Source organism: Hyla sarda, chromosome 1, assembly GCF_029499605.1.
Source record: "Hyla sarda isolate aHylSar1 chromosome 1, aHylSar1.hap1, whole genome shotgun sequence".
In the NCBI taxonomy this organism is placed as follows: domain Eukaryota; kingdom Metazoa; phylum Chordata; class Amphibia; order Anura; family Hylidae; genus Hyla; species Hyla sarda.
The window spans coordinates 385,490,565-385,562,653 of NC_079189.1; the positions used below are offsets into that span (position 1 = coordinate 385,490,565).

General features: G+C 43.0%; 1 protein-coding gene across 3 annotated transcripts; it reads right to left on the minus strand.

Moving 5' to 3' along the window:
• Positions 1–19,012: 19,012 nt before the first annotated feature.
• On the minus strand, positions 19,013–56,287 carry LOC130308055 (teratocarcinoma-derived growth factor-like). 3 transcript variants are annotated; one of them, XM_056552219.1, is made up of 6 exons: positions 56,224–56,287; positions 33,906–33,955; positions 25,565–25,717; positions 23,889–24,003; positions 23,695–23,795; positions 19,013–19,316 (listed from the first exon to the last, which is right to left on the minus strand). In XM_056552219.1, exons 1-6 carry the CDS (start codon positions 56,244–56,246, stop codon positions 19,201–19,203), a joined length of 558 nt encoding a protein of 185 aa, XP_056408194.1. In that variant the 5' UTR covers positions 56,247–56,287; the 3' UTR covers positions 19,013–19,200. The 3 variants fall into 3 exon arrangements, with proteins under 3 accessions (XP_056408194.1, XP_056408190.1, XP_056408189.1); XM_056552215.1 differs by lacking the exon at positions 56,224–56,287 and adding an exon at positions 40,075–40,141; XM_056552214.1 differs by lacking the exon at positions 56,224–56,287 and adding an exon at positions 39,243–39,348.
• Positions 56,288–72,089: the final 15,802 nt, after the last annotated feature.

Below are 72,089 nucleotides of genomic sequence, written 5' to 3' on the forward strand. Positions count from 1 at the left end.
TCAGAATGTACTTACAATGGAGTTTCAATTACATTCTTTTCCTTAGGTAGCATTGCACAATCCAGTCGATTTATTTGTCTTTATATAAGAATATTGTCAAATTAGTCAAATCATAATATGTGTAGATAAACAAAATAGATAATCACTATTGCAATACTGAAGACAGCAATGAAAATGAAAGGGATTTGATTTGCTTAGTGAACCTATCATTTAGGCTATGCTGCCCTTTTTTTTAGTGGTATGTCCCTTAAACCTATATGTACTGTAGATTAGGAGAAGCTAGACCTGAACTCAGGCCGCCTGTGATCAGGAAAGGGTCCCCACCGCTGCTGCCCAATCCCACCTTTAACCTTAATCTTAATGTTGTTCATAATATAGTGTCTGTACCTGTGTGTAACGGTTTTCTCACAATTATACTGTGAGTTTCACCCCAACGTTCATTTTTAACAGCATACAAAATTACTCAGGTCTCAGGTTATCCCAGATTGCAGTGCATCGAGACCTGACATTACTAGTCAGTTGTGCAAAGGGGGTCTGTAATGTTTCAATTGGTGGAGCGACTGCTGGGTGGGAGAGAGATTATTTTGCAACAGCTGTAGGCACTCTGGTTAGAAACACTGCATGCAGCTCATTTGTGCTGCAATGGGTGGGGTGGCTGATGTGTGGGAGGAAAGTGACCTCAAACTTACAAGCATGGAGCTATGGGATGTGTAGTTTGGGAACCAAATCCAACAGGAAATACCAGTTCACAAAAAGCTAGCCACAGTATTATAGTAATCTCACAGCATAGCCATTTTGCCCCAAGACAAGCGCAGATCCTTCCTAATCATGTCCATTACTGTCTGCCAGGTACGTACTAAAATCACCTTATGGTGGATAACCCCTTTAAATGGAGCCTTATTAAAACTCTGTATGAAACTGAGCCATAATATATTTGTGTGTATACACAGGGAATATACATTTTTGAAGATATTCTGGAATCAGAGTAGCAGTGTTATAGAATCATTATTGCAGGGTGGATAGATTGTCCTGTCAATATTGCAGCACCAAACCTACCAACAGATCCATACACTTTAGATTGTACTAAACAAATCTGAATAGTTTCAAAGGGCTTCAATGATGCCCTGCTGTATTCAGAACCAGATGTAGTCAGCAGCTCCAATCCAAATAATATGCTAAGCATCAAAGTTAGCCTGACCAACAGCTGTGGAATACATAATAGACCAGTGTTTCCAAAGCGCAGTCCCCAAATCCCCCCAACAGGCCATGTTTTTAGAATTGCCTCCATTTTATTTACAGGTGATATAAAAATGATCAGTACATGAAGCATCACCACAATTGTTCTCTGTATGGGATATCTTTATATCATGACCTGTTGGGGCCACTTAAAGGGGTACTCCAGTGGTTAAGATTTTTGGCTATATTGCATCTTATTTTAATGTTCATGTTTTTTGCTATTGACATGTATTATAAGTTTGTGTAGCATGTCTTTTTTTCTAGCCTGTTTGTGGGCCAGGAAGTTCTGTAGTTCTGTGTTGGATCTCTTACTGTTGTCCACAGGTTAGGATTAGGCTGTGGACAACATGTCATGGCTGTTCTTTCAGAACTGCATGAGAGATAAGCCACGCCCCCTCATCTCCCCCTCCAGGAGGATGCAGGTGTGCATGAGAGAAAGAAGCCAGAGCAGGGGGAGAGAGAGGACATACACAGCTCCTCATCTCCCCTCCCCCTGCTCTGTCTGAGGACACAGGTCTACACTGAAAGAAGACAGAGAAGATAAGAGTGTTATCTGAAGGGGAGGATAAAGTGCACGGGCTGGGGATGTATAGACTGCAGGGGAATCAATCTCGGACTGGGGATGATTTATTTGTGTGAAGGAGGGGGGGGGGTTGCTCCTGAATGACACATGCTGGGAGTTGTAGTCCCTGTTATGTGTGTGTATGCCAGTGTTTACAAACCAGTGTGCATCCAGCTGTTGCTAAACTACAACTCCCAGCATGCCTTGACAGACTTTGGGCATTCTGGGAGTTGTAGTTTTGCAACAGCTGGAGGCACACTGATTGGGAAACACTGGCCTAGCCTGCTCAGTATATTACAAATAAAGTGCATTGTTTCCCAACCAGGGTGTCTTCAGCTGTATCAAAACTACAACTCCCAGCATGCCCGGACAGCTTTTGGCTAGTAGTTGATTTGCAACACCAGGAGGCACCCTGGTTGGGAAACACTGGTGTATGCCCTACAGAGGTGTGGTGAATTACAACCCCAAGGAGACTACAGAGGCAGCATGCTGGTGTTATACCGCAGACTGAAGACTCCTGAATGACACATGCTGGGAGTTGTAGTCCATTCTGTGTGTGTATGCCAGTGTATCCCAACCAGGGCTGATTATATTAGTGTGCTGTGTATAAGGGGCCGACACGGGAAAATAGTAGGATGGGTAAAGGGCGGAACAAACAAACAAAAAAAAAGGAGCCGCCCCAAACCAGCAAGGCATGTGGCATGCTGGGATTTGTAGTTTTCAGCACAGCAAGAAACAGGAAATAGAAGCAAAGATAGGAAAACAATGTGGGGGATAAAAAGACAACAAAGAATGGAAATAGAGTACCCTAAACAACAAGAATAGAAATGAAGCAAAACAAATAGGGTAAGTCAAAAACGGAAAAACACGTTGACCACCGGGGTACCCCTTTAAGGACTGAGCTTGGGAAACATTGTAATAGATTATTGCAGTTAACTGTGGTGAACTTGCAGTTATCTCATTGTGACCAAATTTCCCCTTGTAACCACTTTCAAAATTTCAACAAGTCAATATATAGGCCATAGTGGGATGTGGCTGTGTAATGTAGCTACATACTTCCAGACTAAAGGCGCAATGATTGTTATGGAACTAGACAACTAGTCTAATGTAAATGTTTAGGACAACACTGGTATCCATCATTAAAACACATCTCTTCAGACAGGCCTATAACAGTCTCTCATTGGCCTCAACATATCCTCAACATATCCCCAACATATCCCCAATATATGCCCAACATATCCCCAACATATCCCCAATATATCCCCAATATATCCCCACACCTCTTGTTTGAATAGTTATTGTGTAATTTTATGTCTGATACTTGTCTTAGTTTGTACCCCATAATTGTAAGCGCTGCGGAATCTGTAGGCGCTATATAAATAAATAAATCCATCGCTCTCCAAAGAAACCTCTCAATTCACACGCAGGTATGGCTGCTTTCACACTATGAAGTTCACCCGTTAATAAACATATGTTATCATGTATTATTAACAGACGTTTAATAACGGGTGAATTAAGGGATGCTACAAAACATCTGTCATGTACTGGACGTTTTTACACCTCTGCCTACAGACTACTACTACTCCCATCATGGAACAGACTTGTTTCCATGATGGGAGTAGTAAATCCCTAGCAGCAGGAGTCTGCAGACAGCTGGAGAGGCTATATTAGTGTTTGTACTACTACCCCCCTCATTGAACAGAGTCTATTCCATGGTGGGGGTTGTAGTACAGGGGCTGAGGGATTGATCGCGCAGGGTCTCACTTCTGGCATGCTCCGCAACACTGCGATCATGATGTATTTTTTACTTTCATTTTTAAATTCCCCGTGGGGATCCCTGAATGGCCAGTACTGAGGAGCCAATCAGGGATCCCCCTGGGGTTTTAAAAATGGACAATGTGAGGGGACATATGTATAATAAAAGTGTTTATTGGGGGGGGGGGGGGGGGCGGCATAGAGCGCTATATATCTAGCCCCCGTCAGCGCATTTATAAGTATATATCTATACCTCCCGCCAGCGCATACTGTGACCCCGCCAGCACATTTTATAAGTGTATATCTATACCCCCTGCCCGCGCATACTGTGACCCCGCCAGCGCATTTGTCCTAATTTTCTATTGCAGCGCTATAAGTGACAACCATACCTATCAGAACGTATTCAGCAGCCGCCCTGCCAGATGATCCTAACAGATATACTATTCATTCATAGCACCGGCAGCTGTATATGTATATAGATGTGCTGGGGGGGGAGCAGACATATAGCGTTATCTGCCCCCCCCCCCCCCCCCCCCAGCGCTTCTATATACATATGCAGCTGCCGCGATATGAATGAATTGTATACCTGTCAGGAACATTGGCCGAGCGGCTGCTGGATGCGCTGCTGACATATATACTTGTCATATATAGTGCATTTGTACAGCGTTATATATGACAAGTATATATGTCAGCAGCGCATCCAGCAGCCGCCCAGCCGATGATCCTGACAGGTATACAATTCATATCGCGGCAGCTGCATATGTATATAGAAGCGCTGTGGGGGGCAGATAATGCTATATGTCTGCCCCCCCCAGCACATCTATATACATATACAGCTGCCGGCGCTATGAATGAATAGTATATCTGTCAGGATCACCTGGCGGGGCGGCTGCAGAATATGTTCTGATAGGTATGGTTGTCACTTATAGCGCTGCAATAGAAAATTAGGACAAATGCGCTGGCGGGGTCACAGTATGTGCTGGCGGGGGTATAGATATATACTTATAAATGCACTGGCGGGGTCACAATATGCGCTGGCGGGAGGTATAGATATAGATACTTATAAATGCTCTGGTGGGGTCACAGTATGCGCTGGCGGGGGTATAGATATATACTTATAAATGCGCTGGCGGGGTCACAGTATGCGCTGGCGGGGGTATAGATACTTATAAATGCGCTGGCAGGGGTCATATTTTTATTAATGCGCTGGCGGGGGCTAGATATATAGCACTCTATGCCCCCCCCCCCCCAATAAACACTTTTATTATACATATGTCCCCTCACATTGTCCATTTTAAAAACCCCAGGGGGATCCCTGATTGGCTCCTCAGTATTGGCCATTCAGGGATCCCCGGCAGGGAATTTAAAAATGAAAGTAAAAAATACATCGGTGATCGCAGGGTTGCGGAGCATGCCGCCCGCTCTCCTGCTTAATAACTTCTGATCACATCGGGTGTCAGAAGTGAGACCCTGTGCGATCAATCCCTCAGCCCCTGTACTAGATGGGGGTAGTAGTACAAACACTAATGTAACCTCCCCAGCCACCGGCAGACTCCTGCAGTGGGGAATTACTACTCCCAGCATGGAAACAAGTCTGTTCCATGATGGGATTAGTAGTAGTCCCTCAGCACTGCAGGAGTCTACAGATGTCACCTCTTCTGAGCATGCTCAGTAAAAATAATGTCTGTTATAATAACGGGCATTAACGGGTGTATTTTCCATAGACTTCAATGTTAAAAATAACATACGTTAATATACCCGTTTCTTGTGACGTGCGAAAAATTAGTGCATGTCACATTATTTCTCCCGTCACAACTAACGTACGTTAGTCATGACGGACTATAACGTGTGACAAAGGGTAAACGAAAAAACCCATTGACTTGAATGGGGTTGTTTAACGTGTGTTAATAATTATGTTTCAAACGTACGTGTATTAACGGGAGAACCTCATAGTGTGAAAGCAGCCTATCATTAATTTTAAGGTCAATGATTAAATAAATCAAGTAATAACCTATTCATTGCAGGACACAATCGCATTGAGAGCTTAGAGGATATTGATAATTTGCTATCCAAATACCCATTTGGTAATGAAATTTAAAGCATGAGGATGCCGTGGAGGCTCCACACAGAGGCAAGATCTATTAGAATATTTTATTAGCCTCTAATTGCAGGCAGGCTTTGATAAAAAGGCTTGGAAAAGTCTTCTCGTGTCATGTCACTGAAGGCTCCAGGCTTTTCCAAAGCAATTTGCACTGAATCTGAGTGACTGATCAATAAATGTCAAGATAAGAAAAGCAATGCAATTGGATCAGCCACGTTGATGATATAAGAAAGACAAGACAGAGCTGACCTCAGAGTAAGACACTCAATTGTTATCTTTGGTCTTGTGATAAATAAAACCCTGTAAGTGACAGGAAAGCCAAGCATGTCAGCATCCAGCCTATTCAGAAGGTTTTCTGTTTGCTTCATTTTCATTTAATTATTTCCAAGATCTGTTTTCTTATGATGACAATTATTTTCTCCTAATTATAATTATGTTTTTCCAATAGAAGAAAGTGGAAAGTAAATAGTAAACATATAATGACACCAGTAACAGTAAAGATGACAAGACAAAATTAATTGTGACTGCAACAAGGGTCATGTCAGTGGTTATTCACCATGACCTCTCAGCTTAACCTACAGTTGCAGTAATTCTCATTATTTGAATCTTGTGTGTGGGCACATTTCAGTGTTAAAAGCAGATAGTTCCCCTTTCCCTTAGTGTGGTGTCCCAGTACCGGAGTGTGCCCTGTTAGGTAAACATTGTTACATTTTCCTGCGATAGGCAATGCTGCTAAGGTGATGCTTTAATACTCATTGTGGTCTTTGTCTGTTAATAATAATGTTTTGTACTGTATCTTTAAGAAATGTACAGGATATCTTTTTGAGGTATGATGCAGAGTACCCATGTGACCCTGATTGCCCAATGGGATGCCCCCTAACTAGGCCATATATAGTGTATGGGAGAAGGAGCAACTCAGTTAGTTGTTTAGTTCAGTGCAGAGCTCAGTATGAGCTGCAGTATGGAGAAGAGACAGCAGGAGTGTGAGGTGATTCAAGGAAAGCCTAAAGTAAACCTTCAAGCAAGTGACCACGACATTCTGCTCTCGAGGGGACTAGACATGGTTGTCCTCTTTCCCCCTTGCTCTATTCCATTGTTATTGAACCATTAGCAATAAAAATTAGAGGAGAGGAGGAAATACATGGTTTTGGAGCAAGGGGGAGAGAGAGAACAAGATATCTCAAAAGCAGATGAGATCCTACTTTTTTTGAAAGATCCGAGGAAATCTATGCCGAAGGTGATAATAAAGGTGATAATAAAATCATAGAAGAATACGGAGGGTATTCAGGGTTGAGTATAAATTGGCTAAAATCCATTACGTTACCATTGGGTTCAGATATAACGTAAATTAATAGTGAGGTGAAGATATTAAATAGGGAAGATCATTTTACATATTTAGAGATACAGATAACGGGTAATTTGAAAGAACATCATCATTTGAATTTAAAACCCCTTATAAAAAAAGTTGAAGGAAAGGCTAAAGTATGGGTCAAATTTAAAATCTTGAGAGCAGATAAGATTGCATTGATTATAATAATTATTCTTTCTAAAACTACTTATTTGGTGCATCCCCATCTGGTGTGAGAAAACCCTTTTTAATATCAAACAGATCAAATTTTATTGAAGGCAGCAGGTGGCAAAACATAGGTATAATCAGTTGTCGGGGCACAGCCCGGGCAAAGTAGGATAATAGGTATAATAACAACAACAAGAAAAGTAACGGTTGTGGGTATGAAGTATAGGCCTATCGGGCCAGCAGTGAAGCACTAACAGCATATATTACAGCAGCCCTGGTCATGGAGGGTAAATCAGGCAAGGGACAATGAGTAGCGAACATCCAGGCAGTATGAGGAAGACTTCCAAGGAGACCAGACGTTAGTAAAGTGTTCTACAGTATCAGTACGCATGGCATTAATTTTCTCCAAAATCATAATACGATTCACCCCGTCCACCACCCTATCTACTGACAAAGGCGTCTTCCAACAGGTAGCTATATGGATTCTGGCTGCCAGAAGTATAAATTGTGCTAGGCGAAACTGGCTGTTGGGCATCCTGCGCGGCCGCATGCTAAGGAGACAAAAAGTAGGAAGAAGGGAGCAGCGAAAAGGAAGGACAGAATGAAGGACAGAGAGAACAGAACGCCAGAAGGACCTCACCGTGTCGCATGTCCACCAAGTGTGTAGCATGGTACACATCCCCTAAAGCAGAGCAGGGAGGTAGAGGGTAATATGGAGTGGAGTCTCGTCGGCACATAGTATGCTCAATGTAAGATCTTAAGAGATGTCTCAGTGAGAGATACCTGCCAACTTCCTCTACTTAATACGTCACAACAGTCCTGCCAGACGTCAAGGGGCAAAGTGATCTGGAAATCCTCTTCCCACTTTCTCATGAAAGGTAGTTTAATATCCGGTGGGGGAGAATTCAAGAGGCTGTAAATTATAGCAAGCGAGCCTTACGTGAAGGGGAGTAGAGGAGAAGGTGCTCAAATCTAGTTAGTGTGGGAACCAAGCATGTAGGGTAAACAGAATGCAAGTAGGAAAAGACCTGACGGGTGCGAAAGTATTCTGACGGGGGTGGTCTATATTGTGAGTGGAAGCCTTCCAATGTAAGGAGTTTACTATGTACATGAAATTTGTTAGCAATGGTTAGAGATTGGGAGTCCCACCAGGAGAAACCCACAGGGTTAACCCCAGGTGGAAAGAAGGGGTTACGTAGAATAGGTAGAAGGGGGGAACAGCAAGATTGTAGATGAAAACGGAAGCGGACCAGTCGCCAGAGAGACAGAGAATGGAGGGTGAGCAGGGCAGAGTAGGGGACGTATTTAGCAACTGAGGGGGCCGACCACATCAAGGAGGAGAATGAGTGCGGACACGACGATTCCAGTCGTGTCCACAACGGGACCTCCCCCTCAGCCATGAACCAAGCAAGCTGGCTCAACCTGGCAGCATAGTTATACTTCATAAAGTTGGGAACCGATAGGCCCCCAAAACGTTTATAATAATGCATAACACTACGAGCTATCCTGGGGGCCCTCGAACCCCAAATAAACTTAAAGACCTCAGACTGTTAAGCTTTGATGTCTGCTGTTGAAACAGGAACAGGCAGAGTGCGGAATAAATACAGCAGTCTAGGGAGGGCCACCATCTTCACCGCGCTTACCCTGCCTATCCACGACAGGTGGGGCCAGTTCCAAGAGCGGAGATCCCGTCTAATAGATTTAAACATGAGGGGGTAGTTTGCACTATATAGCGACGCGATCATGGGGGTAAGGTGAACTCCCAGATAGGAAAGGGAAGACTTCGGGGGGGGGGGGGGGGGGGATCAAAGTTCAGGGATATAAGTTTCTGGGTATGGGAGGGCATATTTACATAGAGTGTTTCTGATTTAGAGGGGTTAATTTTCAGTACCGAGATAGGGCCATGAAATCGGATAATAGAAAGTAATAAGTTGGGCGAGGAGGAAAGGGGATGAGTTAGAGACAACAACATGTCGTCAGCGAATAGGCTCAATTTAAAGGTTGAGGATCCTATAGGAACCCCCAGGACAGTAGGCATGTTCCTTATGAGTTGCCAAGGGCTCCATAATCAGGGCGAACATTGCGGGAGAAAGTGGGCAACCTTGGCGCATTCCCCGTCTGATTTCATTAGGCTTTGGATCAGAGGTGGGGAGTTTGAGATAGGCCGAGGGGGTAGAATATAGCAGCTGCAGGACATGAACAATAGGCCCCGAAAAACCCATAGCTTTCAAAACCTCCCACATAAAAAGGCCAGTATACACTATCAAATGCCTTCTCTATATCGAGGGCGAGCAACATCAGTGGGGTTGAGTTAGTCGAGGCCCAATGTAGAATGCCCACCACCTTCCTTATATTGTCAGCCACTCACCTACCGGGTATGAAGCCGACCTGGTCGGCGTGTATCAATCTAGGGAGGATCGGATTGAGTCTATGGGCGAGGATAGATGTCAAAATCTTCGTGTCCAAATTTATCAGGGATATGGGGCGATAATTAGATACTATCGTGGCATCTTTTCAAGGTTTGGGGATGACAGTGATGAGGGTGTCTAGGTACTCAGCCAGGAGGGTGGGGGCATGAAATAAATGGTTGTAGAGGGAAACCAGGTGCGGGGTTAGAGTGGAGGAAAACTTTTTGTAGTATTGGGCCGAAAGGCCATCAGGGCCAGGGGCCTTACCCAATTTAAGGGACACAATAGCGTCAGAGACTTCTTCATAGGTTATTGGTGCGTTCAAGGAATCAATGTCTGACGTGGCAAGAGATGGTAGGTGTAGAGAGAGAAGAAAGGAGCGCAAGCGTGAGGAAGAGAGTGGCGGCTGGTCGGAGACCGAGTATAAACGAGAGTAGTAAGTGTGGAAAGCATCATAGATACGGTTTGGGTGTGATATAAGAGAGCCGGGGTGCAGCTGGACCGAGTGGACGTAATTGAGTCTCTGGCACTGACGTAGCATGTTCGCCAGCAGTTTATCAGGTTTATTAGCATAGCGATAATACATCGCATTAGTCCATCTCAAGGCCTTTTCGACCCTGGATGATGACACTGCATCCAGCTGCAATCTGGTCTCTCTGATAGCCCTAGTGAGGTACAAAGAAGGATTTCTCTGGTGCGCTAATGTCAACTGGGCAAGCTTATCATGGAGAGTTGATGTCTGTCGCGTTTCATGCCAGAGGCAACAGAAATCAGTCTCCCACGGATGAATGCTTTGTGAGCAGACCACACCCAAATTGGATTAGCATTCGCGGTAGCATTGCAGGAGAAGTATGTGTTCAAATCCTCCTGAATAGAGTGTTTGACCTCAGGATTAGTCAACATGGACTCATTGAGTCTCCATTTAAAGGGGGTCATCGGTCTGCCTACAAAATCAAGGGCAGCATAGACCACCTCATGGTCAGACCACGAGGAGGAAATATGCCAAGCATATAGTAAGTGTGCGAGGGTAGAGGTATTCAGCAGTATCCAATCTATACGAGTATAATGCATAATGCGTCTGCCAATTGTAGTGAAATGAATGTGGATGACAGCCTGTTCTGAAGTGTCCTAGATCTAGCTAGGGGGGCAGGGGAGGAACGGTCCAAGACACTATTATAAGCGAAATTAAAGTCCCCAGCCCACAGCAGCACATCATAGGAGTAGGAAAGAAGCAGCAAACATAAAGATAGGAAAAAAGGGATGGGTTGAGAGGTGGGAGCATAGGAGTTAAGCAGGCAAACAGTCTTACCATACAGGACGCCCAGCAGCAATATATATCTACCTTCATCATCGTGATAGATTCGCTGGATTTCTAAAGGGAAGGTATTGTGAAGACAAATTAGTACACCCCTACATTTAGACATGAAAGATGAAACATACACTCTGGAGTATTGCGGGTAAAGGCAAGAGGGGAAGGAGGAGGTTGTGAAATGAGTCTCCTGGAGACAGATGATATCAGGCCTGTACCTCAGATAATCACGAAACGCCTTTCTGCGTTTGGGGGGGGGGGGAGTTGAATCCCCGGACGTTGTGAGATAACAATTTACACATGGTTCATATAGGATGGTATGCACAGTATGGTAAAGTCTCCATGAATTAGGGCTACAAGGAAATGACTACACCCATATACAAACATGGAAGAAAACACAAAACAAAACACCCAAACATGAAAACATAGAGCAAAGAAGTTCAAGTGGAAAGCAGGACCACTTATTAAAGCAGCCTGGCGTACTTCCACCCTCATCCGAGGTTATGGGGTGTAACAGTCCGGTCTCGCCAGCCTCTGTCAAATGGTCCAAGTCCAAACGGCATAGAAAAGATCCCAAAGATCAACACAGTTCAGGTGTCAGCCGGGGTCCCCAGGCGCCGCTGGGAGCGGCGTTGCGGAGAAGGGACATGAGTCCAGGTACGAGTCGTCGCGGTCTCCGTTGGGGTAAAGCAGGCTCCGCGTGAGTGTCAGGATCCGTCAATCTCACCCCCTCCTTGGACAGTGCATCCTGTGCTTCAGTCATCTTTCGCACAAGGTAAGAGTGTCCCTTAATTTGGAAAATCAATGCAAAGGGGAATCCCCACTTATACTTTATATTGTCCCGGGCCAATGCAAGGGTTACATGGCGAAAGGAGCGGCGCCTCTCTAGGGTGGAGGGGAAAAGGTCAGAGTAGAGGCGGACATCAGGGGACATGTCTGGCAGGGCAGTCAAGTTGCGTGCCGCAAAGAGCTACGGATCTCTCACCTGGGGATAGTGCAGGTGGAGAATCACGTCTCAGGGTATGTCAGCGGAGCGAGGCCTACCCAGTGCACGGTGGACGCGGTCCATACGCAGGAGCTCCGGCTCGTATTGCGGGAGTAGAGCTTGGAATAACTTATCCCCTGCAGGCTTCAGATTGGTCACAGATTCAGGTAAACCGCATATGCGGATGTTGGCTCTCCTAGAGCGGTTCTCCAAGTCCTCTAATTTCAGTTCCATTGCGAGCAGTTTGGTAGAGTGAGAGTCTATGTCCCTGCGGTCGGCCTCCGCTGCGTCAGCAAGGTCATCCAGCTTGTTCTCGTTGTCAGAGATGTGTTGGCCTAGGTCCCCGCAGCTGGGCAGAGAAATCAGAGACCGCCTTCTGAAGCTCCACTTGGAATAGCTGTTTGATTTGACGAAACATGGCAGCAGGTGATATCTGGGCAGGATCAACCTCAGTCTCCTCTTCAGACGCCACACCGGAGTGAGCAGGAGACGTGGCAATCGCCGCCATATTGGGACAAGGGGTGGCCCTAAAAAAGTCCGGAATGGACTGCGAGAGGCGCTCTGATAGTTGCTTATTTCGCTTGCTGCTGGACCTGGGCATATCCCGAACCAGAATGGGTTGGACCCGGTGCTGTAGGAGCCCTCAGGGTGCTGATAGAGGCTGTTTAAGGTGAGACCGGCGCGGAGCTCACATCACCAGCTTCTCATCCGGTGAGCTGCGCTCATGCGCCCTTCAGGAAAACCTTTTTAGGGTACGTTCACACGTACAGGATCCTGCGCAGATTGATGCGCAGGATTTTTAACTGCAGATTAGAAGCTGTGCTCAGTCGTTTAGTTTACATTGAAATCTGCAGCAGCAAATCCTGTGCATCAAATCTGTATACGTGTGAACATACCCTTAGGAAAATGATTAAAGTATTTAACTCACTAATTTGGGGGAGAAAAAGAACTCAAATCAAATTAGAACATCTATGTCTCCCTCGCGGAAAGAGGAGGAGGATGTTAGGAGATATTTTCTAGCTGCACAGATTTATTTCCTAAAAGAATGGGAAAAATTTCATTTTGGTACCTATTTGTTCAAAAATAGTAGGGGTAGATACGAAAAAATGTATCAGGTCCTGGAATCAGGACAATTAAGTGGGGAAAATAGAAAGGAAATTTAATTGTTGAAAGCCTTGTAAGATCATGGAAATTACTTAAGAGTGAGATGAAACTTAAGGGCACTTTAGATAATGCATTAATTTGGAATAATTTACACTTTATAGAAGAAATTAAAATAGAAGAAATGAAGGCATTTAGTCAAATAGGGATTAGGGAAATAAAAGATGTTTGGATAGAAGAAAAATGTATCACTTGGGAAGAGATTGAAAAAAAAAAGGGAATATATGTGTAGGAATATGGTTTGAGTACATAAGGATGCAAAGTATTTTTTTTATATTACATTTAAAAAGGGGATGGTGATTTGTCATGCATCGGGGTTTATTGAAAATATTTGAGGTATAGGTATATATAAAGCAATTAAACAATCCCTGGGATCGAATTTGGTACATGGGAGTAAGAGAATATGGCAAAATGACTTAGGCCTGATAAATGATAAACAATGAGAACAAATATATACAGTGGTCCCTCAACATACGATGGTAATTCGTTCCAAACGACCCATCGTTTGTCGAATCCATCGTATGTTGAGGGATCCGTGCAATGTAAAGTATAGGAAGCTGTACTCCCCTGTCCCCGCTGCTCCGGACCAGGTCCTCACCGCTCCCGATGCTGTCTTCTTCGCGATCCTCCGGCTTCTTCCGCATCTTCTGCAGGGTCCGGGCCTTGCTTTCTGGTGACGTTATTACGCTGCTGCGACGGCGCGGCGTGCCCTAGTGACGTAATAACGATGCCGGAAAGCGAGGCCCGGACCCTGGAGAAGATGCCGAAGACGCCGGAGGATCGCGAAGTGGACCCGGAGCAGTGGGAATAGGTAAGCGAACCTGCCCGGGATGCTTAAACTGCTATCCGACAGCAGCTTAAGCATTTTGCACGATCTCCCGACTCCAGCGTTCGAAATAGTTTGTTCCAAACGCTGAGCAGGGGAGCGCCCCTTTAAATAATAATCATAAAATTATACAATTTAATATTATCTATAGATTATATTATATGCCATTGTTTCTGTGCAAAATCGGTAAGAGACAAGATAGTAAATGCCTAAAATGTGGACAAGATAAAGCAAGTTTCTATCATATGGTATGGAAATGTAACAAGATACAAAGGTTTTGGGTTGAGGTTTACTCAGATATTGAGGAAAAATGGAAAATGAAAATAAATCCTCACCCAGTGGAAGGGTTATTAGGAGATAATGTACGGGTGAAATTAACTGCAAGTAGGACAAAGATAGTGCAAAAGTGATTATTCTGTGCGAGACTCCTAATTATCTGAAATCCTCCGAATATCCAGGAATGGACAGAGATAGGGAAAAAAAGAATATAGATTAACCTACAATGAAGAAAGGGAGAGATCATTTTAGATTGGTGGATAAGGTTATGTATTAGAGGATTTTTTTTTTTTTTCATTTTTGGGAGGGTAGGAGGCTTTTTAGGTTTGATATGTACAAAGAAAGTAATGTTATTTTTATGAGAATAAAATAAATATATTTATAAAAAAAAAAAGTGACCACGCCATTCTGCAAGAGTTCCCCCACCCAGGAGGAGTCAGAAATTCCTAACTGTGAGCACAATACTCGGTGAGTCGATGGGCCACACAGTGCTAGTTCATACCCTGGAGGTGTAGCGTTAATAGGACACTATCAGAGCCCTAGTCATCGTGGGAAGCCTCAGAATGAAGTCTGAAGTCCCAAGCCTGCAACAAGTAAATTCAAGTGGGTATAAAATACTCACAGCAAGTCTGCATCTCCTCTATTTTAATCTGCGCTGTGAGGATTGTAACATCTTCTCCTGCCTCAGTAAAGGCCGATATCCGAAACCTGCCATCAGTGTATTTATTATCCCACCTCTGGCCCAGGAGTAGCTATCCTACCCTCAGACCGTGTAGGTTAATGGTGCCCTGGGGTCACAATCATATCCAATCACCCTGCACACAGTACCCCATAATTGGGCACCACATTAGGGAAGGGTTAAATTTGTGTGTTTGCTATACGGCAACTGCAATGAATGGATGTCAATGTGCTCATACACCCTTAAAAGCTATTTTCTGAGTCCTCGTTTGACCAACAGCTATTCCGTCCATCTCCCCTTCACATGCATGTTCCATTCAGCAGAACATCCATGTGTTGTCAATGGGTCCCAACCCACCATTACTGCATCATCTGCCACAGAAGAAATGGGATGTCTTCAATTTACATGCCCCCGATTATCACAGTTCTCAGGAAGTGATGGAATACAACAATCTTCCCAAGAAACCAGGGAGTGGTAGGTAATAGACAAGATGTATACAGATCGTTAGCTGTGTGTATAGTTCAGGGGCATATCTAGAGCATTTCACAGATGGGGCATATCCAATATCCCCCCCACTACCACCCAAGTACTCTGTAATTACGCAGTACAGTGGTCCCTCAACATACGATGGTAATTTGTTCCAAATCCTATTGTTTGTCGAATCCATCGTGTTGAGGGATTCGTGCAATGTAAAAAGTTAATACTCACCTGTCCCTGCCACTCCGGACTGCGTCCTCACCGCTCCCGATGCTGTCCTAGGAGCTCCCGATGCTGTCCCGCTGCTCCGGCGTCTTCTTTGGGATCCTCCGGCTTCTTCCGCATCTTCTCCAGGGTCCGGGCCTCGCTTTCTGGTGACGTTATTACGCTGCTGCGCCAGCACGGCGTGCGTAGCGACGTAACAACGACGCCGGAAAGCGAGGCCCGGACCCTGGAGAAGATACAGAAGACGCCGGAGGATCCCGAAGTGGACCCGCAGCAGCGGGGATAGGTAAGCGAATCTGTCTGGGATGCTTAAGCTGTCCGACAGCAGCTTAAGCATTTTGCGCTGTCGGATAGCAGTTAATGCGATGGCCCAGTCATATAAAAGCATTGTTTGTTGATGCTGACATCGTCATGGGATGGCCTCTGAGAGGCCATCGTATGTCGATTTGATCATATGTCGGGGCCATCGCATGTCGGGGGCTTACTGTAATCCACCCAGAAGAAGAAAGTAATCTCCCTCCTTCCCCACAGGTAGGCAGTAATCTCCCCTCCACCCCCGACAAGTAGGTATTCATTTTTATAATTTTGGTGTTACCAAATTATTTTTGTTTACATGTTTTAATATTAAAAATGGGAAAACGGGGTGGATTTTTACTTTTGGTATGAAAGTGGTTAATTTATATTGGTAAAAGCTTTATTGGATTTTTTTTTTTATTCTTCATTAGCAATTGTTTGATTGCTCAAAGAGATCACTGCTGTACATTTGTACAGCACTGATCTATGCAATCTGTGCTCTATCAATAGGAGCAGATCAGTAGCCCTTACACCACCAAGGCCAACACCACCAAACTTCCGACATCCCCCCTCCCCCGCCATCCAGAGGCACTAAAGTACCTCTGCTCTAGACCCGCTCAGCCTCATGGCGAGACCTGAAGGAAACAGGTCACATGAGGGCAGCCATTGAGCTGGGTGGTAACCAGCCCCAAATTGCCCCAGTACACCTGCTCCTCCATGTAGCCATCCATTCCTACCAGTGGACTGCCTAATAAGAACAGATACTTGATCTTAGCCAAAAAGGCCAAGAAGCAGCAGCCCCTGGCTATGGATGGCAGTCTTGGTCTGCCAGGTATTGAACAGAATTCCGGTTCATATACCCTTACCAGCCCCAGGACATACTCGTAGGTGCTAGGATGACAGGGTGTTAAAATAATATCCATTTGAATGCTAGTTACGGGGAGTTCCCAGTAGACCAATTCCCATAGGATCTTATTGTATTCGCTAGCTTGCCTTCTTCTCATAGAACACCCTGGTGCATTTTTTTTTTCAGATCAAATTTATTTATTTTTTTTTTATTAAAAATGAAAATCCTAAAAACGTATGTATATATATATATATATATATATATATATATATATATATATATATATATATATATAAAAACTTATTTGTCCATTAATGAGTTAAAGGGGGATTCCAGTTTTTTTTCCTTCAGCCTTGGAGCCCATGATGTCAAGTTATAATACAGTCTAATATGCTTCTCTTACTTCTGTGCACCTCTTTGTCTTGTTTTCATGCATGAGACCCACACCCAGAAGTGCTGTAGTGCAAGTCTTTTAAATTTACTGCTGCCTCGGACCTTTCTCAGCACTCCATGTGGCAGAGACAATGTGTCATTAGTCACATGGTTTCCAAGGGGCATAGCTATGCTGAAGTGGGCAGGTGGATAGCATTACTTCAGTAAATCTCTCCCACCCTGCTTTTCACCCACCCACTTCAGCATAGCCATGCTCCCCTGGTGACATTTTGGTCTCCCTTTAAAACCCATAAGCTAACAATCACTACATAGAAAAAAAAAAAAATTTCCTTTGGATAATATATTTAACACTATGATTTACTATGCATATTGTAATTATAGTAATTATTTAATTATGTGCAATATAAATAATGCATTATGGGTGCATATATTATTATAAATTAAGTGGCAACACAAAACGGCATAGGGGTGCAGAGGAACTTGGTCAGAATGGGCAAGCACTGAGACACCTTATTATCTAACCTTGTATCTGCACTTTAAAGGCCTATTACCCTGGTCACTATGATAAATAATGTTTGTACATACGGCAGAGTAGGAGCCTGGTTTAGTTTTGCATTGCATGGGAGATAGATCAGTCTTGACACAGCTCCATATGATCCATATAATTCCAGATCATAGCCATAAATAAACCATAAGAATTGGACCCATATATATGGTTTTGGCCATTGAGCATTTGAGTGTTGTATTTTGAGATTATATATATATATATATATATATATATATATATATATATATACACACACACACACACACATATACACAGTATACCATATTTTTCGCCCTATTGGACGCACCGGCGTATAAGACGCACCCAATTTATAGGTGCAAAATCTAAAAAAATAAAGATTCTGAACCCAACAGTGGTCTTCAACCTGCGGACCTCCAGATGTTTCAAAAACTACAACTCCCAGCATGTCCGGACAGCCGTTGGCTGTCCGGGCATGCTGGGAGTGGTAGTTTTGCAACATCTGGAGGTCCGCAGGTTGAAGACCACTGGATAGGAGGTAAAACTCACGTGTCCCCGCTGCCCTGGATGTCGCTCCATCGCTGTTGCCGCGTTCCAATGGTGTCCCCGACTCTCCGGACGTTTTCTTCCCCGGGATCCACGCTCTCCGTCGCCGTCATCACGCCGCTACGCACACGCCGCTCCTATTGGATGAGGGGACGGCATGTGTGATGACGTCGGAGGAGAGCGCCGGCCAAGCAGGGGATCCCGGCACGGAGCAGACAGAGGAGGCCGGTAAGGTCCTGTAAGCTGTTTGGGACCGCCGCGATTTCACCGCGACGGTCCCGAACAGCCCGACTGAGCAGCCGGGTTAGTGTCACTTTCCCTTCAGACGCGGCGGTCAGCTTTGATCACCGCATCTGAAGGGTTAATACAGGGCATCACCGTGATCGGTGATGTCCTGTATTAGCCGCGGGTCCCGGCCGTTGATGGCCGCAGGGACCGCCGCGATAGGCGTGTATTCGCCGTATAAGATGCACCAACTTTCCCCCCCCCCAGTTTTGAGGAAGAAAATGTGCGTCTTATACGGCGAAAAATATGGCATGTATAAATATATATAAAATTTGAGTGTTGTATTTTGCTAAATATATATTTCATCTGCAGCGTCCGGATTCTAACTTTGTATTACACTTGTCCAGTTTATGATGTGTTGTCATTTTAAAGTAATTTAATAAAGCAATGTAATTTTTACTCAAGAAGTGGCTTGTTATGAACTCTGTTTCCTTTTGGTGTGTATAATTCTATGGTGGAGTTACCCACATAATGCTATTTGTGATCACGATAGACACCAAGTACATATGACGATGTTGTATAATAGGAGGTGTCAAGTTGGATTCACATGTATACTAGAGAAATCAAGCAGACTGAGAATAAAAATAATAACTTTATTCTGAACCTGTGTGAGAACTTTCCACAAAGCATATCACGATACAGAAATACAGTATTAACCAAGAGGTTTTAAAATGTTTGCGACTTAAAATTTTCTATACATATGAAAATAAAATATTGCCTTTTAGTAAAAGTGCTGCAATAAGTTAAAAATGACTAAAGTAACATCTACAGACATAATGTAATTGTATTAGAGTTACAGTATAAGTATTATACTAATGGTAAAAAGCAGAAGCCTCACAATAGGACAGGAAGACTGTGCGGGTCCCTTGGACTGCACTATTCGGATATCTTCTGTATATTCATTTGCATCTGTGTAGGAAAACAAAAAAGAAAAATCATCTTATTCTCGGTCCAGTCTCAGCCCATTCAATTACATGGAAGTCTCTAGGGAAAGTAGGAATGGCAGGAATAAAGACATCATATGGAGAAACACAGGGCAGGGGCTATTTGCATAGGCCAGAAATCCTAGGTAGAGAATAATGAGATGTGTGATCGGTAATGTGCCACAATGCAGCCAACAATGAGCAATTGCAAATAGAGAATAAATCCTTCCTGCAATGTAAACAAAGAGTTTGGATTTTTTTCCAAGACATTTGCAGGAGACTTGGGCCCTTTATGGGAGGTAAAAAGGTGTTAAATGTCTGCTGCGGGTTTCTCCAGCTCCCTTTGTAGTCATAAAGGACTTTTGATAAGACAACAAGTGCCTTGTCATTTTCCTGCTATGAAGAGGGCATAAAATGCATGACAGCAGTAATTGCCTCCATATGCTCCTATTTTCTCACATAATCTAGTTTATCTGTCCATCTTAACCTGATCCGCTAGGTGACAAATGGAATTCCAGACAACTCATTGCTGTCTGACATTTTATTGCTTGCAAAATTCAGGAGTAGGATGAGCCTGTCAGAGGTTGTCCAATTTTACCGTATTATTACAGTTTGTTGAGCTTACTCTTTCTACCCACTTTCTATAACAGTGTTTCCCAACCAGGGTGCCTCCAGCTGTTGGCAAACTACAACTTCTAGCATGCTCAACCAGCCTTTGGTTAAGAAACACTGTTCTATACATACAGCAATTGTAATTCTATTAACCATGTCCACTAAGACACACAAATATAGACACAAATATAAATGCCCTTGAGATGTCCTTCACTGGTAAGAAAGTAACAGTTCTTTCACAATTTTCCCTAACTCACTATTTGGCACAAGTAGTAACTATTGATCACAGCTATAAAAGTCCAAGCTCTGCTAGATTCCTGAATGGAAAGTCTACTTAGTAAGTCTGGGTTGACAAATGTCCGGCATCCAGCATAGGTGAACTCAGCCTGAAACTCGAAGCAACTGATGCCATGACTGATAACAACGTGCATGTGTAGCATCCAGCGTCCATTGTTTCTTCACCCCCGGACAGGGGTGGCAGAGTTAGCAATAGAAAAACAAAAAAAAAATTGTAATTTCTTCTGAAAATAGCACCACCCCTGTTATCAGATTGTGTGTGGTATTACAACTTGACTCCATTCGCTTCAATGGTACTGAGCTGCAATACCACATACAACATGAGAACAAATGTGTTTTTTTTTACTGTATTTCTAATCCTAGATAACCTTTTAACCTTTCATTAATATAGGCTCTAATTTACAACTGTACCTCTTTCAGCAGCCTCCATCACAAGATCCCAGTAAATTTGATGGAAACAATAATGTGGCTTACAATGAGGCTAGTTAGGCTATGATCACATGGCAGAAAGGTGCCACAGAGAATTAGTACCAGACGCCCCTGGAGCCAGACTGGCTACAAAAGAACATACCAGTTTTACATGGTGCTGTTTAGACAACTGTTGGGTTGTTTACAGAAATACTATTTGGGCGCTAAATTGTATATTCATTTTTTCATGGTATCCATGTAATGGGCACTAGATAATACATCAATCTTTCCGATAGAAATTACAGAACAGGGCATCACACAACTTGGGCACTCTCATTAAAATAATATTTGCTATCGGAAAATCTTTCTAATATACTTTGTTTAAAAAAAATGAAGTTTTCTATGTTTCGTGTTTAATAAAGCCGCCACTAGGTGTCTCCCTACATGTCCAGAGCATATTTCCCTTCATCTTTTGCACAGACTTTGGACTCCTGCTGGCCTGGTAGAAGTCCAAACACAGAAAATGCAGTCTGTAGTGCTGAGGGGGTGTGTCCAGCCTTATCCAATCATAGCTCCTCTCTCACTTAACTGCTGTTTGCTGTTGGTTGCAGAGTAAGGGAGGACGTTCTCCCCTGTATGGCTTCAGATGATGTCACGCCTGCTGGGTAACACCCCTTCCCAGTCTGTGAACCTGAACGTGAGGCTGAGCAGAAACTACAGAGCAATATCAAGGTAGTAAACTAAAAAAATAATAATAATAATAATAATAATAATAAGGCAGGGGGTGGTTTATCATGATGGGGCAGTGAACTGGGAAGATTATAAAATTTATCAAGTTAATGGGAGGTACTATTTAAAGCTAGCCACAACATGGTCAGTTAAAGTCTGATGGCATTGCCCATACAAAAACATGCCAGACTAAGCTGACATTTTAGGGTCTTTATTAAAGAAAAAAACACAGTGAATTTGCGCATAGTGGCACGTGATCAGCTGAATTTTTCTTATTCATGCCAGGAAACGGTCATTAATTAAAGCAAAAGTCCACTTAGGCTACTAGTATTTTTGGCACACTGACAGTCAAAGATGTCCTGAATTTATCAAATTGCCTGCACATATTAATAAATTTGGGGAATCTTACACCCATGTATTTTAAGATGAAAGGGAACCTGTTATCATGTGTCCTGAACCACGTGTCATCAGGTGGTCCCTGGTGGTTTCTCAGTCCCTGGTGGTTCCCCAGATCTATCAATCAAAGATGATGGGGCAGACAGGAGCCGTCAGGCGGGCATGTAACCCCCCCTCCTAGTAAACTACTTATCTTGTACTAATTTTATAGCCTTCTAAATTTGCTCAGCTCAAAGTTCTGAAGCTGTAAATGCAGCTCTGGACTAGAACACAGGGTGTAACTCCATATCAGTAGGGCTGGGCGGTATGACCAAAAATGCATATCATGGTATTTTTGCAAGTTATGGTGGTTCCACGGTATTTAAAGGTATCCCCCCCCCCCCAAGAAACTAATCATATATGAACCCCAGGCGCTGCTATATTTCTCTAAACCCCCCCCCCCCTCTCCTCCAGGCCACGGTGCTTTAAATGAATGAAATGCAGGCCACGGCACTTTAAATTAATGAAATGCGTGCCGCAACGCTTTAAATTAATGAAATGCGAGCCGCGACGCTTTAAATTAATGAAATGCGAGCCGCGACGCTTTAAATTAATGAAATGGAATGGAAACTATTAAAAGGAAAACTGTCAGATATTTTTTCCTGCACTATCCTGATGGTTATTGCGGGAGACGCTGATTCCAATGAGCCCTACCTTACCTGGATCCGCCCGGCCGTTCGCCCGCAATTGTGGTTTTATTCTCTGTGTATATCTTTCTGTAACTGGCACGGGCGGGGCTTCTGTAGCTTACTGGCACTGATGTCAGCGCCACTTATGAATATTCATCCCCTCTCCCTCCAGCTCTCCCTCTCTTCGTCACTCCTAACTGGAGGGAGGGGGGGATGAATATTCATAAGCGGCGCTGACATCAGTTTCAGTTAGCTGCAGAAGCCTCGCCCGTGCCAGTTACAGCAAGATATACACATAGAATAAAAGTTTTCCTTTCATTTGCGAGCCGGAAGCTGTCACCTCCCCCTGCAAGCGCTAAAAGCCAGGCTTTTAGCGCTTGCACGGGGAGGTGACAGCTTGTCGGCGGCCCGCAAGTCATTCATTTAAAGGGCCTTGGCCGCAAGTCATTCATTTAAAGCGTCGGTGGCCCACAACTTAATCATTTAAAGTGCCGCCGCAACTCATCTGCAGGTGATAATTCATTCATTCGAGGGGGGTGGGGCCCGACCGGCATTGTGGTATGGGAAAAAATCATATCATGCAGGGGAAAAAATTTCGGTATTCAGTATCAACCAGTATACCACCCAGCCCTACATATCAGTACAAAAATGTATGTAAAATCTGTATCTGTAAATTGGCAATTAAAAACTAACATACACACAGAAATAAGGGGGCAATTAACGTTTTAGAGGACATGTCAAAGACAAAATTGCTGCCCTTTCTTATAATATTTTTTTTCCCCATTAATAAGTTACATGTTAATCTACATATCGGTGCACGTCTGTGTCTATATGGTAATCAGGTCATTTACAGATTCATTGCATTAATACGGAGCGTGAGAGGAGATACATTTACTTTTTGTTGGCTGCTCTTGTAAACCATGCATGTATGTTTTGCCTGTTTGTGTTGCTTATCAAAGGCTGACATGCTCCCTCTGAACACACTTTGGATTGCTTGGATTTTCGAAAATGGCAAAACAGAAGGCAATCATTTTGTGTTAAGCAGAAGAGATTGCCGGAGGCACAATTTAATTCTAACAGCTTATTGCTACAGCTTCCCAAGAAACGTGCACTGATTTGTACACTTTGTTATTTTTATGTGTATATAAATGGCCGCACTGTAAAGAATGCTTTTGTTACACTGAATCTATTACAACCCGGAGAGCCAATCATTTTCCATTGATTAGAACTGTAAGCTTCTATAGTTAGACTTACCACAGTCCCCAGATGGAAAGCAGTACATAACTCCGTAAACGCATCTGCATAAAGCACACTTTCTGGGCAGCCAGTGACCATGAGCTACAGAACCACAATGCCTTCATGAAAGAAATAGAGCAGACAAAGATCAATTCAGTCTTCAGAAAGATAAAAATAATGCATTGTGTAGGTTTTGCTTGCATAACACGTACCTGTTTCGAAAATCAAACTCACAATGTCTTCCAGTGAAATGCTTAGGGCAAGCACAGAAGCTGCCTAGCATGCAGGTCCCTCCGTTCTTACAGCAGTGCTTGTCCAGTGTACTGGCTGAAAATAAATTATGTAGATTATGCAAATATCCCTGACAAATGTGCATGTTGGTGGGCCAACAATAAGAAAGCCTTAAATGTCATCTTCTGGTGCCCAAGGAGGTAATTATATAGGAAATCTCATCAGCTTCTTGAGTCATTTATACAATTTCTAATTTATTTTGGGAACTTTTTACCAGATTAAATACTAATATCTAGAGGATTCAAGGGGTATGCCAGAATTTGATAACTTATCCAATATGTTGTGATTGCTTATTAAACCTCACAGTTTATACCATACATTACTAATAGGGTTACCAAGGCTTTACAATTTGATCCTGTGAATAGGCCATCAAGCCATTAATATGAGATCGACAACTCCTAGCACCCTCGCTGATCAGATATTTCAAGGTGTGTTAGGACAACGTTGCAGTACTTTCCACACTGCTACTAATAGTAGGGTGGCTGCAGATATGAGTAAACATAGTGAGGCTGCAGCAGCCCCTTGAAATAGCTGATTAGAGGGGGCAACAAGAGTCTATCCCCTGCACATCTTGTATTGATGGTCTATCAGTTTAAAATCCTGGATAATCCCCTAAAGATATAATAAAAAAAAAAAAAAAACTAACTTTGTTGTATCCTAAACAGTCGAGGCAAGCTGAACATAACTCTCAGGCATTGCAATAGATGACCCTCTTGACCTAATATTATTTTCAAATAGTTTTAAAAGGTGTTATCCAGGTTTTAACAACTTGTCATTATTGTGCCTGTGATGGCAAGCTACTTCCATTACAAGTGTGGGATAGAGGTGATTTCATGGTCACCCCACCTCAGCATTCCTCCGGTCTGTATATGACTGTTGTCTCGAGCCTTTCCCAGTATACTGTTCGACCAAAGACAACAGCTGATCACAGGGGGCTTGGCTTCTTGTTTTCCCCGAGAAGCCCAACCCTTGATGACATGTGAGGTCCAGCTGTACGTGCCGACGGTCTGATGTTCACTGCATTCCCCGCTGTCACGTGATCTCATCAGTCTGCAGAAAGCCGGGGATGCATTGAACATTGGAGCTGCGGCACAAACAGCTGGACCGCACACGTCAGAGGGCTTGCTTGTCAGGGAAGACAAGAAGAAGCCAAGCCCCCTGTGATCAGCTGTTATCTCTGGCTGAACAGGATCCTAGGAATGGCTCTAGACAACAGTCATACACAGACCGGAGGAATGCTGAACCTGTGGTGCCATAAAAGTCACAAAAATAAAATAATTTTTGAATAATAAAAAAGGGGTCCATCCACCCCACACATGTAAGACAAGTAAATGTACTTAAGACATAACTTGACATCACATGCATGATGGTGAAAAAGTGTTAAAACCTAGATAACCCCTTTAATGAGTGAGATTTTAGATCAAAGTGTGTTTATGGTAAGAGACTTGGCACAGCACGTAATAATAAAGTACCCTCACCTGGAAGATTTCACCTGTGGGGTACGAGTTATCACAGTATGGAGCCATGTTTCACACAATTGTTTTTAGAAGCATAACAATAAAATACAAATGGCATACAGTGATACAACGTGACTTACTTTTTGCAAGCCCAATAAATGGAATCTTTTCTCCGGTGCTTTTGTGCTTTCGAATCCCAGTGTGGTTAATGTTTCTCACAGGCTTCTCTAAATTGGTTTCTAATGATAATGTAGGCCTAGCAGACTGCATTGTTCCATTCTGAAATGCTGGTACTAGGGGAATGAAAAAATAAAATAAAAAGTTATTAAATGTGGGTTTTTTAAAGGCAGTAACAATATAGAAAGCACAACAATAAATCCCTGTCAGAGAAGTAACAACGTGATTGATACAGATAACGTGTCAAATCATGTCTAGAAGACAAAATATTATGCAAAGCAATGATATTTCCATCTTTTTGCTTATAATTTTACACTCTCTATTAGAGATGAGCGAATTTTCCCCAAAAATTTGTTTTGGTCCGAATTTATTTGCGGCAAATCACTATTAAAAATGGCATATGGAGTGTGCTGTTTCAGTGAAATAATACTGTTATTCAGTATGACAGGCAGATTACAGACATCGCTATTATATAGTCACTGGTACTGCCTTCTTCGCAAAGAAATTACGGCTTGGCACTCTCCACCTCGGCTCGGCACAAGCCATCAGTTTTCTGAAAGGTGCAGAGTCCACCACTTGAAAAGGGAGGGACTGCAGCACCAGCAACATGCACAGGAGCACATTAAGCTTCTGCACCGTTGAATGAGTGGGCGCATACTGTTGTCTCTTGGACATGGCTTCGCCGATGGATTGTTGGCGGAATGACTGACTAAAAGTAGGAGGAGCAGGGGCATCTGGAGCGACAGAAGGAGGGTATGACACACAGCTCCCTTTGGCTGAGGTGGTGGAGCCTTGGCTGGCTGAAAAAGGGAGCGGCGTGCCACTGGGTGATGCAGCAGGCTGGACCACTACATCGGAGCCACGGTTCTCCCAGGCCGCTTTATGTGGCGCAACATATGTTGACGCAGGGCCGTGGTGCCAACATTGGGACCCTGGCCACGCTTCACCTTCTGCCGACACATCTTGCGGATGCTTGATTAAAAACTGCCACACCACCGAGTAACTGATTTTCCCACCAATAGTCCGCACTAATTGACTGCTACTGCTGTAGTCTCCAGGAACCCCTGGATGGTAGGCTGCTGCGAACCAGGTGGTCTCCCCCGGGCACGTTTGGCTCCAGAATTTCCACTTCTGCCACCACGCTGACTACCAACCATGCTACCACCTTTCTTGCTCAGCTGATGGCTCACGGGCAACCTGCTACCCTCTTCTCCTGATGAAGCCCCTTCTGCACCCGGCTCCCAATTGCGATCAGCTTCATTATCATCGAGTTGTGTCTGCACTTCAATGATGTCCTCCTCAGGTTCCTCAACAGTGTCTGCTTCAGGACCCTGAACGCTGGCAACACCGCCTCCCACGTCACTCTTCTCATCACTACTTGCCTGCCTAGCGGAGGAAGCGGCAGATGTCTCCTCCACTTCTTGGCTGTGCAGTAGCTGCTGACTGTCCTTTATAGATTGTCCTCACTGAATAGTGGAGCGGAACCCACAGCATAACATACTTCTTTAGGGGAGAGAACAGCATAGGACAGAAGCATTGAGAGGACAGGGACTGCTCCCGGTCCATGCCAACTAAGGGTTGTGTCTGAGGGACTCACTGACTTTTGACTGGGGTATCAGATGTCACTTGTGATGAAGTGGATGACCGTGTTAACCAATCGATGACAGCAGATGGGTTGCTAGTTGAGAAACGACACTAGCTGATACTGGGAGCTCAGGCTGCTCGCTGTGATTCCTGCTGCCACTCACTCCTAGTCTGCTGCGACCTTTGCCTGATGAATTTAGGCCTCTGCCAGTCCTCTGTGCTTGTCATGGCACTTCTCTGCCTGACATATTAAATGCGTATGAGAGTAGTACAATACGCTTCACTGCGCTTAAAACAGTATTTGTCTAAAACACCAGCCGGTGATTACTTTTGCCTGGACTTTTACAGTGTCTAGGCCCTTGACAGATTGTAAGTAGTGTTGAGCGGCATCGGCCATATTCGAATTCGCGAATATATGGACGAATATTCGTCATATATTCGCTGTTCTTCACCCCTGGTCACCTCTCATCTAGATAGTTATTGAGCTAATGGTTTATTTAGGATGCATGTAAATATGATTGTATAAATGTCTATGAATAGTTAATTACCTGTATACAGCGTAGCAGGGCCTGCGGGTCACGTGATCAGGAAAACTCTATGGTTTTTGCTTTAGGACCTTTGGAGGTCCCTATGAGGTATTCTACCCATCACTCCTTGTAACGGTGAGTGACAGTTACTTGGACCAATCCAAAACGGCCCTGCCCCTGCCCCTGCCCATATAAGGGATCGGCGGCCATTGCTCTCTTTGCTCCTGCGCTCCTGACGAGGAAGGACCTGTACAGCCATGTCCCGCAGTGAGTTAGGCCCGAGCCTTGCGGCAACGGCTGATCGATTCTAAATTGAGAGTGTATCAATCCCTAAGCACTCTACATGATAACTGGACCTTATATATCCCCTAAATCCGGACGGATCTGCAATTATTACCCTAAATTCAGAGACTGTATCTAAAAGTCGAGGTCCGCAACAACTGTCAGTCATTGCACTATATAGAGACTGTATTCCTGAGACTGTTATTGTGCATTGGATGTACTGCAAGCCTTTCAGTAAAGTTTGTTCAAGTTCAAGTACCTTGTGGACCTTCAGTCATTTTGTATATGCACCTATCGTTACTGGGAAGGGCGGCGATAGGCCGGAGAATTACCTCAGCATACTAGCCCCTCAGCCTGGCATCACGAACTATAGGGTTAACATTAACCCCTCATTTACCTAAACAACACCCCAACTACCATACACCCCCCAAGGGCTATCACAATAACATTGAAAAAAAATGTTTATACCTGAGGGTACCATTGTGGCATCCCTAGATATCACAAGCCTGTATACATACATACTTCATGTGGAAAGTATACAGGCTACCTGTGAGACCATAAAAGGTAAATTTAAACCTACACAAGTGGATTTTTTTTGATTGATTTGCTCACATTGGTTTCGTCTAAGAACTACTTTTCCTTGAATGATCAATCTTACATACAAAATGTCGGCATCGCTATGGGCACCAACGTGACGCTGACTAATGCAAATATTTTATTGTAGTTGGTCTTGAGGAAAACCTGATGTTTCCCACCACTTCAGCCATGTGCTGGGGTGGTGGAGATATATTGACAACATCTTTTTTGCATGGTCTGGCACTCAAGACCAGCTACGGTATTTCCACCTCTATCTGAACACCATGAACCCCAATATTTCCTTTACTTTAACATCATCCAACCAGCATGTACAATTCATGGACACACTGGTGGAGATTGATGGGAACTGTCTTGCCACAAATTTGTATACAAAAGCTACCGATTGCAACTCCATGTTGCATTACAATAGTGGTCACTCTAAACCCACTCTGCGATCCTTTCCAGCAAGCCAGATGTTGAGTGTTAGGAGAATCATCAGTACTGCAAAGAATGTGGAACCAGCCCTAGACAGAATGTCCAAAAATTGTATCCAAAGGGGATACTCTACTAAACTAATTGCTAAATGTAAAACTCAAGACATGGCCACTAATAGCCAGGACGTGTTATACCCCATTAAAGAAAGGAGGAACTCACAACAAAGGGTGGCATTTGTCTCCACATACTCAGGATCCTCACAGAAAGTAGCCACAATTCTGAGGAAGTATTGGGGAATCCTAGGGAAGGAAAATCCCCAAGTACACGAGTTCCAAAATCCCCCACTTCCGGCATATATACGGCCCAGGAACCTAAAAGATCAGCTTGTGAAAGCTGATGTGTCCACCAAAAGAAACACACAGCAATTTCTCTCTGTCACTAATACTGGCTCCTATCCCTGTAGAGTGTGTGTAAATTGTAAATACATGGTAAAGGGCAAATATTTCAGCCATCTAGGTACAGGGGTGGAATATAAATTACAGTTTTACCGGACCTGTACAAGCAATTTTGGGAGATACATTTGGGAGATAATTTATGCAGGCGCGACAATCTGCGATTTTAAAACTCATATAAACAACCACCGTTACGCCATAAGAAAACAGACAGGACTTCCCGGTGCCCAAACATTTATTTGAGGCCGGTCACTGTGATAGGGACCTCAAATGTATGCTTGTGGACTATGTCCCCCCACTAAAAAGAGGGGGAGACAGAGTCAGCATCCTAAAAAGGAAGGAACTCAACTGGATCTTCAAACTGCAATCTCTTAGACCAGGAGGTCTCAATGTAGACTTCAGGGTAACCCACGATATTTGCAATGCCTGACATGCGTAGCTAGTAACTTTGCACGTTCTGTATAGGAGTTGTTTTTTGGAACCTATTTTTGTTTACATATCACTTATGCAATTTGTTTGTTTTTCTTCCAGAATCGGGTCAGGAAGGCAAGATGATCCTCCACCAGTGGAAATACAAGAAGACATATTGGGGGAGATTGATCATTACTTTTATTTTATTTATATTTACTTTTATTATTATTTTTCCTTTATTTGTATTCTTTAATACAACTATTTATTACATTATTTTTATCTCTGCCATTAATAGGGCTCTCTTGGCACCTTTGAACCCTGGGGCTTAAACTTATTATTACGTGCAGATAGCACATCTCTCCATATCAGGGGCCTGTGCCTGCCCTGAGTTATCAACTCCCTTTCCCAGGGATGAGATGACTAGGAGTGTTACACCTTAGCTCCGATCCCCAATGCCTGGGGAACAGCAAGCAGGTTTGGTACAATTGGCCCACTGGGAGTAAGTACTGTCACACATATTAATATACCTACATTGCCCGGGTTCCAGTGACAAATATGGCAGTATATACCTTCCAGGAGGATAGTGCGCATGCACTACATAGATGCGCACCAACAGACGTATTGCCCTTACACAATATGGCGCTGTACCTCTTCGGCTAAGCCGATGCGCATGCGCAAGCATGGCGTGGCACCATATGCCTGGACTGCCCTTACCTAATATGGCGTTTAACTGCACAGACCGCCTACGCTCCTGCGTGAAGATACTGCTCTACTTCCGGTAGTTACCGGAAGTCGCGGAATACCGGCGAGAACGAAGTTTCTAGTCTGTTTTTTCTTTATTCCTGTTTTATGTGCAATACTGGTCATGTCAGAGACACACCACAGATACCTATGGAGCACTGGGGACCTGCATCCTGACCCGATCTGGAGGTATTACACATGGGATTGCTGCACGAAGTTGTAATATTATATAATATATATGTATATTGTGCTTTGACACTTGTAGTTATGCTGACAGTGATGAGTCTCCTAACGTGTTGATTGTTTGATATATTGAGTACTGCTGCTGTAGCCTTATATCACTGTTTGTTTATATACGATAATGAAGTACACACCCACAGGATGTGATGTCCCTAACGGTACTATATTTAAACCTCTCACTTTGTAATTTGTGTTGCTTGATGATGGCCAAGTGGAGTTGGCCGAAACGTCGTCTGTAACATTTTTTGGTGATTCAATAAAAGCCCCCACTTTTTGAACACTATCCTGGAGCGCCGTCGTGTATCCACATACTGCATACAGAGGGGCCATTGATCAAAGCCTGACCACAGCATGCACCCATCTTCCATTTACTTCCAAGTGCTGCTCCACTTGCTTGGTATCTCTCAAATGTTAGCGCCATGAGATTTTGCCACCGGGTTGGACCTTAGTTACTCCTAGTGACAGATAGTGACAAATGCCCCAGGGTTCCCTCTGGAGGACATGGGCTCTGAGCAATGGCCCAGTTTGCTATGCCCTAACACCTTCCCTGCATGGGCCAGAAACCATGAAGAGTCAAAGAAAGGGAGTTTTTGCTATGGATGTGCCATAACAAATCCTCCACTGGTGGACAGAAGGCCAACTTTTTAGAGCGCAGTTGAAAAAAATTTCATCACAACATACTCAACTTATTCACAAAAATGTTGCAAACACAACCCTTCTACAGTATACTTTCTCTTCAGAAAAAAATCCCAGGAGACTTCCTGCATTCAACTCCCCCCTAACAATGTTTATGGCCACACCCATGAAAACTAAGAGGGGTATGTATAACGGCTTTTACACAGTTTTTTTTACTGTGTTTTGTCGCTATTTTCTTTGTATGTTACTTTTTGCGACAAACAGTTGTGCCAAATGGTTTAGAACATTGCCACTGATATGATGGTGTTAGTCCTGATTTCAGTTGAAATCATGCATTGGTTTGGAATCGTTCGATTTGGCACAAATTTTGGCACAGATACCTTTATTATGGCGCAAATCCACACCAAAAATAACATTACAGAAAATAGCTACAACAATAGAATGTAGAACAACATTTAAACAGTGTCCAACCAGAAAGTGGAAAAAGAACCCTGAATAATAAAAGAAGCAACTCGATTCGTTGCTAGGGGAAAATGTAACACTTATCCAAGGCAGAGATCTGGATGAATATCCCCCCTAATGCACAAATTAAAAACAGCAAAAAGGCCCTGGCTGTGCGTGCTTAACTCTGTAAACCAGCCAAAGTCCCAATGTCAGATTTAACTGCCACAGAGTCAGAAACTTCTGCCTGGAATTCTGGGGCATGAGTCTGCGCGTTTTGTAGGGCTGCATTTGTGCCAAAATTACAAACTTGTGTGCGACAATTCATCATTTTGGCGCACTAAGCTCCATTTGACACAAAAAAAAAAACATCAATAAAATCACACAAATAGAGCAATGCGATTGGCATGTGCCTTTTTCTTGTAAATTTTTATGCCATTGTGTGGGTTGGCTTACAACAAAACAAGTTTCTGTTCACTCATCAATAGTCTTTTCAATTTGTTAATAATGTAAAGTCTTTAGAGATCTGCACAATTCACCTAATGTCTTAGGCTTCTCTTGGGAAGGAAGTAATAACTTATACCTAATACCTATCCTGGGCATCACCCCTCTACGATGCTGTCCCTTCTTATGTGAGGTCACGATTGCATTGGCACCGGGGCAATACAAAGAACACCATGAGGCTAAGTTTCCACTTGTTAAAAATGCTATGCGGTTTATCATTGGCATTTTTTTATGGCATTTCCCCCTCCCATCTCTTCAATAGAAAACCTTGAGTCACATGATGAATAAAATCACATGACATGGCATGCTAAAAATGCAGTGGGAAAAAATGCTGAAGAAAAAAAAAAAAAGGAAAAAAGCCAAAAAACTCATTATTTCTCTGTGTGTGTGCGTGTGTGTGCGTGTGTGTGCGTGTGTGTGTGTGTGTGTGTGTGGGGGGTAATTTTTTTCAGGTAGAAGAGTACACAAGAAAAAAAAAAAAAAAGTGGAAACCTAGCCTGAGGGCCATGACATTGATGAGAAGCTGCCTAGGTTGGATACGTTTTTCTTCCCTTCCTTCTAGAAACTACATTGCAGAACTTACCTGAAAACTTAAAGGGGTACTCCGGTGAAAACTGTTTTTCTTTTAAATCAACTGGTGGCAGAAAGTTAAACATATTTGTAAATTACTTCTATTAAAAAATCTTAATCCTTCCTGTACTTATTAGCTGCTGAATACTACAGAGGAAATTATTTTCTTTTTGGAATGCTCTCTGATGACATCACGAGCACAGTTCTCTCTACTGACGTTATTATAATAATAATAACGCTTTATTTATTGTTGTCCTTAGTGGGATTTGAACCCAAGTCCCCAGCACTGCAAGGCAGCAGTGCTAACCACTGAGCCACCATGCTGCCCTTAGCATACATCTGCTATGCACGGTTGCTAAAATGGACAGAGATGTCAGCACAGAGCACTGTGCTCGTGATGTCATTAGTGTTCCAAAAAGAAAGGAATTTCCTCTGTAGCATTCAGCAGCTAATAAGTACTGGAAGGATTAAGATTTTTTAATAGAAGTAATTAACAAATATGTTTAACTTTCTGCCACCAGTTGATTTAAAAGAAAAAAGGTTTTCACCCTTAAGTTTTCATTGTGGTTATATTTTTCCCTCCAAGCCATTGAGATAAAAAAAAATAAAATAAAAAAAATACCACTTCTATATGCAGATTTGCAGCAATGGGCTTTTTGTAGATGTACACTTCTATACTGAATCCTCAAATCTACATGGATTTCTTGGGCTCTATAAAGTGTAATTGGTTCAAATAAACACATTGATAATACTTAAGTGTATTATAAACAACAGTATATAGAATAGAAAGGCTTTGTCTAGCTTTACAATGTACAACGCGTATTCAATTCTATCAAGCATCATAATTCTTCAATGAGATTTCAAGTCAATTCGCACATCCGTTCTGGTACACAGTAGACACTCACCAGTTCCCAAGTGAATGGTAATAAGGAGCTGAAAAGTCAGGTAATAAAGTCTGGAGAATACAAAAAGAACATATTTAATTAACTCTCATGTTGAAGTGTTAAAGGTAAGCATTAGAATACATTCATTTGGCATTTCAAGTCCCAGAGGCCGCACATCTAAGTGGCCTTACGGCAATTTAATTAATGTTACCTACTAAGTAAACCAACTCTCCTGAAGTGACCTGTTTAGGCCTTCTAATAAAGACTTTTACTGCCATCTATTCAGTTCACTGGACTGAGTCACTATTCCAACTAGAATTGGCTGCTTATCATTCTCAGCGCTTAAGCATAATACATTTAGTTTATCTTTCATATAACATTCGTTCAGCCCTATGTTGGAAAAAAAAGTAAGCAAAAATGTTGTATCCTAATTCATATGCACAATATGTTTCCATCACGAATGAAGACAAAGAAAATAGACCAGTACAATGCCTAAACAATACATTTTTTAAAAAGAGGTCAAGCTGTCAAAAAGAAATAAATAAAATAAAAAATAAAATAAAAATAAAAGCATTTGAAGCATAAAAAAAGAAAATCTAAAACAGAATATAAATATTTGCCACATGGTGTTTCTTTGTTACACAAATGCCACAGCCGGATGTTAGTTTGAAGTAAGCAGCTTGAAAATAAATTAAGAAAAACCAAAAACAAATGTGTTCCTGGAGACTCCTATTAGGCTCATAGGTGAAGATATATCAAAACCTGTGTAGAGGAAGAGTGGTGCAGTTGCCCATGGCAACCAGATTGCTTATTTCATTTTTCACAGGTCTCTAAAAATGAAAGCAGCAATCTGATTTACCACTGAACCACTCTTCCTCTGCACAGTTTTTGAAAATTATCCCCCATAAAGCGTACCTGTCAGATCCAATAATTTTTTTTTTTTTAATGAATTAACATGTTACTCAGTACCTAATGCTGACCATATACATGTCATTTTTATGCCTATGTCATATTTATTATAAAAATACCTCTTCTCATTAGCTCACAATGTTAGAAATCCTCTCAGGGGAAGAGGGGGGGGGGGGGGTTGTCCCTAATTGTGATGGTGGGAGGTGATTCATGTGTCTGCTCATGCAGCCTTGTCTATGAGTCATTTCTTGTCCTTGTCTCAAGGACAAGCCTGGTGCTGCTGCAGTACTGGTTCGTGTCCCAGTAGGTATGGGGACCCCTAGTGGTGGGATTTTCAGCAGCTGTTTTCTTTATTAAATATTCAAATTTTTTAAACAACCACATTACAAAAGGTCTTAAATTTCCATCAGTAACAACAAATAAAAGTGTTTGGATCTGACAGTGCCCATTTAAATCTATGTTTATACTGCATAATTTGTCCAAAATCGAGACGCAAATTTCTGTCTGGACATTCTGTATGCAAAAGTGCTAGGATCACTCGGAAATGCACGATCTCCGTAGACCGCAATGCATTTCTAAGCGGATTCTGCTGAAAAAATTGGCGTGCCAGAATTAGAATTTCCATGTCAGATGTTTTTGCCATGTGCACACTGCAACAGAATCAAAAACAATGGAACTCTGCTACAACTGAATTTTTGAGCTGAAATGTTCCACTGGAAAATTGCGCTGTGTGAATAAGGCCTAAGGATGCAGCTACGTTGCAGCACAGTGTTTGGACAGCCATAACAATTTTTTCTAGCCATGTGAGAGCTTGTTATCTGCAGGTTATGTGTTTTTGCATTATTTTAAAGGGGTACTCCACTGGAAATGTTTTTATTTATTTTTATTCAACTGGTGCCAGAAAATTAAATAGATATGTAAATTAACAACAAAGAGAAAAGAAGCCAGTGCACTCACCCGGTCAGCAGAACTTCTTTATTTCATTATGTAGCAGCGTACATGTGATAAGTGGTTCTGAAGACAATCCCCGTGTAGACCGTGCAGAGCAGTGTGGCAGGGACGTTCACCGAAGCACAACGGTGCCGTTTCACGCCGATGGCCATTTTTTTCAGGTGCACTAGTAGACCCCATCCTGCTACAGGTACGTGACTTAAGTACAGGTGTGTGTTACCATGGAAACCCACATAAACTATCATTAAACCAACATACATATCCTGTTAAAATCAACATTACCTGGCTTAGAGAAAGACATTCAATTCATTTCTGTCATTGAGGCCCATAGGACCAGCAGCATCTAATCTGCTGATCCATTTGGCCTCCTGACAGAGTAAATCTTTTTTTCTATCCCCACCCCTCGGGTGGATTTTTACGCACACAATCCCTGCAAACTTAACGCATTTAGCGTTGTTCGCATGGACCTGTTCCATGTGTAATATAAACCTAGTCGCTCCTATTTTTGTCTTTAAAGATCTAAAGTGTTCCTTAACACGGATATATAATTTTCTGTCTTTCCCACATAGAACAACCCACATGAGCAAATCATGACATAGACTACATATTTAGTTTGGCAAGTGATCAACTCTTTCCCCATTATGTCTTTACCACCTATGTTCATGTGGGGAACTGTCAGATTGTGATTACATATACTGCAGTTGTGACATTTGAAATTACCTCTTGGTTGCAGTTTTTCTAGCCAATTTTTATCTCTTTTTTTGAGTGGTTTCATCTTTCCTTTTAACAAAATTACCGTTAGTTCTATTCCGGCGATAAGTTACAAACAAAATCATGAGATGACTTATTGTATCATACAGGTGATAACATTAAAAAGAAAGAGAAATTTTGTTTCTCCTTCGATAATACCCCCCTTAATTCAGTAATGAAACATGCCATCTCCAAATACTGGTACATGTTGGAACAGGATGAACAACTTGCCCAATTTGTAAAAGAAGGTCCCTTAATAACTTATCGACGGAATCGAACTTTCGGTAATTTTGTTAAAAGAAAAGATGAAACCACTCAAAAAAAAAAAAAAAAAAAAGAGATGAAAATTGGCTAGAGAAACTGCAACCAAAAGGTAATTTCAAATGTCACAACTGCAGTTTATGTAATCACAATCTGGCAGTTCCCCACATGAACATAGGTGATAAAGACATAATGGGGAAAGAGTTGATCACTTGCCAAACTAAATATGTAGTCTATGTCATGATTTGCCCATGTGGGTTGTTCTATGTGGGAAAGACAGAAAGAAAATTATATATCCGTGTTAAGGAACACTTTAGATCTTTAAAGACCAAAATAGGAGCGACTAGGTATATATTACACATGGAACAGGTTCATGCGAACAACGCTAAATGCGTTAAGTTTGCAGGGATTGAGTGCGTAAAAATCCACCCGAGGGGTGGGGATAGAAAAAAAGATTTACTCTGTCAGGAGGCCAAATGGATCAGCAGATTAGATGCTGCTGGTCCTATGGGCCTCAATGACAGAAATGAATTGAATGTCTTTCTCTAAACCAGGTAATGTTGATTTTAACAGGATATGTATGTTGGTTTAATGATATTGTTTATGTGGGTTTCCATGGTAACACACCTGTACTTAAGTCACGTACCTGTAGCAGGATGTGGTCACCGAGTGCGCCTGAAGAAACGCCCATCGGTGGGAAACGGCACCGTTGTGCTTCGGTGAACGTCCCTGCCACACTGCTCTGCACGGTCTACACGGGGATTGTCTCCAGAACCACTCATCACATGTACGCTGCTACATAATGAAATAAAGAAGTTCTGCTGACCAGGTGAGTGCACTGGCTTCATTTCTCTTCGTTGTTTATTCATATCTGGACTCCGTCACAGCCACAGTTGCACCTCCGCTCCACCCCGTACATTCCCTTACATGCGTCATAGATCTTAATCATTCAGGTTTCTACAGCAGTGCCCAGATTCCCCGTTAACTCTTCTACGTTTTTTAGATATGTAAATTACTTGTATTTAAACATTTTAATCCTTCTAGTTCTTCTCTGCTGTAGGCTCCACAGGAAGTTGTAATTTGTTTTTGAATTCTATTTTAGTCAGACCACAGTGCTCTCTGCTGAAACCTTTGTCCATGTCAGGAACTGCGCAGAGTACAAGCAAATCCCCATAGTAAACCTATCCTTCTCTGGACAATACCTGATCCTGAGAGGTGTCAGCAGAGAGCAGTGTAGACAGACTGAAAAGAACTCCAGAAAGAAATACAACTTCCTGTGGAGCATACAGTAGCTGATAAGTACTGGAAGAATGAACATTTTTAAATAGTAGTAATTTACAAATCTATTTAACTTTCTTGCACCAGTGGTTTAAAAAAAAAAATTCCACTTGAGTACCCCTTTATAATTTATATACAATGTATTTTTTGTAGGGTTGATGTGCAAAAAACAGCAATTTTGCCATTTATCTGCATTCACTGTGCAGAATAAATTAGCTTGGTTGACATTTAGTATTTGGCGCACATCACAAGTGAAAATGAGTGCTGAAAAAAGCTGCAATGCGTGTCCTATTATTGTCAAGAGAAGAAGGCACCCTAAATCACACTGTAAATTGGGATACATACATTTTTGTGCATGCAATTTAAATACACTGGAATTGGTGACAGGAGTATTGTTCAGAAAAGCACAGGTCACTGATTAATGGCGCTAATCTGTGTCCGTGACAGCTAATAAAAATGTGTCAGAAATCCAAGGCTACCCTTGAAATATACTGCATGGTACACTTTTCCCCTTGGAAAAATACACAACTGTGTGGATGTAGCCATAAGATGATCATTTTTATCATTGAGGTTGTTACGGACGTGTCAGTAATAAATTATGCAAATTTTCAGTGTGTATATATTTTTACATAATAAATAGGGGAAAAGGTTAAAATATAATAAAAACCAAAAACTTTTGATTATTATTTCTTTGTGATTATTAATCAATCAATCATTATGGTATGTTTATACCGGCGCTATTTTGGCTACAGAAAGTGCACTGATTTCCGTGACCAAAACAGTGCAAAATGACTGCCCACATCCCCACTCCCATTAAGGTAATTCTGAAAAGAAGTAACCTGACTCCTTTTCAGCACTAACTCTTCTATTGATATCAACGAGAGCCAAAGGCTATGTTCACACGTTATGTTCACTGGGCAAATTTTCCTTTGCACAAGTTTTGATAAATCTCCCCCAATGTTTCCAGCCTCACTTCAATGCCTACGCCCCCCCCCCCCCCCACAAGCACACACAATGCCTCCGGCCTTACCCATATGCCTCCTGCCTCACCCACACACAATGCCTCCAGCCTTACCACACACAGTGACAGAGAGGTGTACATGGGATACAGGGGTTTACAGGGGTGTACGGGATAATAGAGGGGTGTCCAGGGGTTATAAAGAGGTTATGAGAGGAGACAGGTGTGAAAGAAGGGTTGGGGTGCACTACCTGAAGCTGAATTGGCCTCTGTCAGCACCGCCCCTGCTCCTTCCCTCCATCCACATCATTCTGCTGAGGGACCAGGGGGAATTTATCAAAACCTGTGCAGAGGAAATGTTGCCCAGTTGTCCATAGCAACCAATCAGATCGCTTCTTTCATTTTTAACAAGGCCTCTGCAAAATGAAAGAAGTAATCTGACTGGTTGCTATGGGCAACTGGGCTCTTTTACTCTGCACAGGTTTTGATAAATCTCCCCCCAGGGAGAATCCAGAGTCCACAGCTGCTTCACAGGTGAAGGGGGATACATGGGAATCCGAGCTGCAGCATCCCATCCCAGGAGTGCGCACACACATCTCTTCCAGCCGGCCTGCATGCCTGTGACTCACTTACAGCGCTGCAGGCCCAGGCCGGGATGGAAAAGTCAACAACATTTGTGTGTCATCTTTCCCACTGGAGTGTCCTGGCACCCCTGCCGGGGCACTCTGGTTGGGTATCACTGCCAAATGTAATGTGTCCTGGACTCCCTGTGCTGGACATCCTTTGCTGATATACCCCCTTGCAGCAGCACGCCTGAGGCGATCGCCTCAGTTGCCTTATGGAAGCTACTGCCCTAGAAACAGATGGGGTGTCAGAGGGGTGTACAGGAGTGTCAGAGGGGTGTAGAGATGTGATAGATGGGTGTACATGGATGACAGGTGTAGAGGGGTGTACATGGGTGACAGAGGGGCGTACATGGGTAACAGGGGTGAAAAGGTGACAAAGGGGTGTAGAGAGGTGTAAAGGGGTGACAGAGGGATGTACAGGGGTGACAAGGGGTGTAGAGGGGTGGGGGTGCACTACCTGAAGTGGAGTAGGCCTCTGTCAGCGCCGCCCCTGCTCCTTCCCTCCATCCACATCAATCTGCTGAGGGACCAGGGAGAATCCAGAGTCCAGAGCTGCTCCACAGGACAGGGAGGATACACAAGGATTGGAGCTGCAGCATCACTCGTCCCGGCACTGCACACAGCCTTCCGTCCCGTCCGGCCTGCATGCCTGTGACTCACATGTGCGCAGGCCTGGGCAGGAAAATCAAATATTTTAGTGCCATATTTCCCACCAGAGTTTCCTGGCACCCCGGTTGGGAATCAATGCCTCAGTTTAATGTGTGCTGGACTCCATGTGCATGCAGGTGCAGCAGCCAGGGCCAATGCAGCCCTGGTCGCTGCTCCCCCTTGCAACAGTGCACCTGAGGCGATCGCCCCATTTGCCTCAAAGGAAAATAAAGACCCCCAAAATTTGTAAAGCAATTTCTCCTGAGTACGGAAATACCCCATATGTGGGCGTGAAATGCTCTGCGGACACACAACAAGGCTTAGCAGTGAGAGTGTACCATTTACATTTGAAGCCTAAATTGATGATTTGCACAGGGGTGGCTGATTTTACAGCGGTTCTGCCATAAGCACAAAAAAAGAAATACCCACACGTGACCCCATTTTAGAAACTACACCCCTCACGGAAAGTAACAAGGGGTATAGTGAGCCTTAACACCCCACAGGTGTTTGACGAATTTTCATTAAAGTTGGATGGAAAAATGAAAAAAAAAAAATTTCACAAATACCCAAAATTTTTCATTTTCACAAGGAAAAATAGGAAAAAAAGCCCCCCAAAATTTGTAACCCAATTTCTTCTGAGTAAGAACATATCCTATATGTGGATGTAAAGTGCTCTGCTGGCACACTATAATGCTCAGAAGAGAAGGAGCACCATTGGGATTTTGAAGATAAAATTTGTCTGGAATTGAAGGCAACGTGTGTTTACAAAGCCCCCATAGAGCCAGAACAATGGACCCCGCCCCTCCACATATGACCCCATTTTGGAAACTACACCCCTCACGTAATGTAATAAGGGGTACAGTGAGCATTTACACCCCACAGGTGTCGGACAGATTTTTGGAACAGTGGTCCGTGAAAATGAAAAATGTAATTTTTCATTTGCACAGCCCACTGTTCCAAAGATCTGTCAAATGCCAGTGGGGTGTAAATACTCACTGCACCCCTTATTAAATTCTGTGAGGGGTGTAGTTTCCAAAATGGGGTCACGTGGGGGGGGGGGTCCACTGTTCTGGCACCACGGGGGGGCTTTGTAAACGCACATGGCCCCCAACTTCAATTCCAACCAAATTCTGTCTTCAAAAGCTCAATGGTGCTCCTTCTCTTCTGAGCATTGTAGTGCGCAAGCAGAGCACTTGCTTGACATCCACACATTGGGTATTTCCATACTCAGAAGAAATGGGGTTACAAATTTTGGGGGTCATTTTCTCCTACTACCCCTTGTAAAAATATGGGGAAAAACCAGCATTTTAGTGAAAAACATTTTTTTTTAATTTACACATCCGACTTTAGCAAAAAGTTGTCAAACACCTATGAAGTGTTAAGGCTCACTGTACCCCTTGTTGTGTTCCTTGAGGGGTGTAGTTTCTAAAATAGTATGCCATGTTTTTTTTTTCTTTGCTGTTCTGGCACCATAGGGGCTTCCTAAATGCGACATGCCCTCCAAAAGCCATTTAAGCAAAATTTGCTTTTCAAATGTGACTCCTTCTCTTCTGAGCATTGTAGTGCACCAGCAGAGCACTTGACGTCCACACATGGGGTATTTCCATACTCAGAAGAGATGGGGTTACAAATTTTGGGGGGCTTTTTGTCCTATTATCCCTAGTAAAAATGTAAAATTTTGGGGAAAACTAGCATTTTTGTGGAAAAAAATAAATAAATCATTTACACATCCAACTTTAACAAAAAGTCGTGAAACACCTGTAGGGTTGACCCCTTGTTACATGCCTTGAGGGGTGTAGTTTCCAAAATAGTATGCCATGTGGGAGTTTTTTGCTGTTCTGGCACCATAGGGGCTTCCTAAATGCGACATGCCCCACAAAAACCATTTCAGAAAAACTGACTCTCCAAAATCCCATTGTCGCTCCTTCCCTTCTGAGCCCTCTACTGCGCCTGCCGAACACTTGACATACACATGAGGTATTTCCTTACTCGAAAGAAATTGGGTTACACATTTTAGGAAGATTTCTCTCCTTTAACCCCTTGTAAAAATTCAAAAACTGGGTCTACAAGAACATGCCAGTGTAAAAAATGAAGATTTTGAATTTTCTCCTTCAATTTGCTGCTATTCCTGTGAAACACCTAAAGGGTTAATAAACCTTTGGAATGTCATTTTGAATACTTTGAGGGGTGCAGTTTTTATAATGGGGTCATTTGTGGGGCATTTCCAATATGAAGGCCCTTCAAATCCACTTCAAAACAGAACTGGTCCCTGAAAAATTTAGATTTTGAAAATTTTGTGAAAAATTGGAAAATTGCTGCTGAACTTTGAAGCCCTCTGATCTCTTCCAAAAGTAAAAACATGTCAACATTATGATGCAATCATAAAGTAGACATGTTGTATATGTGAATCAATATATAATTTATTTGGAATATTCATTTTCCTTATAAGCAGAGAGCTTCAAAGTAAAAAAAAAAATGCAAAATTTTCAATTTTCTAAGAAATGATGCAAGTATCGACAAAATTTTACCACTAACATAAAGTAGAATATGTCACGAAAAAACAATCTAGGAATCAGAATGAAAGGTAAAAGCATCCCAGAGTTATTAATGCTTAAAGTGAAAGTGATAAGATGTTCAAAAAATGGCCGGGTCCTACAGTGAAAATTGTCTGGGTCCTTAAGGGGTTAAAGTACGGTATATGAAGACACTTTACACCAGGTCCAATATGTACTGATTGCACAGCAAAATCTGCATGTTATTGTGCTACAGATTCCATACGTATCTCACCGCTGAAAAAAAAAAAAATTGCTTTACATACCAGAATTTCCAAAAAAGGGTGACTTTAAAATCCCCAATACCTCTGATTTCTATACAGAGTTTTCTGCAAACCCTGTCTACTTATATGGCACTGTAAGGGTACGTTCAGACGAACAGATCCACAGCATATTTTACGCTGCGGATCCGCTGCCGAAGGACGCCTGGTTAGTGGCTCAGATGTGCCTGCTCGGAGCGGCAATACGCCACTACAAGCAGACACACTGCTGCGATGTGCGAGTTGCCGCTTATGCGCGGTGTACTCGCACACATCGCGGCTGCTTCTCCCTGCTCCCTGAGCTAGACAAAGTGTGAATATACTGCTCATGTGCAGTGACTTGCACATCGCAGTGTGTCTGCTCATAGCGGCGTATTGCCACTCTGAGCAAGCACATCTGAGGCACCCTGTAGGGGTCCTTCGGTGGTGGATCCATAGCATAAAAAATGCAGTAGATTTTACTACAATTGACCTCAACCCCTTAACCTCTTCAGGACATAGGGCGTATGGATACGCCCTGCATCCCGAGTCCTTAAGGACCGAGGGCGTATCCATACGCCCGTGGGAATTCCAGCCCCCACCGCTAGCCGGTTGGGGACCGGAGCCAGATGCCTGCTGAAATCGTTCAGCAGGCATCCCGGCATATCGCCCAGGGGGGTCATTATGTCCCCCCATGTCGGCGATCGCCGCAGATCGCTGGACAATTCAGTCCAGCGATCTGCGGCGATTCCGGGTCAATCGGGTCTCCAGTGACCCGGTGACCCGGAATTTCTGGCTGTTCGGGGCCGTCTCTGACGGCCCCGAACAGCCAGAGCCTGCAGGGGTGAGGTGGCACTGGTGCCACCTCACGATCGCCCTGATTCGTCGGCCGGATTACCGGCCGACCAATCAGGGCGCCTGCTGCGGGTGTCACTCCCGCAACCCGCTCCGCCCCTCTTCTGGAGGACGTGAGCGGGTGCGGGACGTGCACCCCGGGTGCTGGGGACCCCGATCCCCGGCGCTTCTGTTGGGATCGGGGCCCCAGGAGCAGCTGCGGCGGCGGAGACGACGAGGGACTGACCTGTGCGGCGAGGATCGTTGGAGGTGAGTGACAGCCTCCTTCTGTTGCTTAGCAACAGCTCACAGCATGCAAAAAGGGCATGCTGGGAGCTGTAGTTATGCAACAGCAGGAGGCAGACCACCACAACTCCCAGCATTCCCTTATGGGCATGCTGGGACTTATGGTTTTGCAACAGCTGGAGGCACATTCTTTCTATGGAAAAGTGTACCTTCAGCTGTTGTATAACTACAACTCCCAGCTTGCACAAACAGCTAAAGTGCATGCTGGGAGTTGTAGTGGTGCATCTGCTGGTTGCATAACTACAACTCCCAGCATGCCCGTTGGCTGTCGGTGACTGCTGAGAGTTGTAGTTTTGCAACAGCTGAAGGCACACTGGTTGTGAAACTCAGAGTTTTTTTTTTACCTAACTCAGTGTTTCACGACCGGTGTGCCTCCAGCTGTTGCAAACTACAACTCTCAGCAGTCACCGTACACCATGCACCGTACATGCTGGGAGTTGTAGTTTTGCAACAGCTGGAGGCACACTGGTTGTGAAACACTGAGTTAGGTCACAAACTCAGTGATACATAACCAGTGTGCCTACAGCTGTTGCAAAACTGCAACTCTCAGCAGTCACCGACAGCCAACGGGCATGCTGGGAGTTGTAGTTATGCAACAGCTGGATGTCCCCCCCAATGTGAACGTACAGGGTACACTCACATGGGCGGAGGATTACAGTAAGTATCTGGCTGCAAGTTTGAGCTGCCGCAAACTTTCTGCTGCAGCTCAAATTGCCAGCGAGAAACTACTGTGAACCCCCGTCCGTGTGACTGTACCCTAAAAACACTACACTACCACAAAAAATAAAATAAAAAGTAAAAAACACTACTTATACACATACCCCTACAAAGCCCCCCTCCCCAATAAAAATGAAAAACGTCTGGTACGCCACTGTTTCCAGAACGGAGCCTCCAGCTGTTGCAAAACAACTCCCAGTATTGTCGGACAGCCGTTGACTGTCCAGGCATGCTGGGAGTTTTGCAACAGCTGGAGGCACCCTGTTTGGGAATCACTGGTGTAGAATACCCCTATGTCCACCCCTATGCAATCCCTAATTTAGGCCTCAAATGCGCATGGCGCTCTCACTTTGGAGCCCTGTCGTATTTCAAGGCAACAGTTTAGGGTCACATATGGGGTATCGCCGTACTCGGGAGAAATTGTGTTACAAATTTTGGGGGGTATTTTCTGCTTTTACCCTTTTTAAAAATGTAAAATTTTTGGGAAAACAAGCATTTTAGGTAAAAAAAAAATTTTTTTTTTTACATATGCAAAAGTCGTGAAACACCTGTGGGGTATAAAGGTTCACTTAACCCCTTGTTACGTTCCCCGAGGGGTCTAGTTTCCAAAATGGTATGCCATGTGGGTTTTTTTTTGCTGTCCTGGCACCATAGGGGCTTCCTAAATGCGGCATGCCCCCAGAGAAAAATTTGCGTTCAAAAAGCCAAATGTGACTCCTTCTCTTCCGAGACCTGTAGTGCGCCAGCAGAGCACTTTTCACCCCCATATGGGGTGTTTTCTGAATCGGGAGAAATTGGGCTTCAAATTTTTAGGGGTATTTTCTGCTATTAATGTAACAGGTACTGCTCTATCCCCGTAACCCGGCTTCCGTGCTGCAGACCGGCAGGGTGGCGTTCCCTTCCACGTGCAATAGTAGAAAACGGAAGATGTCCAGCACCAGGAAGGCAGGTAAAAACTTGTTTATTGAGGTACAAAAGTAACAAACAGCATATCAAGGAGCGTAGAGCCTACGCGTTTCAGGCTGAAGAGCCCTTAGTCATGGCATAAAAACTTTACAGCACTGTGTTCTTTTATAGTAATATGCATTAGAATCACATGATCTGAGCAGCAAAGTAGTGGATCATCTAAAAAATGCGGCATGGAGTTAATCACAAACCAATAAGATTATGATACATCTATAGAGATGGCGTACAATACACAGGTATATAGGGTAACCACAAGATTCAATTGCACTGGTACTTATATTATCATGAGCAATATTGAGATCTGGCTAAATAGATGGACCGTATTTACTGATTACTTCTGTTATTAAAACGTTAGTATAAGGTCTTGTCTCAAATTTAACCCTTGTGGTTCTCTCGTGCCTAGCATGAATATCCAGAATGATTCCCTATTGAGAACCATTCTTCTTAAGTCCCCACCCCGTCTCGGTTTCCTAACCTTTTCTATGCCCATGATTTGTAATGTATTCATGTTGCCTCCATGAACATCCCTAAAATGCCTGGACAACGCAGAAATATTACTATTAAAAGACAAAGTATTTTTTGCATCAGATATGTGCCTGCGTATCCTAGTTTTCAGGGAGTTCATGGTACAACCAACATACTGGCATTGGCATGTTGTGCAGGACGCTAGATAAACTACATTTTTTGTATTACAATTTACATAATCCCTCAAAACTAAAGTTTTGGTATTTGAATATGATTTAAATTCCTTATTGACCTGCATGTAACTGCAAGTGAGGCAGACATTGTGCCCACACTTCCAGTTACCTGCATGAAGCAACCAATTCGTACCAGTATGTTTGTTATCAGTACTGCTAAACATACTGGGTGATAGGATAGATCCCAAAGAGGGACCTCTTTTGGACACCATCTTGAAATTGTCCTGTAAAAGATTATACAAAACAGTGTCTTGATGCAATATAGGTAAATTCTTTTCAATGATATTCCTAATTTTATGAAATTGTTTGCTGTACTGTGTGATGAAGAAAGGGGGATGAGCCCTATCCTGTCTCGTTGTAGAATCCTTATCTTTGGTACCATGTGCAATAAGATCCCGTCTATCTAGTTTGGTCGCTCTATTTCTTGCCTTATTGAGTGTCTCCGGGTGATATCCTCTTTCCCGTAATCTGTTAAAGAGTAGGTCCGATTCATGTATAAATGTTTCTTGTTTGCTACAATTGCGTCTTAATCTGCACCATTCCCCATAGGGGATGTTGCGGAGAACATGTTGGGGATGGCATGATGTGGCTTGTAGTATAGAATTCCCTGTATTCTCCTTTCTATAGGGGGCCGCCACAATCCTATTATTATCCACAGAGAAACATACATCCAAGAAGGGTATGCTTTCCTGTGAAAAATTGTAGGTGAAGGAAAGGTTCAGTTTGTTATCATTAATGTATTGTACAAACTCTTTAAACTCCAATTCCGAGCCTTCCCACACGAAAATGAGATCATCAATATATCTCTTTTTTTTCTTCAAACCAGGGGAGCATCGATGGGGGCGAAATACTCCCTATCCTTTGCCAATATTTTTATGAGTCAGTGGGAAGAGGAGGTGATTTTCTCAAACAGTAATCCATACCAAAAACAGATCAAATGGATGGGGAGATATATTGATGATCTCATTTTCGTGTGGGAAGGCTCGGAATTGGAGTTTAAAGAGTTTGTACAATACATTAATGATAACAAACTGAACCTTTCCTTCACCTACAATTTTTCACAGGAAAGCATACCCTTCTTGGATGTATGTTTCTCTGTGGATAATAATAGGATTGTGGCGGCCCCCTATAGAAAGGAGAATACAGGGAATTCTATACTACAAGCCACATCATGCCATCCCCAACATGTTCTCCGCAACATCCCCTATGGGGAATGGTGCAGATTAAGACGCAATTGTAGCAAACAAGAAACATTTATACATGAATCGGACCTACTCTTTAACAGATTACGGGAAAGAGGATATCACCCGGAGACACTCAATAAGGCAAGAAATAGAGCGACCAAACTAGATAGACGGGATCTTATTGCACATGGTACCAAAGATAAGGATTCTACAACGAGACAGGATAGGGCTCATCCCCCTTTCTTCATCACACAGTACAGCAAACAATTTCATAAAATTAGGAATATCATTGAAAAGAATTTACCTATATTGCATCAAGACACTGTTTTGTATAATCTTTTACAGGACAATTTCAAGATGGTGTCCAAAAGAGGTCCCTCTTTGGGATCTATCCTATCACCCAGTATGTTTAGCAGTACTGATAACAAACATACTGGTACGAATTGGTTGCTTCATGCGGGTAACTGGAAGTGTGGGCACAATGTCTGCCTCACTTGCAGTTACATGCAGGTCAATAAGGAATTTAAATCATATTCAAATACCAAAACTTTAGTTTTGAGGGATTATGTAAATTGTAATACAAAAAATGTAGTTTATCTAGCGTCCTGCACAACATGCCAATGCCAGTATGTTGGTTGTACCATGAACTCCCTGAAAACTAGGATACGCAGGCACATATCTGATGCAAAAAATACTTTGTCTTTTAATAGTAATATTTCTGCGTTGTCCAGGCATTTTAGGGATGTTCATGGAGGCAACATGAATACATTACAAATCATGGGCATAGAAAAGGTTAGGAAACCGAGACGGGGTGGGGACTTAAGAAGAATGGTTCTCAATAGGGAATCATTCTGGATATTCATGCTAGGCACGAGAGAACCACAAGGGTTAAATTTGAGACAAGACCTTATACTAACGTTTTAATAACAGAAGTAATCAGTAAATACGGTCCATCTATTTAGCCAGATCTCAATATTGCTCATGATAATATAAGTACCAGTGCAATTGAATCTTGTGGTTACCCTATATACCTGTGTATTGTACGCCATCTCTATAGATGTATCATAATCTTATTGGTTTGTGATTAACTCCATGCCGCATTTTTTAGATGATCCACTACTTTGCTGCTCAGATCATGTGATTCTAATGCATTTTACTATAAAAGAACACAGTGCTGTAAAGTTTTTATGCCATGACTAAGGGCTCTTCAGCCTGAAAAGCGTAGGCTCTACGCTCCTTGATATGCTGTTTGTTACTTTTGTACCTCAATAAACAAGTTTTTACCTGCCTTCCTGGTGCTGGACATCTTCCGTTTTCTATTTTCTGCTATTACCCTTTTTAAAAATAAAATTTTTTTGGGAAAACAAGCATTTTAGGTAAAATTTTTTTATTTTTTTTTACATTTGCAAAAGTCGTGAAACACCTGTGGGGTATTAAGGTTCACTTTATCCCATGTTACATTCCCCGAGGGGTATAGTTTCCAAAATGGTATGCCATGTGTTTTTTTTTTTGCTGTTCTGGCACCATAAGGGCTTCCTAAAGGTAACATGCCCCCCAAAAACCATTTCAGAAAAACGTACTCTCCAAAATCCCCTTGTCGCTCCTTCCCTTCTGAGCCCTCTACTGTGCCCGCCGAACACTTTCCATAGACATATGAGGTATGTCCTTACTCGAGAGAAATTGGGCTACAAATACAAGTAAAAATTTTGTCCTTTTACCCCTTGTAAAAATTCAAAAATTGGGTCTGCAAGAACATGTGAGTGTAAAAAATGAAGATTGTGAATTTTCTCCTTCACTTTGCTTCTATTCCTGTGAAACACCTAAAGGGTTAAAACGCTGACTGAATGTCATTTTGAATACTTTTGGGGGTGTAGTTTTTATAATGGGGTCATTTATGGGGTATTTCTAATATGAAGACCCTTCAAATCCGCTTCAAACCTGAACTGGTCCCTGAAAAATACTGAGTTTGAAAATTTTGTGAAAAATCGGAAAATTGCTGCTGACCGTTGAAGCCCTCTGGTGTCTTCCAAAAGTAAAAACACATCAATTTTATGATGCAAACATAAAGTAGACATATTGTATATGTGAACCCCAAAAAAAATGTATTCGTAATATCCATTTTCCTTACAAGCAGAGAGCTTCAAAGTTAGAAAAATGCAAAATTTTCAAATTTTTCATCAAATTTACGGATTTTTCACCAAGAAATGATGCAAGTATCGACAAAAATTTACCACTATGTTAAAGTAGAATATGTCACGAAAAAACAATCTCGGAATCAGAATGATAACTAAAAGCATTCCAGAGTTATTAATGTTTAAAGTGACAGTGGTCAGATGTGCAAAAAACGCTCCGGTCCTTAAGGCCAAAATGAGCTCCGTCCTGAAAGGGTTAAAAATTTTCACATAAAATTCCATATGATGGCTTATTCTTTGCGCCACCAATTCTACTTTGCAGTGACATTAGTCATTTTACCAAAAGATCCACGGAAAAAAAATTCATTGTGCGACAAAATTGAAGAAAAAATTACATTTTTTAACTTTTGGGGGCTTCCGTTTCGACGCAGTGCATTTTTCGGTAAAAATAACACCTTATCTATATTCTGTAAGTCCATTCGGTAAAAATGGTACCCTACTTATAAAGGTTGGATATTGTCGTACTTCGGAAAAAAAATCATAACCATATGCAGGAAAATTTATATGTTAAAAATTCTCATCTTCTAACCCCTATAACTTTTTTATTTTTCCGCATATGGGCCGGTATGAGGACTCATTTTTTGCGCCGTGTTATAAAGTTTTTATCGGTACCATTTTTGTATTGATCAGACTTTTTGATCGCTTTTTATTCATTTTTTCATGATATAAAAAGTGACCAAAAATAAGCTATTTTGGACTTTGGAATTTTTTTGCACGTACTCCATTGACCGTGCAATTTAATTAACAATATATTTTTATAGTTCGGACATTTCCGTACACGGCGATACCACATATCTTTATTTTTTTTATGGGAAAAAGGGGGGGTGATTCAAACTTTTATTAGGGAAACGTTTGTTAACTTATTTTTTTCACTTTTTTTTTTCACTTTTTTTTTGCAGTGCTATAGCTCCCATAAGGACCTATAACACTGCACACACTGATCTCTTATGCTGATCCCTGCAAAGCCATATCTTTGCATGGATCAGCGAGATAGGGGCTCAATTGCTCAAGCCTGTAGCTCAAGCTTGGAGAAATCAAACCCCGATCGGACGCCACAGAGACAGGTAAGGGGACCTCCGCTTGCGTCCTAGCTGATTGGAACATTGCAATTTTATTGCGATGTCCCGATCAGCCCGACTGAGCTGCCGGGAAGCGTTTACTTTCACTTTCAGACTGAAGGGTTAATAGCTGATCGTTGTGCAGCGCGCTGTTAGCCCAGGGTCCCGGCTATGAATAGCAGCAGGGACCGACCTGGCGTGACCCCGTTTTAAACACAGGGACTGGGCTCAGGGCGTACAGGTATGCCCTGAGTCCTTAAGAGGTTAAAATGATACTTCACCCCTAGAAATCTTAACTCCTATACGAAGGATAGGGAAGTGTTTCCCATTCAAGGTGCCTCCAGGTGTTGCAAAACTACAACTCCCAGCATGCCTGGACAGCCGTAGGCTGTCCAGGCATGCTGGGAGTTTTAGTTTTGCAACATCTGGAGGCACCCTGGTTGGGAAACACTGGGATAGGAAATAAGATGTCTGATCACGGAGGTCCCGCCACTGGGGACCCCCACAATCTTGGCTGCGGCACTCCAGACATCTGGTGCATGGAGCGAACTTTGCTCCGTGCCAGATGACTGGCGATGAGGGGCGGAGGCTCGTGACATCACACCACGCTTGTGACGTCACGGCCATGTCCCCTCAATGCAAGTCTATGGGCCCCCTTTGACTTGCATTGAGGGGGCGTGGTCATGATGTCATGAGCGGCACATGGCTGTGATGTCACAAGCCTCCGGCGTTGCACCCGATGCTCTAAACGAACACTGGGTGCAGCAGGGAAATCCCGCCACTTTGGATAGGGGGATAAGTTATCAAGGGGCAGATTACCCCTTTAGGGTGCGTTCACATGTGCGCATTTTTGCTGCAGATCTGCTGCAGATTTGCTTCTGCAGATTTTGCTGCCCATTAAAGTCAATGGGCAGCAAAATCTGCAGCAGCAAGATCTGCAGCAAAAATATGCACATGTGAATGCACCCTTAATGGGTATGAAGGAAAATCTGCAAATCTGCCTCTACTGAGGATTTTCTGCTTATCCATTTAAGTCTGCAGCAGATTTTCAACAGCAGAGATTCCGCTGGCAAAAATTTGAGTGGGACCCCGCCCTTTTCAAACTTGCAGTGGGAGATCTGCTGCTAGTTTGAAAAGAAACCCACATGAATGAGCGATTGTGTGAACGAGCCCTAAGGCTATGTTTACACACAGTATTTAGGTGAGTATTTCTAGACAACATCTGGAGTGGAACCAACACAGAGAAAAACTATAATGGAAAGATTTGCACCTCTTCTGTGTTTTGAGATCATTCCTGGTTTTGTCTTAAAGGGGTACTCTGCTGTTAGACATCTTCTCCCCTATGTCTATGCAGCAGCCCGGAGCTAAGTTATCTCTGAGGCTGATGACGGGCGGTGCAGGGGATGAGGCATCGTGGCATCACGGCCCACCGCTGTGATGTCATGCCCTGCCCCCTCAATACAAGTCTATGGGAGGGGTCGTAACGCCCCTTCCATAGACTTGCATTGAGGGGGGCGGACGTGATGTCACAAGGGGACAGGGCCGTGACATCACATTGCGGCGGGGCCCCCGCGATCAGACATCTTATCCCCTATCCTTTGCTGTTAGACATCTTATCCCCTATCCAGAGTACCCCCAAGGCTGTAGCTCCCATGAGGCGAGTGAGGCAATCGCCTCAAGTGCGATGTTGCAAAGGGGTGCAGCGGCCAGGGCCCTGGCCACTGCACCTGCTTGCACAGGTAGTCAGCACATATTACACTAGGGCATTGACTCCCAACCGGGGTGCCAGGACACTCTGATGGAAAATATGGTGCTAAAATGTTTTTATTTTCCTGCCTAGGCCTGCACATCTGTGAGTTACAGGCATGCAGGCCAGGAGGGAAGTCTGTGTGCAGTGCCAGGACAGGTGATGCTGCAGCTCCAATCCTCGTGTATCCTCCCTCTCCTGTGGAGCAGCTCTGGACTCTGGATTCTCCTTAGTCCCTCAGCAGAATGATGTGGATGGAGGGAAGGAGCAGGGACGGGGCTGACAGAGGCCTACTCAGCTTCAGGTACTGCACCCCCTCCCTTCTGTCACCCCTCTACACCCCTTGTCACCCCTGTACATTCCTCTGTCACCCCTGTACATCTCTCTACCCCCCCTTTGTCATCCCTGTCATACCTTTACACCCGTTACCCCTGTACGACCTTCTGTCACCCATGTACACCCCTCTATCTCATCTCTACACCCCTGACACCCATATGCACCCCATCTGTTTCCCCTATGTCTCCCAAGCACACCCCTCTGTCACCCATATACACCACTCTGTCACTTCTGTTCACCTCACTGTCACCCATGTACACCCCACTGCCATTTCTCTACACCTATTCACCCCTGTAGTCCTCTACACCTGTAAAAGGGGTGAAACCAGGGCCAAGCTACCTACCTACTTACATATAGCCACCATATAGCCACCATATAAAAAAATTTCAGTAAGGGTGTCCCACAATTTTTTTTCCCAAGGGGTGCCCCAAGCCAAAGGGGGGGGGGATTTTCTGTTCCTGCCTCAGGAGCAAAAGGAGCTATATACAGCTCTGAGTACCCCTTTAAATACTGATCAACATAGTATGTGTGAACATAGCCTAAAATGTACTGCGAGTGTTAAGTTAACTTGACCTTAAGTATTTTCCATTGTCGCATTTTCACATCAAAACAACAAGAAAAAGTTTTCCTGCCATTTCATAAAATAAAACAGCAACAACCATGTCAAAACCTTACAAGGCCATGTACCCATGATTTCTGTGTATCAGTACTGACTTTTTATAGAAAAAAATGTGTAGAGCATTGGAAGGGAGGGTTATAAACCCTCACTCGAGTTTTTGCCCCCATTAATCAGTAGACCCATTCATTTCTAGGGCAGAACGGCTTCACCCCTAATGACTCCGTTCAAGACGTATGTGCTATCTCAAAAGCGCAACAGCCCCCGTCATGAGTCTTGTATATAGAACATTTGTCCCAAAGATCATAGGGGTGACTCAGTTTGGCCATAGAAGTGAATGGGGTTTGCTATTCCCATTAACAGTAGGTGTTGGCAGGATACTGAAGAATATATATCTAAAGCTGCATTCACACCACGTTTTTGCAATACAGTTACCACATCAGGTTTTTGATGAAAAACAGATTCTTCAAAACCATACTAAACGGAAGTACAAATTTTAACCCGTATACGGTCAATAACCGTATATGGTTTAAAAAATGATGTCCGAATGCATCAGTTTTTTAAGAAAAAAAAACTTATACATTTTTAACTTTTCACTCCATTATGAATAAAGTTTCATTTGTTTGATTGAAATTCCAAGAAAAAAAAAAAACTGTGCAAAGTCAAAAATCGGGGAGATTTATCATTGCTTTTAGAGTATTTTTTTTTGTCTATGTTTTGGAGCAGTTTAGGCACAAGCAGCATATTTAGCGACTTTTAGGGTACGTTCACACAGTGGTGAAGGCCCGCTCTATGCTGTCTTTACATGTGCCTGCTCGTAGAGGCAATACGCTGCTATGAGCAGACACACTGCGATGTGCGAGTCGCTGTATACTCGCACATCGCGGGAGCTCATTGCCTAGCTCAGAGCAGAGGAGAGCGGCCACGATGTGCGAGTATGCCGCGAACAATGCTGCAGTGTGTCTGCTCATCGTGGCGTATTGCCGCTACGAGCAGGCACATGTAAAGACAGCATAGAGCGGGCCTTCACCAGCGGATCTGCAGCGTAAAATCCGCTGTAAATCCGCTTGTGTGAATGTACCCACTTGCGTCTTTTGATGTGGACAGTTTCATTCTTTTTGGCTACCCGTAGAACTTTTTCTTTTTGACCATGCAGTGGTCACGTATTTATCATTTGTGACTTTTGTCAAAAGTCGCTATTTTGTGCGCAAAGGTACTATTTTAGGCGCAAATGTACACCACCTACCAGTAGGCATGAGAATCACTTCTACCTTCCGCAATTCAACCTTTCACCTCTTGTGGACGACAGCATCCCACTCCCCTTCTATGACACGTGCTCAGGAGCTGAGCCCAGGTCACAGCTGGGTGGTCCTGGCGGGTATCTGCCACCATGACCCATCTCTAATGCCAGACATCACTGATCACGGTGATACCCAGCTTTAACCCCTTAGACACCGCAATCAAATTTGATTGTAGCATCTAAAATGCAAGTAAAAATGTCCCGGCAGTAAGTAAAAACTCCTAACCTTCCATATTCAGGACCTGGGAAAGTGTCTACTTCCCTCCCTCGCAAGCGTCTAGAAAAAGTGTATGTGGTAGAGCTTTTCCCACCACAGCAGAGCTGCGCAAAATTCATCATCCTGCTGCACCTACATGATAAATAAGATGCACGATGGTCATAGCCACCACCCAAATAAATGTGGGAAAATAGCTCTACCGTAGACATTCTTTGATAAATCTGGGCCATAGGGTTCTCTACGGTTCCCATTGACTTCCATGTTAAAAAAAAAAAAAACAGTTCCAATATGGTTTTTTACCTGGACCAAAAACCGTGGTAGCCTACGGTTTTTGGTATGGGGAAAAAGAAAAATGAATAAAACTGTACAAGACAGCAGGTTCTGGGTTTCTGTATTTTTATTTTTGTTTTATCCTGGAGGGGGACACCACGACTAGATGTTAGTTGAAAGTCAATAGGGATTTATATTATGCCATAGATATAATTTATAAAGCCATAGAAGTCTATGGTGGCAAAAAAATAAAAATAAAAAAAAACACCATTAAGAATGCCATGTGGGTTTAACTCTGGCATTTTTGATGGCTTCCCCCACCCCCTTATTTGGTCAATAAATAGAATCACATGAGGAAGTAATCACAGAAAGGCTTGTCATGATAAAAACGCAGGGGGGAAGCAACTGGGAATTTAGTTTAAGGAACAGATTATTTAGATTATTCTCATAAATTTATGTTTTATACTAGATCAGAGTTTTCCATCCAGTGTGCCTCTGGCTGTTGCAAAACTACAACTCCCAGCATGCCCGGACAGCCAACGGCAGCATACTGGGAGTTGTAGTTTTGCAACAACCGGAGGCACACTGGTTTTATCTAGACTGATCTAGACCAACAACTAAAAGTAAATATTTTGGATTTATAAAGTTTTAATTGTTCCATTTGATCCATATATGTAAAGTCATAGACTGTTGGATAAATGTAACTTATGTCAAATGAAAACTTACCTGTTAAAGCTCATCCTTTCCATCCGAGTCCACTGCTAATGTGAAGTTCAGCCGCACCACGTAGCTGATAAATAAAGGGGTCTCTCTGGCCTGAAGCCGCATATCAATTAATGAGACATTCACATTCATTCCCACTGTTCTTCACTTCAGGGCACACCCAGGAAACCGAAGGATTGTGCAAATGAAGGGATTTCTTCACATAAAACCTGGGTGTTCACTAAACAGACACAGGCGAAATTCCTGGAGCGGCTCATGAGCATGATGATATTGTTCTGAAGTATATAGCAGGAAAGATTTCTTAGTTAGATGCTGAAGAATAAGCACCTGAGAATGAATCCAAGAGCAAGGTTCAGCGACCTCGAGGCCTTGTTCACATGATCCAGTTTTTCTGAATAAATAGATATTGAATAGAAACAGGTAGAGGCAACATTCTTTTCTTTTCTTTATCTTTTGTTCAGATTTTGGTTTTATATAATATATTGAAAACCGCTTTTGATACTAAGTTTTTATTTTGATTTATTGCAAAAATGTAAAAAATAAATAAATAAAAAAATTCCACATAGCGTTTTTATGTTTAAAAAAAGGCCATGGTCTGATATTTGGTAAAAGTCAATAGTGATTTATGAAACGCAATATATATTTGGCATTTTTTTCCACTTATCTGTGATGTTTTTCTGCAGTTTGGGGCTCATTGGCAGTTTTTCAAAATAACAGTATATTGAGACCTATTTTGGACAAAATCTCCGCATTTTTCTCTATAGAAGTCTATGGGAGCCACAAAAAAAAAAAAAAAAAAAAAAAAACATTTGCCATAAAAGTGGGCTTAGCCTTGTCCTTTTTCTGGTGTTTTTTTTTTTTTTTTTCTTTTTTTCAATAAAAATCCTTCAGTCAGACGATCACATGATAAAAATGCAGGGGTAAAAAATGCCAAGACTAAACCCACTGGGGGCCATATTGAAGACATTTCTCATTAAAATGTTTGCGTTTTGGCGCAAATTTTTTTTTATTAGATTTTTTTTTTTTTTTTTTACATGAGACTTATCCAAGGTTTACACTAGTAACTCACACCAGTTTTGCAAAAGTGGGCATAGCTATGTAAATTTCATGTTTTACATGACCTCTTTAAAGGGGTGCGAGTCCATTTTACATAAAAAAATAAATAAAATAAAATATAAGTAAAATAAAATAAGTGTAAAAATCACAGAAATGGCTGTACTTTCTTTTTTTCTTTCTCTTTTTTTTTGTGGGGGGGGGGGGGGGGGAGTCTTATTTAACCTGTTGGGGACAGAGGGCGTATAGATACGCCCTCGTGTCCCGGTATTTAAGGACGGAGGATCGGGTTGACTGCTGATATCTATAAGGGGGGTATCCCTAGGGGGGTCCTGAGACCTGGGAATTGCAGTTATTCAACATCTGGAGGGCCACAGATTGGAGACCACTGTGCAGTGGTTTCCAAATGTTGCAGAGCTACAACTCCCAGCATGCCTGGACAGTCTTGGCATGCTGGGAGTTGTAGTTTTGCATCATCTGAAGGGGCACAGTTTGGAGACCACTATACAGTGGTTTCCAAACGGTAGCCCTCTAGATGATGCAAAACTACAATTCCCAGCATGCACAGACATGCTGGGCATTGTAGTGCTGCAACATCTGGCCCTTCAGATGTTGCCGAACTACAACTCCCAGAATGCCAGGACAGTCTGGGCATGCTGGGAGTTTTAGTTTTGCAGGGGGGGCTACAGTTTGGAGACCACTACTTAGCGGTCTCCAAACTGTTCTTTCCCAGTTGTTGCAGGACTACAACTCCTAGCATGCCTTTCAGCTGTCAGTGCATGCTGGGAGTTGTAGTTTTGCAACAGCTGGAGGCACACTGGTTGGGAAACACTGAGTTTGAGTCTGTTTCCTAACTCAGTGATTCCAACCCGTGTGCCTCTAGCTGTTGCAAAACTACAACTCCCAGAATGCACTGACCGTACATGCTGGGAGGTGTAGTTTTGCAACAGCTGGAGGCCCACAGGTTGGAATCACTGAGCTAGAGTCTGTTTCCTAACTCAGTGGTTCCCCACCAGTGTGCCTACAGCTGTTGCAAAACTACAACTCCCAGCATGTACGGTCTGCCAGTGCATTCTGGGAGTTTTTTTTTTTTTTCTCAACAGCTGAAGGTTTGGTACGGAAATACCCCATATGTGGACGAGAAATGCTCTGCGGGCGCACAACAAGGCTCAGGAGTAAGAGAGTGCCATGTACATTTGAGGCCTAAATTGGTGATTTGCACAGAGGTGGCTGATAGTTACAGCAGTTCTGATGTACGCAAAAGAAAAACACCCCCATGTGACCCCATTTTGGAAACTTCACCCCTCAAGGAACGTAACAAGGGGTATAGTGAGCCTTAACACCCCACAGCTCTTTTGACAAATTTTCGTTAAATTTGGACATGAAAGTTAAAAATTAGTTTTTTTTCCTGAAATGCTGACGTTACCCCAATTTTTTTCATTTTCACAAGGGGTAATTGGAAAAAAAGCCGCCAAAATTTGTAACCCCATTTCTTCTGAGTAAGGAAATACCCCATATGTGGATAAGTGCTCTGCGGGCGAACTACAATGCTCAGAAGAGAAGGAGTGCCATTGGGCATTTGGATAGAGAATTAGGCGGAATTGAAGGCCATGTGTGTTTACAAAGCCCCCATGGTGCCAGAACAGTGGACCCCCCCCCCACATGTGACCCCACTTTGGAAAATACACCCCCTTTGTAATGTAACAAAGGGTGCAGTGAGCATTTGAACCCCATTGGTGTCTGACAGATTTTTTGAACAGTCGTCCGTAAAAAGGAAAAATTTTATTTTTCATTTGCACAGCCCACTGTTCCAAAGATCTGTCAAACGCCAGTGGGGTGTAAATGCTCACTGCACCTCTTATTACATTCTGTGAGGGGTGTAGTTTCCAAAATGGGGTCACATGGGGGGTCCACTGTTCTTGCACCACGGGGGGCTTTGTAAACGCACATGGCCCTCGACTTCTATTCCAACCAAATTCTCTCACCAAAAGCCCAATGGCGCTCCTTCTCTTCTGAGCATTGTAGTTCGCTTGCAGAGCACTTTATAACCACATATGAGATATTTCCATACTCAGTAGAGATGGGGTTACAAATTTTTGGGGGCTTTTTCTCCTATTACCCCTATATTGTGAAATGAAAAATTTGGGGTAACACCAGCATTTTATTGAAAAAATTATATATTTTTAGGTCCCATTTTAACAGAGGTTCGTCAATCACCTGTGGGGTATTAAGGCTCACTGTACCCCTTGCTATGTTCATTGAGGGGTGTAGTTTCCAAAATAGAGTGCCATGTGTTTGTTTGTTTTTTTTTTTTGTTTTTTTTACTTTTCTGGCATCATGGGGCTTCCTAAATGTGACATGCCCCCCAAATACCATTTCAGCAAAATTCGCTTTCCAAAAGCCCAATGTTTCTCCTTCCCTTCTGAGCCCTCTAGTGCGCCCACAGAGCACTTTACATCCACATATGAGGTATTTCCTTACTCGAGAGAAATGGGGTTACAAATTTTGGGGGGCATTTTCTCGTATTACCCCTTGTGAAAATGAAAAGTTTGGGGTAACAACAGCATTTTAGAGTTTTAAAATCAAATTTTTCATTTTCATGTCCCACTTTAACGAAAGTTCGTCACTCACCTGTGGGGTGTAAAGACTCAATGTACCCCTTGTTACATTCCTTGAGGGGTGTACAGGGTGGGCCATTTATATGGATCCACCTTAATAAAATGGGAATGGTTGGTGATATCAATTTCCTGTTTGTGGCACATCAGTATATGTGAGGGGGGGGGGACTTTTCAAGATGGGTGGTGACCATGGCTGCCATTTTGAAGTCGGCCATTTTTAATCCAACTTTAGTTTTTTCAATAGGAAGAGGGTCATGTGACACCTCAAACTTATTGGGAATTTCACCACTTATGAAATGTGTTCAATGTGCTGCCCATTGTGTTGGATTGTCAATGCAACCCTCTTCTCCCACTCTTCACACACTGGTAGCAACACCGCAGGATAAATGCTTGCACAGGCCTAGTGTCCGTAGTTTCAGGTGCTGCACATCTCGTATCTTCACAGCATAGACAATTGCCTTCAGATGACCCCAAAGATAAAAGTCGAAGGGGGTCAGATCGGGAGACCTTGGGGACCATTCAACTGGCCCACGACGACCAATCCACTTTCCAGGAAACAGTTCATCTAGGAATGCTCGGACCTGACACCCATAATGTGGTGGTGCACCATCTTGCTGGAAAAACTCAGGGAACGTGCCAGCTTCAGTGCATAAAGAGGGAAACACATCATCATGTAGCAATTTCACATATCCAGTGGCTTTGAGGTTTCCATTGATGAAGAATGGCCCCACTATCTTTGTACCCCATATACCACACCATACCATCAATTTTTGTGTTCCAACAGTCTTGGAGGAATTTATCCAATCTGGGTTAGTGTCAAACCAATAGCGGTGGTTTTGTTTGTTAACTTCACCATTCACATAAAAGTTTGCTTCATTACTGAACAAAATCTTCTGTGTAAACTGAGGGTCCTGTTCCAATTTTTGTTTTGCCCATTCTGCAGCACCTGAAACTATGGATACTGGAAGCCTGTGCTAGCATTTCTCCTGCGGTGCTGCTATCAGTGTGTGAAGAGTGGGAGAAGAGGGTTGCATTGACACTCCAATACAATGGGCAGCACATTGAACACACTTTATAAGTGGTCAGAAACTTGTAAATAACTCATGAAAGAATAAAGTTCCCCCTATACCTCCCACTCATTTCTCATCTCATAGCCACGTACCATCCCTTTTGCCACCAACCTTGACAGGTCTAGGAAATAGCATTACCTAGAGTTCTTCTCCGCATGCATGTAGTAATTGATTATTAGTTGTTGGTTTTGTTACCACGTTTCTTTACTCCCACAGATATGTACTGCCCCCTATGTTGGATTGTTGCAATTGGCCGTTAATGGGATGCGTACACATCTCCGGTTAATACACAAGACGAAGTAAAGAGAGGTGATAGTTTTTATGCACTTCTTAAGTTCTAGTTTATTGCACTCCAGACCCTGTCTCACTTTAATTAGTCATGCCATATACCTACCAATATGCATGCTACTCTGACACACCACTAGGGCCATATTTTCATGTGTTGTTTAAATAACAGTTCCATTTTTCTGGCCTGTGTTCAGACTATATGATACCATTTACCACTATTATGGAAATGTCGGTGATGACCTGTTTGACATCTGCTGTTGCCTATTGTTGGAAACTTAATAAAACTTTACTTTGAAAAAAAAAAAAAAAAAAGAAAGAATAAAGTTCCGTTACAACCAAGCACATAATTGCTTTTCTTGTGAAATTCTCAATAAGTTTGATGTGTCACATGACCCTCTTCCTATTGAAAAAACAAAAGTTGGATTCAAAATGGCCACCATGTTCACCACCCATCTTGAAAAGTTTCCCCCTTCACATATACTAATGTGCCACAAACAGGAAGTTAATATCAGCAACCATTCCCATTTTATTAAGGTGTATCCATAGAAATGGCCCACCCTGTAGTTTCCAAAATAGTGTACCTTGTGTTTTTTTGTTTTTTTTTACTGCTCTGGCATCATGGGGGCTTCATATATGCAACATGCCCCCCAAAAAACATTTCAGCAAAATTCGCTCTCCAAAATGCCATTGTCACTCCTTCCCTTCTGAGCTCTCTAATGCACCCACAGAGCACTTTACATCCACATATGAGGTATTTCTTTACTTGAGAGAAAATGAATTACAAGTTTTGGGGGGCCTTTTTACCTTTTACCCCTTGTAAAAATGAAAAAAAAAATGGGGCTACTATACCATGTTAGTGTAAAAAATGGAGATTTAGATTTTTCTCCTCCATTTTGCTGCTATTGCTGTGAAACACCTTAAGTGTTAACAAACTTTTTGAATACTTGCAGGGGTGCAGTTTTCATAATGGGGTCCATTATAAGGGATTTCCAATGTAAAGACCCTCATATTCACTTCAAAACTTAACTGGTCCCTGAAAAATTCTGATTTTGAAATTTACGTGAATAATTGGAAAATTGCTGCTATACTGTGAAGCCCTCTGATGTCTTCATAAAGTAAAAACATGTCAACTTTATGATGCCAACATAAAGTTAACATATTGCATATGTAAATCAATATGTAATTTGTTTGACATGTCCCTTTTCCTTACAAGCAGAGTGCTTCAAAGTTAGAAAAATGCAATCTTTTCAAATTTTTCCAGAAATTTTCTAATTTTTCACCAGAAATGATGCAAGTATTGATGAAAATTTACCTCTATCTTAAAGTAGAATATGTCACAAAAAAAACATTCTCGGAATCAAATTTGTAAGTAAAAGCATCCCAGAGTTATTAATGATTAAAGTGATAGAGGTCAGATTTGAAAAAAAAAACGCTCCTGTCCTTAGGGTTATAATGGTCACCGTCCCCAAGGGGTTAACCCGTTAAGGATGCAGCCCATTTTGACCTTAAGGACGCAGCAATTTTTTGCAAATCTGACCTCTGTCAATTATGCATGAATAACTTTGGGATGCTTTTAGTTATCATTCTGATTCCGAGAGAGTTTTTTTCATGACATATTCTACTTTAAGATAGTGGTAAATTTTTGTTGATACTTGCATCATTTCTTGGTGACAAATTCAACAATTTCATAAAAATTTGTCAAATTTAGCATGCTTCTAACTTTTAAACTCTGTTTGTAAGGAAAATGGACATACCAAATAAATGATATGTTGATTCAGATATACAATATGTCTACTTTATGCTTGCATCATAAAGTTGACATGTTTTTACTTTTTGAAGGGCTTCAAAGTATAGCAGTAATTTTCCAAATTTTCATAAAATGTTTTAAATCTGAATTTTTCAGGGATCAGTTCAGTTTGAAGTGGATTTGTGTGGCCTTTCTCTAGGAAATCCCCCATAAATGACCCCATTATAGAAACTGCACTCCTCAAAGTATTCAAAATGACATTCAGAAAGTTTAACCCTTTAGGTGTTTCACAGGAATAGCAGCAAATGGAGAAGAAAACTCAAAGGGGGACATTTATCAATGTTTGCTTATGTATTCCTTTTTTTAGTAAATTTTTTTCTTACAATTTTTTTGCTTAAGTGCGACTTATTTATCAACTGCTTTCAGCCTGTTGATAAATTTCTTTCACCTAAGCAATTTTTCTTTTTTTGCTTTGGTAGTGGCTTTTTCTGCTCCATGTCTGAGCTGGAGTAAATTTAGTAGGTTTTTTCATGTGATGCAACTTTTTTTGCCATTTATGATTAATCTCTGACCTCTGGAAGTCAAAAATCACTTTTTGCTATGGTAAGCAAGATTTTCATTTTTTGCTTAGGGCACTGCACCATCAAAAAGTTGCAGAAAAAAGAGAGTAGTCGCACGTGCAACTTTTTTGCGACAATTTTAAGCAAAAAAATGTACTAAATGCTTTCATAAATGTCCCCCAAAATCTTCATTTTTTTTTACACTAACAAGTTCTTGTAGCCCCATTTTGTTTATTTTTACAAGTGGTAAATGGTGAAAAAGCCTCCCAAAAATTGTAACCCAATTTCTCTTGAGTATGGAAATACCTCATAGGTGGATGTAAAGTGTTCTGCGTGTCCACTACAAGGCTCAGAGTGACATTGGGCTTTTGAAGAGAAAATTTTGTTGAAATGGTTTTTCGGGGGCATGTCACATTTAGGAAGCCCACATGGTGCCAAAACAGCAAACAAAAACCACACCCCTCCAAGGAACATAACAAGGGGTACAGCGAGCCTTAACACCCCACAGGTGATTGACAAACATTCGTTAAAATTCTCTTTTTCATAAGGGGTAATAGAAGAAAATGCCCCCCAAAATTTGAAACCCCATTTCTTCTTAGTATATAAACATCACATATGTGGACATAAAGTATCCTGCAGATGCACTAGAGGGCTCAGGAGGGAAGGAGCAACTTTGGGATTTTGGAGAGTGAATTTTGCTGAAATGGTTTTTGGGGTGCATGACTTATTAGGGAAGCCCCCATGGTGCCAGAACAGCAAAAAAAAATCCTCACATAGCATACTATTTGGGAAACTACACCCCTCAAGGAATGTAACAAGGGGTACGGTGAGCCTTAACACCAGACAGGTGATCAATTAACTTTTGTTAATTTGGGTCGTGAAAATGAATAACATGTTGGTGTTTTTCATTTTCACAAGGGGTATTAGGAGAAAAGGCCCCCCAAAATATGTAATGCCATTTCTTCTAAGTATGGAAATACCCCATATCTGGATGCAAATTGCTCTGTGGGTGCACTACAAGGCTCAGAAGGGAAGAAGCGCCATTTGGCTTTTGGAGAGAGAATTTGGCCACGGAATGTAATAAGGGGTGCAGTGAGCATTTACACTCCACAGATGTTTGACTCAATTTTGGAACAGTGGGCTGTGGAAATAAAATAAATTACATTTCCAATGCTGGTTTATCCCCTATTTATTCCCTAGAATAATAGGAGAAAAAAAAAAAAAAATTTGTACCCCATTTCTCCATACCCCATATGGGGACGTAAACTGTTCAGGGGTGCATGGCAGAGCTCAGGAGGGAAGTACCATTTGGCTTTTGGGGAAAGAATTTAGCTGGAAAAGTTTTTGGGGGTCATGTCACACTTATAAAGCCCCCATGCTGCCCAAACAGTGAAAACCACCCACATGTGATTCCATTTTGGAAACTACACCCCTCATGGAATGTAAGGGGTGCAGTGAGCATTTACACCCCACTGGCGTTTGACACATTTTTGTAAAAGTGGGCTGTGAATGTGAAAAATTAGACACTTGTGGGGTGTTAAAGCTCGCTGCACCCCTTGTTAATTTCTTTGAGGAGTGTAGTTTCCAAAGTGGGGTCACATGATGTTTTTTTCTTCTTCTGCGTTTATGTCAGAACCGCTGCAACAATCAACCACCCCTGTGCAAATCACCAATTTAGGCCTCAAATATACATGTGCGCACTTAACGTCCACATATGGGGTATTTTGGGGGTCCTTTTCAACATTTACATCTTGTGAGAATATAAAGTATGAGGCAACACCAGCATGTTTGTGTAAAAAATTTAATTTTTTTTAAACTAGCATGCTGGTGTAGCCCCCAACTTTTTCTTTTCATAAGGGGTAAAAGAAAAAAAGGCCCCCCAAAATTTGTAGCGCAATTTCCCCCAAGTACGGAAATACCCCATATGTGGCCCTGAACTGTTGCCTTGAAATATGACAGAACTCTGGATTGAGAGAGCGCCATGCGCATTTTAGTCCTAAATTGGGGATTTGCATACCCTTTGGCAGTGTTTCCCAAACAGGGTGCCTCCAGCTGTTTCTAAACTACAACTCCCAGCATGCCTGGACAGTCAATGGCTGTCCAGCCATGCAGTGAGTTTTTGTTTTGCAACAGCTGGAGGCCCCCTTTCAGACTGTATGGTAACCGTGCCATACGAGCTGTTTTTAAAATTTATGGGGAGACGGGGACTGTGTAAGGGGGTGTATATGTAAAGTTTTACTCTTTATTTTATGTAAGTGTGGGTGTAGCGTAGTGTAGTGTTTGGTGCTTTTACTGTACATACATACAGTCAGGTTTACAATGAGTTTCCCACTAAAAGTCTGGCCATGGCGGATTTCCTGCAACTCAAACTCGTAGCAGGAAACTTATTGTAAACCTACCCGTGTGCCTCCAGCTGTTGCATAACTACAACTCTCATCATGCACGGACAGTCAAAAGGCACTACAATGCCCAGCATGCCTTTTGACTGTTCAGGCATACTGGGAGTTGTACTTATGCAAAAGCTGGAGGAACTTTTTTTCTATCAAAAAGTGTACCTCCAGCTGTTGTATAACCACAATTCTCAGCATGCACAGACAGTAAAAAGGCATGCTGCATGTTGTAGTTATGAAACAGCTGAATGTACAAAACTACAACTCTCAGTATGCTCTTTGGCTGTCCATGCATGCTGGGAGTTGTAGTTATGCAAGAGCTAGAATTTCTGCATGGAATTCTGCATGAATTTATAGATGATACAATGGGATTCTACTGTCCCATTCACATAGCAGAATTTCATTCAAGTGAATTGGCTATAAAATCATGCAGTGTTTTCATCCAGAATTCCATGCAGAATAAAATAAAAATTCTGCAGTGTGAAGATAGCCTTACCCCCATATGTGATCCTGGCCCTTTGCTGCCTTAATTCACTACATTGGGAGAGGGCCTCATAAAGATTATGGGGGGTATGTATGAAGGATTTTACCCTGCTTTTTTTTTTACTGTGATTTGTTTCAAATTTCCTTTTATGTCACTTTTTGCGACAAACAATTGCGCCAAATGGTTTAGAACAAAATCACTGATTTCACTTTGTTAGTCGTGATTTCAGTTGCAATCATTCTTTGGTCTGGAATTCATTAATTGCGACTTTTCGATTTGGGGCAAGTTTAGGCACAAATACCTTCATTTAGGCGCAAATCTACACCATGAATAAAGTGACAGAGAAAATAGCTACAACAATAGAATGTCCCAAAGTCAGATTTACTGCCTGGAATTCTGGGGTCTGCACCTTTTGTAGGGCTACATTTGTGCCAAAATTGCAAACTTGCGTATGACAATTGATAATTTTGGCGCAAAATATGCTCCATTTGATGCAAAAAAACATACATAAAATCACACATTGCTTCACCATTATTGATACATGTCCCCCTATATGCATGTGGTAAAATGCCCCTATAAAGTAGCATGATGTCAGCTCAAGTGTATTTATTGACTTATAATTTAGAGAGTACAAATAGAGGCAAGTATCAGACAATATTATATAATGTACAGCCTTGTTCACATATGCTGAAAAAGCAAAACAAAACCTTATTGTCCAGCACTAACTAAACACTTTAGCTTGCCCTCGCTTTACAAGTGGCCTACTACTGGCTGCTCGACAAATTAAACACTAAGGGTTCGTTCACATGAGCGGATTTCTTTTCAAACTTTGAAAAGGGGAGGGGTCTCTCTCTGTTCACTACCTGCAGCAGATTTTTGCCAGTGGAATCTCCACTGCTGCAAGTTTGAAAAGAAATCCGCTCATGTGAACAAGCCCTAAGGCTGGGTAAACACTACAGAATTTCCGAGATTCTGAGCGGAACGTCCGCCACTGAAATTCCATAGTGTGCATTATGCTCTGCAGGGATGGTTCAAGGATTTTAGCCACCCTAGACTAAAGCTAATTTTACCCCCCTTGACCCCTCCCATTGGCTCTGCCCTTTGACACGTCCCACCTTACTACTGGGGTGACACACTGAAGCAAACCTCCTGCTCATGGGGCGGTTGTATGGAGGGACGTTCGATGTCAGGACCTGCCTGTCTGGCCTCGGAGGTGGCACTGCACTCCTCCAGCAGGCTGAAGAATGCAGATTATTATTGTACCAGGGGGAAGGGGGAGTTGCTACGGTGGTGCTTGCTGGGCAAGGGATTCAGATGAGCAGCAGGTGCTTTGGATGTTGGCTACCAACTTTCTTGCAGCGGGCAGAGTGGGAGGGGCGCCCCCATCAAGAGGGTAGAGTGGGAGTGGTGCTCCCATCAACTTTCTTTCTAATTATTTCTCTTTTTTTCTTAGAGAAAATTTCTTCTCCACCTTCTGGTGATCCCTATTCTGGAAGTCACAAGACTACCTCTAAAAAACGTCATCTCACATGTGCTGAGTGCGGAACCCCACTTCCAGATTCCTATGAATTTAACAGTTGTCCTGGATTCCATCCACTTCCTAATCCGGCTGGGCCTATGGTCTAGGATATGTTTATCTGGATGAAAGAATTCATGGGGAATTCCATTAATGAGATCAAAAGCCCCCTTTCCACTAAAAGAACTAGAATTTCTTCTAGCCCTGCCTCTATGGTTGAGGATTCTGTTTATATCCGTAGTAGATCGGTCTGAAGAGTCAGTTGAGAAAGTAATTGCTCCGTCTCTTTTTCTTGTGGAAAAAACGCAAAGATTACTTAGTTCCATCCGATCATGCGATCAGGATTAGAGATGAGCGAATCGAAGTTGACGAACTCGAATTCGTTACGAATTTCATGAAAAATTCAATTTGCAATGAATACGAATATCGCCGCGATTCAAAAAATAAAATAAAATAAACTCCATTTTACAACATTCCAGCTATTGGGGACCTAAGATGACGGATCCACATGTGAGTTACATGGGCAGGGGATTATGGGAGGGCAGGAAACAGCGGCGGGAATGAAGGTAGGCGGGCTGACACTGAATCACATGTGAGATGCAGCCTATCAGTGTTCACTGACACCTGTGATGTCACAGCCCCTATATAATCGGCGGCCATCTTGCCTCTCTTCATTTCATCTATGCACTCAGATGGAGAGGACGGGACTGCGTGTGTGTGAATAGCTCATACCACAGCGTTACACTGCAACTGCCAGTCACATCAGCATTAGGGAAAGACAGGAGTGCAGAGTGCTGTGCTGTTACACTGAGAAGGATCATTGATAGCTAAACCTCCTATTCACGTTATTGAGCATTGCAGCAGAGAGGGGCAGATAGCTGTCAGCTGCCTCATACAGATCTCCAAGCTGCCTGAACTTTCTGAAGCATCTTATCTCCTCATTGTTCAGCCCAATTGAGTTTATTTTTATTTGCTCCACAAAACTTCTGCTGCTCAGAATTGTGTGACAGAGTGCAATTTAGGGTTTAATCCCTGGATTTTTTTTCTGGTGCTGCACTGTTGGGTCCTGCTGCTGTTCAGAAATACATAATTGTTCAGTGGACTGTAGTGCATTTGTACCATTTTGTACCTGTTAATCTGTCAAGGGGCTGGCTACATACTGTGCAAGTCCAAACAACACTATTCACCGGCTGTTTTTTTTTTTTTTTAAACAGTTTTTTTCTGCGTATAGTTACGCATATATAACTGCCCTCATCAGTGCATACCGCATAGGTACATGCAAGTATTGTACCATTTAGTACCTGTTTAGCTGTCAAGGTGCTCCATACCGTCAAAGTTCAAACGATAGTATCCATCAGCTGGTGTATTACAAAAATACAGAGTTTTTTCTGCTAATAGGCCCTCATCAGTGCATACCGCATACGTACATCCAAGTATTGTACCATTTCGTACCTGTTAAGCTGTCAAGGTGCTCCATACCGTCAAAGTTCAAACAATAGTATCCACCGGCTGGTGTATTACAAAAATACAGAGTTTTTTCTGCTAATAGTTAGGCATATTACTGCCGTTATCAGTGCATACCGCATAGGTACATCCAAGTATTGTACCATTTAGTACCTGTTAATCTGTCAAGAGCCTACATACTGTTCAAGGACAGCCGTAAGTAATCACCTGCTGCTGTTCTAGACAAATACTGTTTAAAGAGTAGTGTAGCGTATTGTAATACCCTCATAAACGCACTAAGTATGTCAGGCAGATAAGTGCCAGGACTTGCACAGAGGAGTGGCAGAGGCCTAAATACTTCAGGCAGAGTTGGCAGCAGACTTGGGGCGAGTGGCAGCAGGAGTCGCAGCGAGAGGCCTGATCTCCCGTTATCATCAGCCAGCGGTCGTGTCTCCACCAGCAACCCATCTGCCATCGACGATTGGTTAACACGCTCATCCACATCATCACAAATGACATCTGACACCCCCAGTCAACAGTCTGTGGGTTCCTCAGACACAACCCTCAGTTTGCATGGCCCGGGAGCAGTCCGTATCCTCCCATTGCCTTTGTCCTATGCTGTTCCCTCTCCTAAAGAAGTATCTTATGCTGTGGGTTCAGCTCCACTATTTACTGAGGATGATCCCATAGAGGACAGTCAGCAGCTACTGGAAAGCCAAGAAGGGGAGCAGACATGCGCCCCTCGCTCCGCTAGGTGGCCAAGTAGTGATGCGGAGAGTGACGTGGGAGGCGGTGTTGCAAGTGTTCAGGGTCCTGAAGTAGACACTTTTGAAGAACCTGATGAGGACATCAGTGACATGCACACAACTGTTGATGATGATGAAGCCGATCGCAATTGGTAGCCGGGTGCAGAAGGGGCTTCATCATCATCAGGAGAAGAGAGTTGCAGGTTGCCCTTGAGGCAGCAAGGCGGTAGCACGCTTGGCAGTCAGCGTGGTGGCAGTAGTGGAAATTCAGGAGCCAAACGTGCCTGGGGGAGACCACCTGCTTCGCGGCAGCCTACCTTTCCGGGAGGTAGTGGAATAGGGGTTCCTGGAGACGGCGCCAGTAGCAGTCAATTAGTGCGGACTGTGGGTGGGAAAATCAGCTACTCGGCGGTGTGGAAGTTTTTCATAAGGCATGCGGAGGAGGTTCACGTAGCCACATGCAAGATCTGTCGGCAGAAGGTGAAGCGTGGCCAGGGTCCCAATTCCGGCACCACGGCCCTGCGTGAACACATGCTTCACCACCATAAAGTGGCCTGGGAGAACCATGGCTCCGATGTAGTGGTCCAGCCTGCTGCATCACCCGGTGGCCATCCGCTCCCTCCTTCATCCAGCCAAGGCTCCACCACCTCAGCTGAAGGGAGCTGTGTGTCAAACCCTCCTTCTGTCGCTTCTGCTTCTCCCGCTTTTAGTCAGCCATTCCGCCAACAATCCATCGGCGAAGCCATGTCCAAGAGACAACAGTATGCGCCCACTCATCCAACGGCGCAGAAGTTAAATGTGCTCCTGTCCAAGTTGCTGGTGTTGCAGTCCCTCCCTTTTCAAGTGGTGGACTATGCACCTTTCAGAGAATTGATGGCTTGTGCCGAGCCGAGGTGGAGAGTCCCAAGCCGTCATTTCTTTGCGAAGAAGGCAGTACCAGTCCTGCATAAGTTTGTACAAGAGAAGGTGGGCCAGTCCTTGAGCCTGTCGGTGTGTTCAAAAGTGCACGGCAGCGCCGACGTGTGGAGCTGTAACTACGGGCAGGGACAATACTTGTCTTTTACGGCTCACTGAGTAAATGTGGTTCCTGCACAGCCACAACAGCAACTTGGACAGGTCACACCGCTTCCTCCTCCCCACTCTTGCTCCCAGGCAGTTGGTCCTGTTACAGTGTGCGACGCCACCTCTTCATGCTCCACCATGTCCTCGGCCTCCACTGCATGTCTAAATCTCGGTGGCCATTCATCGCACCATGTGTGTAGGGCACGGCGGTGTCAAGCTGTTCTTCACATGGTTTGCCTTGGCGAACGGAGTCACACAGGGGAGGAACTGCTAAAGTTCATTCGTAAAGAAATCCGAGTATGGCTTACTCCACGAAATCTGGAAATGGGAACCATGGTGACGGACAACGGGAAGAACATTGTGTCCGCGCTGCGACAAGGAAGTGTGAAACATGCGCCCTGCATGGCACACGTGTTGAATCTGGTTGTCAAGCACTTCCTCAAGTCTTCACCCCATTCGCAAAACATCCTGAAAATGGCAAGGAAACTGTGCATGCACTTCAGCCACTCGTACACCGCCAAGCACACCTTCCTTGAGCTGCAGCGTCAGAACGGTATCCCACAACATAGTCTTATTTGTGACGTTGCCACATGTTGGAATTTCACCCTCCATATGTTGGACAGACTATACGAACAAAGAAAAGCCATGACCGATTTCTTGATGATCCAAGCCGATGGGAATACTCCCCTGTGTAACTTCAATGTGAACCAGTGGCAGCTCATATGTGACACCTGCTGTTTGCTGAGGCCCTTTGTTGGGCCTCAGCAAACACCCATTATTTGTGAGTCTCCATTTATTACGCCATGAACAACGTAATTCCACTCCTACATTTCCTACAACAAATGATTGAAACCATGGCTGATCACGGCAATGGAGACGTTGCGCCTACATC

Coding starts and splice junctions, on each gene's coding strand:
- LOC130308055 (XM_056552214.1), bottom strand. CDS start 39,301: ATGATGTGGATGGAGGGAAGGAGCAGGGGCGGTGCTGACAGAGGCCAA. Junction 33,956..39,242: donor AGAGGCCAATTCAGCTTCAG/GTAGTGCACCCC, acceptor TGTATTCTCCAG/ACTTTATTACCTGACTTTTC. Junction 23,796..23,888: donor GAGTTTGATTTTCGAAACAG/GTACGTGTTATG, acceptor TCTTTCATGAAG/GCATTGTGGTTCTGTAGCTC.